Source organism: Bufo bufo, chromosome 3 (assembly GCF_905171765.1).
Source record: "Bufo bufo chromosome 3, aBufBuf1.1, whole genome shotgun sequence".
Lineage (NCBI taxonomy): Eukaryota > Metazoa > Chordata > Amphibia > Anura > Bufonidae > Bufo > Bufo bufo.
In genome coordinates this window covers 219,302,747-219,374,835 of record NC_053391.1, presented here as the reverse complement: position 1 = coordinate 219,374,835, position 72,089 = coordinate 219,302,747, and the positions used below count along the sequence as shown (strand labels likewise).

At 44.6% G+C, this 72,089-nt stretch overlaps 1 protein-coding gene across 1 annotated transcript; it reads left to right on the top strand.

The window, feature by feature from the left end:
- The first annotated feature begins 14,546 nt into the window (after positions 1-14,546).
- On the top strand, positions 14,547-50,844 carry DYRK3 (dual specificity tyrosine phosphorylation regulated kinase 3). Its single transcript, XM_040423950.1, has 3 exons — positions 14,547-14,725; positions 28,023-28,138; positions 46,209-50,844. Exons 1-3 carry the CDS (start codon positions 14,683-14,685, stop codon positions 47,754-47,756), a joined length of 1,707 nt encoding a protein of 568 aa, XP_040279884.1. The 5' UTR covers positions 14,547-14,682; the 3' UTR covers positions 47,757-50,844.
- Positions 50,845-72,089: the final 21,245 nt, after the last annotated feature.

The following is a 72,089-nucleotide window of genomic DNA, read 5'->3' as shown; positions in this document are numbered from 1 at the left end:
GGGTATTTTTATAGAGGAGATTCTTACGGACGCGGCGATACCTAATTAGTCTACTTTTTTTACATTTATTTAGGTTTTAGACTATATTATCCTTTTTGATACAAAAATTTTTTTTTTGTATCTCTAAAGTCTAAATATCATTTTTTTTTTATCCGATTATCTTATGTGTGGGCTCATTTTTTGCGGGACAAGCGGACGGTTTTATTGGCACTATTTTGGGGGCTATATGACTTTTTGATCGCTTGCTATTAAACTTTTTGTTATGTAAGGTGACCAAAAAAAATCTTTTTTTGCACTTTTATTTTATTTTTCCTTGACCGTGTTAATCTGGGGGGTTAGGTCATGGGGTATTTTTATAGAGGAGATTATTACCGACGCGGCAATACCTAATATGTCTACTTTTAATAAATTATTTTAGTTTTTTTGGGTGTCTCAAGTCTGAGAACCTGTTTTTTTATCCGATGTCAGTGCAAAATTGGGATATAAATTTAGTACTCCATGGAAGTGTGATTATCCCTGAAGCAACCAATAATGCAGAGGCCCGGATGATCGGTGCACGTGTCACATTGAGTAGTGGTGTCCTTCCGTATCCCCCTCCTGTGACACACTCTGCACCTTTTTTGGGTTCGTCCCTTCTTTCCAGTATGGGGGACCACACCTGGAAAGTGTAATTGTATATATGTAGGTGGGTGGCTCACACCTAATAGCTACGGTGGGTGCTACTAGCTCAAAATTGGGCGCCCGATCCCAAAGATAATAAAAGCTTGAGATAAAAAAGAGAGAGCGAGCACTCACGACATCTGTGTCATATGGAAATAGTTTTAGTAGAACCAGATAAGGTTATAACAATTATACATTCACTATTAAAATACATTCACAATAAAATGCAATAAACATAAAATAACTATAATATGGTACCAATTTGATTAACACAACTGTAGTCGAGGTAGCAAATTCCGTGGCCGCACTCCGTGACACTTAAGGCAATAGTGTCAGTATCTGTGAGTGGGATGGATGAAAAACGTCCTAAGAGTTCCTCATATGGGGCACTTTTTAACGGCTTGTCTCCAGTATGAGCGAACACCGTATATATTAGCTCCTTTATGGTAAAGGAGAAGGAAAAGCGCCCACCTAATACACCGGATTCCCCCCCCCCTATGGATTGCATGGCCATGCATGAATGAATTTCCAGCAAAGCCAAGTACAGACACAGCCTCAGCGTACATTGCTGTTCAGAATCCTACCTGTTGAATCTCGCGATACTGTGACGTCACCCGCCTGAAACTTGCGGCGGAAGACGCTCAGACGGCCGGCACCGCTCGCCCCGAGGAGACGCCACACAGCGAGACACATCAATAAGGAACCAGGTAGGAACTGAAAAATTATAAGTCTGGGACTTTGCCTCTACTGTCCTGATAGGAGTGGACCCTCCTGCAGGAACTAATATATACGGTGTTCGCTCATACTGGAGACAAGCCGTTAAAAAGTGCCCCATATGAGGAACTCTTAGGACGTTTTTCATCCATCCCACTCACAGATACTGACACTATTGCCTTAAGTGTCACGGAGTGCGGCCACGGAATTTGCTACCTCGACTACAGTTGTGTTAATCAAATTGGTACCATATTATAGTTATTTTATGTTTATTGCATTTTATTGTGAATGTATTTTAATAGTGAATGTATAATTGTTATAACCTTATCTGGTTCTAGTAAAACTATTTCCATATGACACAGATGTCGTGAGTGCTCGCTCTCTCTTTTTTATCTCACACCTGGAAAGTGTTGGCCAGGGACGATCCGGGCGCCTCTAGTTCCCGAGGTACTCTGGCCTGCTCTTTCCCGGTCCGAAAAGATCAGGGCCTTGAGGACTGCCTCATAGAACTTGAGGAATGTCCCTGTGCTGCCAGCGCTTCGGGATAGTACAAAATAGTTGTACATGGCAACCTGTACCAAGTAGACAGCAACTTTTTTGTACCATGCCCGGGTTTTGCGCATGGCGTTATATGGCTTGAAGACTTGATCAGAGAGATCAACTCCTCCCATATATCGATTGTAGGCGACGATACAATCGGGCTTGAGGACCGTTGCCGCGTTACCTCGCACAGGGACAGGGGTGATGCCGTTACCATGAATTGTGGACAGCATAAGGACATCCCTCTTGTCCTTATACCTGACCAGCAACAGGTTTCCAGTGGTAAGGGCACGGGTCTCACCCCTGGGGATAGGTACCTGGAGGGGGAGGGCAGGGAGGCCGCGTTGATTTTTCCGCACGGTCCCACAAGCGAACGTGGATGTGGCGGCAAGGGACTGGAACAAGGGGATACTGGTATAAAAGTTATCCACGTACAGGTGGTAACCCTTATCCAGCAGTGGGTGCATAAGGTCCCACACAAGTTTCCCGGTAACACCCAGAGTGGGGGGACATTCTGGGGGTTGAATCCGGGAATCTCGCCCCTCGTATATACGAAATTTTGGAAGTGTACCCTGAGGTACTCTCACAAATTTTGTATAGCTTCACGCCATACCTCGCCCGCTTGGAGGGCACATACTGGCGGAAAATGAGTCTCCCCTTGAACGCAATGAGAGACTCATCAACCGCGACCTCCCTTCCAGGTACATAGGCCTTTATGAATTTGGCCCCAAAGTGATCGATGACCGGCCGTATCTTATACAGACGGTCATGGGCAGGATCACCTCGGGGAGGACATGCTGCATTATCGGAATAATGCAGACATTTCCGGATGGCCTCAAACCGGGAGCGTGTCATGGCTGTACTGTAAAGTGGGGTCTGGTATAGGACGTCCCCACTCCAGTACAGCCTGACACTGGGTTTCTTGACCAGGCCCATATGCAGCACAAGGCCCCAAAATGTCCTAATTTCGGCTGCACTGACCGTCGTCCAGCCACCGGGCCTGGCCAAAAAGGAGCCCGGGTGTTGAGCGACGAACTGTTGGGCGTACAGATTCGTCTGCTCCACCATCAGATTTACCAGTGGGTCACTGAAAAAATTACAAAAAAAGTCATATTCAGTGAACCCCACTGTGGAAATCTGGATTCCTGATTGGCCTACAAAATCAGGAATCACGGGCTCGTATCGCTCTGGGCTACACCAGACAAGTTCACCGGCAGGGTGCTCCGGTGGATTTAACTGGTGGGCCGGGAAACCAGTACGAGCCCCAGAGCTGCTCGTACTAGGCTGGGCCACAGGGTCCCTAACATGACGGTCCCCTTGCTCCGCCTGGCGGCGTCTCCGCCGCCTTGGGGGCTCATCATCATCGCTAGATGATGAGGAGGACGTGGATGATAACAGGAATGTGGGGTCATCCTCACTGGGACTCTCGGAGTCGGAGGCAAGCTGGGCATATGCCTCCTCGTCCGAGAACGTCTGGCGGGCCATAGGGGAGTGTGTGTCTGCGTGTATGTGTGCGTGTGTGGAAATCTTTATTTTGTGTGCGTGTGTGTGGGGGGCACGGGTGTTCACGAACTCACCCTAAAACTAACAGAAAAAAATAAAAATAAATAACTAAAAATAGGCCATAAAATGTGAAAAAAAAAATTCAAAACCGCTGATCAACCGTCCGAAGTTTATCAGCGGTGGGGTGTGCGACGCTAAGAGTGCCGGCCACAGTCAGCGTACACAAAAAAAATAAAAAATAAAATCCTGCACCCCTAAAAAGTGGGGGGGGGGGAGGGGGGGGCAAGCGGCAGCACACCTGGGAGGTCTAGGGTCACACAGCTGTGCTGTGGACCCCAGACACCCTAACTAGGGTGTTGCAATGAAAAGTTCACAAACTAACTTTCCCTTTTTTTTTCCCTGCCTAACACAAACTTTCCCTATGCTGTCCCTATGTACCTGATGGGGTGCTAGGGGCACAGATCGGGTCCTGGGGGCAGCTGCTGGCAGCGATGGCGGACACACGTGCAGGCAGCTCCTCTCTCCTCGGCTCCGGAACACAAAAGGAGGAGGAGAGGAGCACCTGCCTCCTTTGAATCTGCCGCCGGACCGCCCACAGACCAATCAGAAGCGATCCTGAGTGGTGATGTCACCATCACCACTCAGGATCGCTGGATGGTGATTGGTGGGGTGAAATCACACCACCATCACCATCCTGTTCCGGGTTATCGGGTCTTCAGAGACCCGAATAACCCGGAAACGCAGAAAACCGCAGGTCTGAATTGACCTGCGGTTTTCTGCGATCGACGACATGGGGGGGTCACAGGATCCCCCGGCGCATTTGCGCCAGGTGCCTGCTCAATGATTTGAGCAGGCACCGGGTTTCGATCACCGCGCGGCGGTGATCGGAACCATACATGACGTACCGGTACGTCATGTGTCCTTAAGTACCAGGACATCATGACGTACTGGTACGTCATGTGTCCTTAAGAGGTTAAGTAGTCCCGCTAAAAAGATGGCCTATTCTTATCCAATTTGCGAACAAGCATAGGCAATGTTACAATGGATCCGCAAAAAAACGGATGCAACACGGACGTAGTCCATATTTTTGCAGATCCACATGTTGCAGACTGCAAAATACATATGCTTATGTGAATGCACCCTTTGGCCCCTTTTTCACACGATCGAGTATTCCGCACAGGTGCAATGCGTGATGTGAACGCATTGCGCCCGCACTGAATCCGGACCCATTCTTTTCAATGGGTCTGTGTACATGAGCGTTGTTTTTCACATATAACTTGTGCGTTGCGTGAAAATTGCAGCATGTTCTATATTCTGTGTTTTTCACGCAACGCTGGCCCCGTAGAAGTGAATGGAGCTGCGTGAAAATCGCATCCGCAAGCAATTGCGGATGCGATGCGTTTTTCACAGATGGTTGCTAAGAGATGTTGTTTGTAAACCTTCAGTTTTTTAACACGCGCGTGAAAAATGCAACAATGCGCATTGCACCTGCACGATAAAAACTGAACGCATTCGCAGGCAAAACTGAATGAACTTGCTTGCGAAATCGCGCAGTTTTAACTGAACGCATCCGTACCGCTCGTTTACAAGGGGCCTTAGGCTTTAGTATACTGATTAATGGAGACTCTTCACACGTTAGGAATGTTTTAGCGAACCTTTGACAGTGTCCTCAGGCTCCTTCAGCACTCTCCTATGTTAAAGGGGTTCTGCAGTTTGTTTAAACTGATGATCTATCCTCTGGATAGATCATCAGCATCTGATCGATGGGGGTCCGACCCCCGGGACCCCCGCTGATCAGCTGTTTTAGAAGTCAGACATCATTTGAGTTTGTAACCTCAAACCTAGCTAGCTATAAAGATTCTCTGTTAAAGGGGTTCTGCAGTTTGTTAAAACTGATGATCTATCCTCTGGATAGATCATCAGCATCTGATCAGCGGGGGTACGACCCCAGGGACCCCCGCCGATCAGCTGTTTTAGAAGGCAGGGGCGCTCCAGGAGCGCCGCGACCTTCTCACGGCGCATTTGCCCCAGGTGCCTGCTCAATGATTTGAGCAGGCACCGGGTTTCGATCACCGCGCGGCGGTGATCGGAACCATACATGACGTACCGGTACGTCATGTGTCCTTAAGTACCAGGACATCATGACGTACTGGTACGTCATGTGTCCTTAAGAGGTTAAGTAGTCCCACTAAAAAGATAGAACATGGCCTATTCTTATCCAATTTGCGAACAAGCATAGGCAATGTTACAATGGATCCGCAAAAAAACGGATGCAACACGGACGTAGTCCATATTTTTGCAGATCCACATGTTGCAGACTGCAAAATACATATGCTTATGTGAATGCACCCTTTGGCCCCTTTTAGAAGTCAGACATCATTTGAGTTTGTAACCTCAAACCTAGCTAGCTATAAAGATTCTCTGTTAAAGGGGTTCTGCAGTTTGTTAAAACTGATGATCTATCCTTCTCACTGTTTACCGCAGGCCCAGTGACGTCTCACGAATACTATAATGGCCTGGGCGGGGCTAAGCTCCATTCAAGTGAACAGAGCTTAGCCCCGCCCAGGCCATTGATACAAGTCGTGACGTCACTGGGCCTGCGGTAAACAGCAAGAAGGCCGCGGCGCTCCTGGAGCGCCCCTGCCTTCTAAAACAGCTGATCGGCGGGGGTCCCTGGGGTCGGACCCCCGCCGATCAGATGCTGATGATCTATCCAGAGGATAGATCCTCAGTTTTAACAAACTGCAGAACCCCTTTAACAGAGAATCTTTATAGCTAGCTAGGTTTGAGGTTACAAACTCAAATGATGTCTGACTTTCACATCCTCAGTGGCAGCATTAATCACTGCTCTGTGAGCAACAGTACCCCTCCCTTCTGTGAGAATACCCCACTGCGCAAGATAGAGGGAGCTAGGGATCAGCCTTCTCATGCTGAGGCTGACTAGCAATCTTTGGGTGTCCCTAAAAACTGAATGGTCACCTATCAGAGTCGGCATACGCATGAGAGTCGACGTCACAGAGTCACGGCTAGAATCAGAGTCAGGGCCAGAGTCAAAATAACATTATTTTGATGTTTGGTGCTGACATCTGAGGATGTCCTAATATGAAGACTGTAGCAGTGGATGTGTAGTTGATGTGGCGCGAATCAGTGGGGCTAATCCGTGTCTTTTCTGTGCTGAGACGGCAAGACTATACACACTCATTCGTCTAGCGGGATATTTCTTTCCATGATGTGGACAACAATCTCACAGGATTTTTTCTGGAGCTTGTGAACAAGGTTACAAAAACCACAATTCACAAGTTAGCAGATTTCATGAGGATTTTGGCAAGCACTATGGCCCGTGTGCTGCTGCCAACCCTGCACTAGACTATTGACTGTGATTTTAGGGTGGCGTCACGCAGCATTTTTATGGCAGTTGTTTTCAGCCAAAGCCAGAAGTGGATCCAGCAGGAATGAGAAGTATAATTCCTTTATATTTTTCATTCCCTTCACCCCTACATGTGGATGATGGTGCCTTGGAGGAGGTTTTATGCACAATATCCTTTAAAATAATCATTTATGCAGGAAGCCGTGATTTTGTAATGTATTTCTTTTGATTTTATTGATCCTATCTTCCGTTCTAAGCTGTGGTCACATGACCATGTCCATGCAGCTCTTATTTCCTGTGTTGTGTCCAAGGGCATGTCTGAGCAGTAACAGGGGTGGTGATAGGGGAGGTAACTAGTTGGTGGGAGGAGTTATAAACTAGCCGGGCGTTGTTGGGGCAGTGCTCGACCTTTGGCAGAGAAAGGAGAAGTGCATCATGGATACAGTACAGGAAGTGCTACATAAAAGAAGCCAACCAGAGGGACTTGTGAAAATGGGTTTGAAGAGTCCAAACTAAAAAATAAAATATGGGGAAGATAAGCATATATGTTAAAACCCCCTAGTAATTCCAGAAAACCTCTTTCAAGAGTCTCTTCTGACTGTCACAGTCCCTCCCATGACAGAGGTGAGAAGATCTGAGAGACTGGCGGCACGTGAGGGTATCTGAGTCTTTTTATTTTCATCTTGCAGTGTTGTTGTTTGGTAATGACCACACCTCTTGTCAGGTGCAGCGTGTGGTCATTACTGAGGCTCTATTTAGTTCTGACTCACACTGCTTACCATGCGGTTGATTTTTCCTGCTGGAGTTGGTTGAGCTGGTGTGTTGTTCCATTGGATCTCCTGCTCCTCCATTCTTCTTTAAGCTAAGTGCATTTTGTTGTTCGCTTGTGTGTGTTGTTGTCTAGGCCTCAGGAGACACCGATTCCTTCATCTGGGAAGTAACCAGTAGTCTCATTCCCTGCCACCACTCCCAGGGCCTTCCAGGGTCTCCACCAGGGTTAAGGTTCCGGTGTATGAGTATTTCCACCTTCAGGGTCTACTCATACGGGCAGGAGTCAGAGAGAGGTCTAGGGGTTCCTAGGAGGTCACCATCCCTCTCCCTTAGCTTTGAGGTCTACACTCCGGTCTATTCCTTCTGTGTGTTATCTGGTGTTATTCCCTCCCCATTACCCGTTTGACATGTCTGTTTAGTAACTACTTGCCTTCTTCCTACTAGAAGTTTATTAATGTATTAGCAGCAGTCTGCAACAAAGGTCCAGCTGGGTGTTACCAGTTGGCAGTGTGTCCCTGCACAGTCTGACACTATCCAATCAGCGCTGCCAGTGTCAGACACACCCAAACAACTGGTAGCACCAGTTGTACCTTTATTGCGGACTGCTAGCAATTCATTCATAAATGCCTAGTAGGAATAATAGAGAAACGACATAAAGTCAAAAGAATAGCTGCTCCAGAATTGGTATTGCATGGGTATGCAAGGATTCACTTAAAAAAAGATATGTCAGGAGAAGTGAGAAATCCTCTTTACATATTGATGACTTATCTTCGGATAGGCCCTCAGTTACATTTTTGCTCATGTGCTTGTTGGCTAAAGTTGTCTGTGCACGTTAAAGCAAAATTGGTAAAATCCTGCAAATACAAAAAAAAATGGTTGCAAGTTTACCAGTCAAAGGGGTTTTATTATTCCCTCTTCTCTGGAAAGGGGAGGATCCTAAAATCACAAAGTGGTGGTAACAATATTGAGGGCTTCTGGTTGTCAGAGGTAGTTATAGACACCCAATACATCCTCGGTTCTTAGGCCGTGTTCACATAGGTTGGATTGTTATTCAATTGGGCAATCCTCGACATGCTACTTATTTTAACAGCAAATCTGCCCAGAAAATTTCTATTGCGGATAGTTGTCAGATTTGACATGGATGTTGGCACAGAACCTGCATCAAAATCTACAGTATGTCAAATCCTACACGTGAACATGCCCTTAGTCCGATTATTATTTTGCCATGAAATAACACGTGCGGTAATAACATCAGTTTGTTGAGGTAAATATATTCCTAAGTATGGACACAGGAAACTGTGGCAATGTAACATTAGACTCTGGTCAGGTTACAGATGACACCCATCAATTAGCTGCATGGTTACACCCTCGGATCTCACCTTGAGATGTCTGGAAGAAAGGTGATCACTAGCAGCGGTCAGGGGGCTGAAGGACACTATATGACTTTTGTCTTGCCCTAAGGGGAGAGTCCAATGAAAGGGCTTCCAAATAACTGGCGTTCCCACCAGCCCTATTCTTCTGTCTGGGTGTGGCCCATTCATCAGTTGACCACAGGGAAGAACAGTAAGAATTCCACAGAAAACATTTCTTTCAGATACATCATACTCTGACTAGAAAAACCAAGGGTGTCCCAGCACTAGTTTCACCACAGATCTGGAGAAACCACCCTGGGGCAGACAAACTGCATTCTAAAAGGAGACCCTCAGAGGTAGATGGGATCCCTGTGGCTTTTAAAATTAGTTGTAGGATATTTAAAGGGAACCTGTCATCAACTTTAAGCTGCCCATACTAACAGCAGCATAAAGTAGAGACAGGTGAGATGATTTCAGCGGTCTGTCATTTATAAGTTAAAAGTAAGTGGTTGCTGAGAACCAACATCACAATCTTTGCAGACTGGGCCTGGAAAAGAGTCATGGCCACCTGAGAAGAGTCCTGGTTATTCATGAATTCCTGCTCTCCTCGCCCACCTGCTGATGGCTGACAGTCTTCTACCTAGTCATCTCCCTTTCTCTCTAGTAGAGAACTGCCAATCATCAGCAGGTAGACAGGGAGAGCAGGAGATGATGTATAACCAGGACTCTTCTCAGGTAGATCTGACTCTTTTCGAGGCCTGTGCTGTAATGATTATGATGCTGGTTCTCAGCAACCACTTACTTTTAGCTCATGAGTGACACAGCGCTGACATCAGCATTTCTGTCACTATTTTATGCTGTCCTCAGTGAGATCAGCATAAAGTTGATGACAGGTTCTCTTTAAGCGAAGCTCACACATCAAGGATTTGATGTAGTTCTGCACAGATTCTGTGCCAAATTCTGCACCAAGCCTGTGCTCAGTCTGCCTGTAATGCAAGTGAATGGGGTTCCCTCTGAATGGAAATCCTTGTGTGGGTCTGAGGCAGAAACCCCAGTGTTTGTCCTGGATTTCTGCTGCAGAAGAATCCTCAACGTGTAAACTTGGCCTAAACGTTACATGTCCATCAGATTTCTACGGTGTTTACATGCTTTGCTGCAGCCAATAAATGGCTTCAGCAGTGATGTACCGCTTGTGGCCACATCACCGCTGACGCCAGTTACTGGCTGCAGCAGAAAATAGGACCATGTCAAGCAGCGCCAGATGTAAACTCTCTGGGGACTGGAACATGGACACGGCGTGCAGGACCAGAGTGGCGTGGAACAGGTAAGTGTGATGTCTTACATTTTGATATTTTTCTACCGCCTGAAACAGACATAAAAAATGGTAAATGAGACGGCTTCCCCGCACACTTATTTAGACCTGGCGTGAGAAGGGATAACCACTGCTCTGCAATCTGCGTCTGAAATACGCCTAATTTAGGCATATTTCAGCTTGATAAATGACCGCCTTTGTCTAAAGACAAGCGGGCTGACAATCTGGGCAATTATGGGGAAGGAGCATTCCTAGGAACGAGAGTTTCCTATAATTGCCCTGTAAATGTGCAAAACCTTGTTTATCACTGATGTGGTCACCTAATACATCATTTACAGGCAGCAGATCGTTCTGTGTAACATGAGGACAGGATTGCTGCATGTAAATGCAGCTCTTACCCCCTCTTGATGAGCAGGAAATTATTGGGAACAAATGGTTTGTTCCCAATAATTGCCTGCTCGTGTCGGCCTATGTAAAGTGGCCTTAAAGGGGTTTCTGGGAGTTCAATATTGATGGCATATCCTCCGGATAGGTCATCAATATCTGATCTGTGGGGTCCGACTGTCAGCATCCCCAACGATCAGCTGTTGGAAGAGGCTGCAGCAGGGGCGGACTGGCCATAGACCCTACAGGGAAATCTCCTGGCCGATGCCCAGGGGGCCACTCGAGGCCTCCTCACGGCATATCTCATATCTATATACACTCACCTAAAGAATTATTAGGAACACCATACTAATACGGTGTTGGACCCCCTTTTGCCTTCAGAACTGCCTTAATTCTACGTGGCATTGATTCAACAAGGTGCTGATAGCATTCTTTAGAAATGTTGGCCCATATTGATAGGATAGCATCTTGCAGTTGATGGAGATTTGAGGGATGCACATCCAGGGCACGAAGCTCCCATTCCACCACATCCCAAAGATGCTCTATTTGGTTGAGATCTGGTGACTGTGGGGGCCATTTTAGTACAGTGAACTCATTGTCATGTTCAAGAAACCAATTTGAAATGATTCGAGCTTTGTGACATGGTGCATTATCCTGCTGGAAGTAGCCATCAGAGGATGGATACATGTTCTCATTCTGTTTACGCCAAATTCGGACTCTACCATTTGAATGTCTCAACAGAAATCGAGACTCATCAGACCAGGCAACATTTTTCCAGTCTTCAACAGTCCAATTTTGGTGAGCTCGTGCAAATTGTAGCCTCTTTTTCCTATTTGTAGTGGAGATGCGTGGTACCCGGTGGGGTCTTCTGCTGTTGTAGCCCATCCGCCTCAAGGTTGTGCATGTTGTGGCTTCACAAATGCTTTGCTGCATACCTCGGTTGTAACGAGTGGTTATTTCAGTCAACGTTGCTCTTCTATCAGCTTGAATCAGTCGGCCCATTCTCCTCTGACCTCTAGCATCCACAAGGCATTTTTGCCCACAGGACTGCCGCATACTGGATGTTTTTCCCTTTTCACACCATTCTTTGTAAACCCTAGAAATGGTTGTGCGTGAAAATCCCAGTAACTGAGCAGATTGTGAAATACTCAGACCGGCCCTTCTGGCACCAACAACCATGCCACGCTCAAAATTGCTTAAATCACCTTTCTTTCCCATTCTGACATTCAGTTTGGAGTTCAGGAGATTGTCTTGACCAGGACCACTCCCCTAAATGCATTGAAGCAACTGCCATGTGATTGGTTGACTAGATAATTGCATTAATGAGAAATAGAACAGGTGTTCCTAATAATTCTTTAGGTGAGTGTATATATATATACAAAAAAAGGGCAGCACAGCAAAAAAGAACAAAGTAAAAAAAAGTGTCTTTTGGGTGGGGGCGATCCACCCAACCTACTTACATAAACTGACAAGATTCCACGGCATTCTTGGACGTGCCGTGGAATCTTGTCAGTTTATATCTCTATATATCTATGTGTATCCTTCTGAATTGTCTAATTTAGAATATCTACCAAAAGTAAAGCCTAAGAAGCGATGGCAATGAAGGGCATGAAGCAGTAAATGCTAACAAATCCTGTCTTGAAGAAGCCGACTAGAACAATTTGTACAGAAGGATCTTGGCCATGGAGTCTTTGGCAGTCCTGATGAATCCTGTTCCAGAAGAACGTTATGTGTGACAGAAGTAAATTCCAGCTACAAAGTCAAATTAATCTTCATAGAAAATGTTACCAATTTGGTGAAGTAATAAGAGAATAGTGAGGACAATAAACTGTGGGATGTGCGACACTAGATCTCGGCAGGACATCTTTCTTGGACTTCTAGGAAATGTAGAGGAGATTGTATCGTATACCAGTAGCTCCCAGCAAGGTATAGGTTGTGATCCTAGGACAGGGATGCCCAACCTGCGGCCCTCCAGCTGTTGCAAAACTACAACTCCCATCATGCGCTGCTGTCGGCTGTCCGGGAATGCTGGGGGCTGTAGTTTTGCAACAGCTGGAGGGCCGCAGGTTGAGCATGCCTGTCCTAGGATATGCCATCAAAATGTGATCAGATATCAGGTGGGGCCCCCATGAGCACACTGTAGAGTACCTCACCCCCTTCCGATTTTTTCCAGGCCCACGCACTGTTAACCACGCATAGTGCAAAGTCAAGAGAGACCCAGTATCTGGGGGTCTGACGCCTGGGACCCCCATTGATCCTGGGCATGGAAGTATGCAGCCCCCCTGCATGGTCACTTTCTGTTATAAGGAATGGGAGATATGCTCATTGTCATCATCTACAATTCATTAGACCACATGCACACGGGGGGAGATTTATCAAACTAGTGTGAAGTAGAACTGGCCTAGTTGCCCATAGCAACCAATCAGATTCCACCTTTTATTTTTCACGGCTCCTTTGGAAAATGAAAGGTGGAATCTGGTTGGTTGCTATGGGCAACTAGGCCAGTTCTACTTCACATCAGGTTGATAAATCTCGACCACAGCGCTTATCACGTGCAGATTTATTATGCGGAAATACAATACTAGCTAAGTAGGTGTACACGGCGCGGCAGCGAAATCCACATGAAAATCTGCATAAGCTACACTGCTGTGTGCATGGACTCTAAGGACTCCTGCCCACGACTGTATCCGTTTTGAGGTCCGTGGAATTTTTTGAGGGGTCTACTGTAAAAAAAAAGCCGATTCTTATCTGCAAATTGGACAAGAATATCACAGGTTCTGTAATTTGCGGCACAGCCGCACGGACGCAGACAGCAGAAAGGAAAGGGTTGGTATGCAATCTGCAGAAAATGCGGATCAGACACCGACCAAAAATACGGTCACGTGCATGAGGCTTAACGCTATCTGTATTTTTTCCATGCAGATTCTCGCGTGGAAAAAAACCAAAGCGTAATGGCTCATGCACAGGACCGTATTTTACAGTGCGCAAAAAATACGGATGACGTCTGCTTGCATTCCGTATTTTGGAGAACGGAACAGCTGGCCCCTAAAACAGTCCTATCCTTGTCCGTAATGCGGACAATAATAGGACATGTTCTATTCTTTTACGGAACGGACATGCACATGGAGTAACTTCCGTTTTTTTTATTTCAATGGGTCCGCAAAAAAAACAAACGGAACAGACACGGAAAGAAAATACATTCGGATGCATTGGCCCTTAGGGGTCAAGTCCGTTCCGTTTTTTTGGGGCCAATAAGCGGAACCATTCACTTCAAACATGGCCATTCCGCAAAAAAAATAGGACATGTCCTGTCAGGGGTCGGCCCTTCCGGTGCCAAAGCTGGGACATTTATGGCACATCCTGTGGGTAGGAGTGCCCCTTTATATTTCTTCTGTTTGTCACAATTAAAAAAAAACTATTGCAAAGGAGGAGGTAACAACCGGTTTACTGTAACCCCTCAATTCCCGGAAACTGGCAGTGTGCTCCGTATGCGGTCTAGTTACAGCCGCCTGTCCTATGAAAACTCTGCCCGCAAGTTCCCGGGCAAGCGGCCGCCGATGACCCCTCCCCATTATGTCCTCAGCCCGGCTCCTTCCGAACGCGTCAGTCTGCCTAGCAACTAAGCAGCAGAGCTCGGCAGTCCTCTGAATGGGCGGGGTAATCACGTGACTTTTCCGATCGCTACAGTCTGGTATTTACATAGGGGTTTCAGTCGCCCCCTTGGGCATGTTTTGCAGCAGCACAGCTTCCTCTTCTCGGGAGCCCCCCCCACCACATCCGCCCCAGTCACTCCTTCCTGTAACTTCCCCTCCGCTACTACTGCTCGCAAAACTCCGTACCTCAATAGCCCCGCCCCTTCTCCCCAAGCTCCAATAGGAGACACTTCCCAGCAAGTTTACTCGTAGGGCACGCCCATCGCGACGACTCCGCCCTCCCCGTTAGCTCAGCCCCGCACGGCCTCAGTCTGGGGCTGTGGATCGATCGCTAGTCTGGTTGTGTACGGAGACAGAGCAGTGTCCCGTATAGGAGCCCAAGCCGCGCCCGGGGATGGATTGCGCCGAGCCCTCCAGCTGGCAGCCATGATGATCCTGACAAGGAAGCCCGAGGGCCCCATCACAGCAGGTACAGTTTGTGCCCGATGCTCCATTGTATAGAGTCTTCTGTAATAATCGCTTCCTCGTCTGTCCCAATCAGATCGATAGATCTCCACACGATTGTGTCAAGCTGTAGTGCTGCTGGATCTGCAGATCTGTGATCGACCTGGCCATTGTGCCTTACAATATTGCTACATCCCCTAGATGCACTGAGATCGGCCACTGGTCGTACGGTTTAATAATGAATGATTACACTCATACCAGCATTGTGTGCATCTGACGACCGCCATGTCCTCTGTCGCCGACATCCATGCGATTCGTGTTTTCTGCATGTCGTCCCATAGGCTGTAGCGTTATCTGTTGGTAACAGGGTGGATTTGGGCGTACTGGACGGGGTGATAGCACATGGGCTGGTATACTGCTGCAGCCATCATAGGGGCGAATCCAGTCGCCTGCTGCACAGAATCCAGTAACGCTGGTAATCTTTTGTTTTATGGAGGATTAGGGTAATCCTATTATGCCTATAACAGCCAATATGTAGCATTATCCGTGTTATCGGTCACAGCCTGCATCGTATTCCTGCAGAAGGGAATTATTTGTGATCTATACGCGGGGTAGTAAAGGGCGCTTTGATTTTGGGACGGTCCTTGAGCGTTAGATGGGTCCTTGAGCGTTAGATGGGTTACCTAATACTGTGTTCTGAAATAGTCAAGCAGAAAAGAGGGGGGACAATCATCCCTCTCTAAGCATGGCGCCATCAAAAAGGACTTAGAATTTTGTGATATCCTCAGATTTCACCTTTAAGAGCTTCACAGGTTAATGTATAGGAATTATCTGGTGTTTAGTAATATAAGGAAGCACTCCGCCTTATTCCCGGCAATCCATCTGTGAAGAAGTGGGCCCATGCCAGGTTGTGACATTGGCATCCAGATGTAGCCTGACTTGTGCTCACTTTACCCCTTTTATAATGCCAGGTCAACAAAGACTTCTACTAAGCCACTTCTATTCCGCGACTGCTCCTGCCATAGGAGTACACGTTCCTCAGTGTCAGTCTGTGTTCAAGGTGTTCATTGTTTTCACACACAGAGGACGCGCTGATGGCGGTGACAATGGACCGCCACTCCATTGTATAGTCTATAGGCACTAGAACAAGTGGAGTATTGTGTCCTGTCAGCTCTTGTCACACAACTGTATGAGCATTTCACCACTTCTTCATTCCACGGTGCTGACATCTTTTCCTTGAAGTGACACACTTTTGGTGTCATGATAGTTGAAGAGCGTTTACTCCTGAAGAAGACCGTCAGAAAATGGGAATCCTTCATTTATCCTCAGCCATTGGTTATGTGTTTCTGGGGAATCTCCGACCTCCCAAGCAATATGGCCGCCATAACAGCTACCACAAACTTTGACATGCCTCATGAGAGGTATAGGCCTCTAGTTCTAGTCCCACGCTCAGGACTGTGGAAAAGCTTGGTGACCCGTGCCTGTTTGTTTTCTCTCGTTGCTTATGTTTCGGTTAATATGACTGTGCTGACAGGAATGTTGTATAACCTTCATTAGCGCAATTATAGACGGGAAACCTTGGTCACTTCCATATGTAGATATGTTTCGAGGAGCCATATTTGTTTCCTGTTGCAAACCATAATATTGGGTTGAGTGAGGTTGTCTGAGAAGAATGCGGTCTGTAATCCTGTTCATTTCCTGGATTATTGTGTTCTTGGTCATGGAGGACATCGGTCTACCTCAGCGGCATCATGGGCAAGACCATGTGATGCGGTGCACTGTATGGAGATGACTAGAGGCAGGTAGTCACCGTGCCAGGGAATGTACCCACCACCTGAGCTGGCTGGACTGTTGTCTGTTGGGTCATACAGAGATGGAACTGACTCATGTAGTCTCCAGAATAAGGCTACTTTCACACTAGCGTTTCTATTTTCCGGTATTGAGATCCGTCATAGGGTCCCAATACCGGAGAAAAACGCTTCCGTTTTGTCCCCATTCATTGTTAATAGGGACAAAATGTGACGGAACAGAACGGAATGCTCTCATTGCGTTCTCATAACGGAGAGCAAACTGCAGCATGTTGTGGTTTGCTTTCCGTCATGGGATGCGGAGCAAGACGGATCCGACATGATCCACGATGCAAGTCAATGTGGACGGATCCGTCTTGGCTATGTTAAAGATAATACAACTGGATGCAGATGGTTGTATTATCAGTAACGGAAGCGTTTTTGCTGAGTCCTGCCGGATCCATCATAAACGCTAGTGTGAAAGTAGCCTAAGTCCTCATGCACACAACCATGTTCATATTTCGATCTGCAAAATACGGATACGTCACGTGTGCACCCTGTATTTTTCTCACTCCTATCAAAGCGGACCAGAGTAGGACATGTTGGATGGATGCTGAAGGACCCATAGACATTAATAGGTCCTTGTGCAATCCGAAAAAAATACAAAGAGAAATTTGTCAAAAATGGTCTAGAGGAAAGCTGACTTAGTCGCCCATAGTAACCAATCAGATTCCACTTTTCCTTTTCCAAAGGAGCTCTGAAACATGTAAGGTGGATTCTCATTGGTTGCTAGGGGCAACTAAGGCAGTTTTTCTTTACACCAGCTTTGATTAACCCCACCCGAGCTGGGACACAGAATAAAGTCGTGTGCATGAGCCCTAAAGCTATTTATGTAGTCGGTTCTGATCTGCATGATGTGGTGGGGCAGAGGTGGATGGAGCCAAATGAACATGTTGGGGGGGAAAAAGAGCTATAACAAACTCATATTTTATACACATTTTTTTTTAAAGTTCCATACTGTATTTTTCGCCCTATAAGACGCACCTGCCCATAAGATGCACCTAGGTTTTAAAAGAGGGAAAAATATTTTCCATTAGACCTCAGATCATGCCACCAATCAGCGCTCATTAGTATTTGCCCCATAAGACGCACTGGGGCGAAGAGTGTGCCTTTTAGGGGAAAAACACGGTACATAAAATGGCTCGGTTTTGTGGAATAATGTGGTTCTGATTTGCAGATCATTCCTCTTCCATGACTCCCTAAAGCCATCTGTTTGGTACAACACGGGTGCAGGCTGTCTTGCAGAAATTCCGTTTTTCAGATTTCTGTGTGTATCCACACCAAATACCACATGTGTTACTTGCGGATTTTGGTGCAGGCTGAAAATATTTTTGCTGCGGATCTCGCCCCCCCAAAATCGCACAAAGTGCCACGCTGTAGATTTCACAATCTGAACGGCAGGTGAAGTTTCCGGATGGAACAAAAAAGCAAAGTGTAGGTGACATTTGTCTAATTTCTGCCTGAGCATCCGCATGTAATTCCCATGCGGGTAGCCCACTGGTGCCTGCACGCAGATGCGGGTTTGAAAACAGAAATTCTGCACCCGTTTTCAGATACATTTCTCTGCGTTGCCGAACCAAAATCCGCATGTGTTTTTCCTTGCCGTTTTTGTTGCAGATTTGATGTGTTTTTGCCGCAGATCTCACCCTTGCCGTTACTGTATTAGGCCTTAGTCATACATCATTGAATCATGGACATATGCCATCTGTGGTCTCCACAGACAGTACATGTACCCATGGACTTTAACCACCTCAGCCCCCAGTGCTTAAACACCCTGAAAGACCAGGCCACTTTTTACAATTCTGCACTACACTACTTTCACCGTTTATTGCTCGGTCATGCAACTTACCACCCAAATGAATTTTACCTCCTTTTCTTCTCACTAATAGAGCTTTCATTTGGTGGTATTTCATTGCTGCTGACATTTTTACTTTTTTTGTTATTAATCGAAATTTAACGATTTTTTTGCAAAAAAATGACATTTTTCAGTTGTAAAATTTTGCAAAAAAAACGACATCCATATATAAATTTTGCTCAAAATTTATTGTTCTACATGTCTTTGATAAAAAAAAAAAATTTGGGGTAAAAAAAAAAAATGGTTTGGGTAAAAGTTATAGCGTTTACAAACTATGGTACAAAAATGTGAATTTCCGCTTTTTGAAGCAGCTCTGACTTTCTGAGCACCTGTCATGTTTCCTGAGGTTCTACAATGCCCAGACCGTACAAACACCCCACAAATGACCCCATTTCTGAAAGTAGACACCCTAAGGTATTCGCTGATGGGCATAGTGAGTTCATAGAACTTTTTATTTTTTGTCACAAGTTAGCGGAAAATGATGATTTTTTTTTCTTTTCTTACAAAGTCTCATATTCCACTAACTTGTGACAAAAAATAAAAACTTCCATGAACTCACTATGCCCATCAGCGAATACCTTGGGGTGTCTTCTTTCCAAAATGGGGTCACTTGTGGGGTAGTTATACTGCCCTGGCATTCTAGGGGCCCAAATGTGTGGTAAGGAGTTTGAAATCAAATTCAGTAAAAAATGACCAGTGAAATCCGAAAGGTGCTCTTTGGAATATGGGCCCCTTTGCCCACCTAGGCTGCAAAAAAGTGTCACACATGTGGTATCTCCGTATTCAGGAGAAGTTGGGGAATGTGTTTTGGGGTGTCATTTTACATATACCCATGCTGGGTGAGATAAATATCTTGGTCAAATGCCAACCTTTCCCATTTTTTTATACAAAGTTGGCATTTGACCAAGATATTTATCTCACCCAGCATGGGTATATGTAAAATGACACCCCAAAACACATTCCCCAACTTCTCCTGAATACGGAGATACCACATGTGTGACACTTTTTTGCAGCCTAGGTGGGCAAAGGGGCCCATATTCCAAAGAGCACCTTTCGGATTTCACTGGTCATTTTTTACAGAATTTGATTTCAAACTCCTTACCACACATTTGGGCCCCTAGAATGCCAGGGCAGTATAACTACCCCACAAGTGACCCCATTTTGGAAAGAAGACACCCCAAGGTATTCGCTGATGGGCATAGTGAGTTCATGGAAGTTTTTATTTTTTGTCACAAGTTAGTGGAAAATGATTGATTTTTTTTTTTTTTTTTTTTTTTTCCTTACAATCATTTTCCACTAACTTGTGACAAAAAATAAAAAATTCTAGGAACTTGCCATGCCCCTCACGGAGTACCTTGGGGTGTCTTCTTTCCAAAATGGGGTCACTTGTGGGGTAGTTATACTGCCCTGGCATTTTCCAGGGGCCCTAATGTGTTGTAAGTAGGTAAATGACCTGTGAAATCCGAAAGGTGCTCTTTGGAATGTGGGCCCCTTTGCCCACCTAGGCTGCAAAAAAGTGCCACACATGTGGTATCGCCGTATTCAGGAGAAGTTGGGGAATGTGTTTTGGGGTGTCATTTTACATATACCCATGCTGGGTGAGATAAATATCTTGGTCAAATGCCAACTTTGTATAAAAAAATGGGAAAAGTTGTCTTTTGCCAAGATATTTCTCTCACCCAGCATGGGTATATGTAAAATGACACCCCAAAACACATTCCCCAACTTCTCCTGAGTACGGAGATACCAGATGTGTGACACTTTTTTGCAGCCTAGATGCGCAAAGGGGCCCACATTCCTTTTATGAGGGCATTTTTAGACATTTGGATCCCAGACTTCTTCTCACGCTTTAGGGCCCCTAGAATGCCAGGGCAGTATAAATACCCCACATGTGACCCCGTTTTGGAAAGAAAACACCCCAAGGTATTCAATGAGGGGCATGGCGAGTTCATAGAAATTTTTTTTTTTGGCACAAGTTAGCGGAAATTGATTTTATTTTATTTTTTTCTCACAAAGTCTCCCTTTCCGCTAACTTGGGACAAAAATTTCAATCTTTCATGGACTCAATATGCCCCTCACGGAATACCTGGGGGTGTCTTCTTTCCGAAATGGTGTCACATGTGGGGTATTTATACTGCCCTGGCATTCTAGGGGCCCTAAAGCGTGAGAAGAAGTCTGGAATATAAATGTCTAAAAATTTTTACGCATTTGGATTCCGTGAGGGGTATGGTGAGTTCATGTGAGATTTAATTTTTTGACACAAGTTAGTGGAATATGAGACTTTGTAAGAAAAAAAAAATAATTTCCGCTAACTTGGGCCAAAAAAATGTCTGAATGGAGCCTTACAGAGGGGTGATCAATGACAGGGGGGTGATCAGGGAGTCTATATGGGGTGATCACCCCCCTGTCATTGATCACCCCCCTATAAGGCTCCATTCAGATGTCCGTATGTGTTTTGCGGATCCGATCCATGTATCCGTGGATCCGTAAAAATCATACGGACATCTGAATGCAGCCTGACGGGGGGTGATCAATGACAGGGGGGTGATCAGGGAGTCTATATGGGGTGATCACCACAGTCATTGATCACGCCCCTGTAAGGCTCCATTCAGATGTCCGTATGCGTTTTGCGGATCCGATCCATCTATCAGTGGATCCGTAAAAATCATGCGGACATCTGAATGGAGCTTTACAGGGGGGTGATTAATGACAGGGGGGTGATCAGGGAGTCTATATGGGGTGATCAGGGGTGATCAAGGGTGAATAAGGGGTTAATAAGTGACAGGGGGGGGTGTAGTGTAGTGGTGCTTGGTGCAACATATTACTGAGCTGCCTGTGTCCTCTGGTGGTCGATCCAAACAAAGAGGACCAGGTAGCAGGTATATTAGACGCTGTTATCAAAACAGCGTCTAATATACCTGTTAGGGGTTAAAAAAATCACATCTCCAGCCTGCCAGCGAACGATCGCCGCTGGCAGGCTGGAGATCCACTCTCTTACCTTCCGTTCCTGTGTGCGCGCGTTCACAGGAAATCCCGGCTCACGCGAGATGATGCGTATATGAGTCGCTGAGCGCAGGGCTGCCACCTCCGGAACGCGAATCTGCGTTAGGCGGTCCGGAGGTGGTTAATGTGTGTATTCGCACATCAGATTTCCACAGTCCGTGGTTACACTCCTGAAGCATGCCTTATTTTTGTCCATGTGTATGGATACATCATGCCCATTATAGTCTACGGGTCCGTGAAAAAACATGGACACAACACGGAGGGCATCTGTGTTTTGTCCATGTTTCATGGACCGTAGGTAGGAGATGCTCTTGAAATGAATTTTCAGCTAAGCTTTCATGGATCCTTCAGGGACATCTTCACAGGTGTTGAACCACTGACCATCTTGAGATACTAATGACCTCCGGATAGGTCATCAGTATCTGATCGGTGGGGGTCCGACATCCGGGACCCCTGCCATTCAGCTGTTTGAGAAGGCACCAGCGCAGTACTGTGTATAGAGGCTGTGCTTGGTATTGTGCTCGGCCCCGTTCACTTCTATGGGGCTGAGCTGCGTCTAGGTCATGTGACCAATGAACGTGACGTCACTGGCCTAGGGAAAGCTGAGAGAAGGCTGTGACGCTACTGCGAACACCGGTGCCTTCTCAAATAGCTGATTGGTGGGAGTCCTGGGTGTAATCGCAATCTGCCACCGGCAAATAATGATTCTCGATGGGGATGAGGGATGGCATTAGCGATCCCTCCTTCTCATAGTGTGGAGGCGATTGCTACATGTAATAACAGCGGTCTCCTCCACTGTAACGAGTAGGCAATTGCTGGAATAGAACGATTCCTTCCTGACCATTGCCTAGAAGATCTGCAGGTCTAATATAAGCCTTCGAAAATAGTTTAACTCCTAAGTGACAGACCACTGAGATTAGTCTGTCACTACGCTATGCTGCCCTCAGAGAGGACGGCGAGAGGGGCCTGAGAGATTGCTTTTAAATCCAGCTATACTAAATTGAAACCATCTAGAGACAGCAACAGCTCGGCTGCAGAGTGGTAGGCCACAAAACAAACATAACGTGACTGCCAATTTGCTGAAGCACATAGCACGTAAAACTGATCTATATTGTGTTATATGACTTGCTTCTGCTTTCCAGATTGCCTTTGGAAAGCACCATCAGCAGAAACACAGCTCAACAGAGCTTTATGGTATATACGGTAGGTATCCTTGGGCAGGCAGCAGTAGATAAGCCTAAGACCACCTTGTGGAATGCCAGTGTTAGGTGGTGTTGCCATTGGACTTGGTGAAAACATTTTCTGGACTGGTAAAACCTAATTCGGTAGTCTGAAGGACAAATCTAGGTCTGATGGATAACAGGAGACTCCTTGTTGTTCATATACACAATGTCAGCCATAATAGTTGATGGTGAAGAACCAATAGCCTTGGGATGCCTTTGTGATTTGGACTAGATATTTTAGTTCTAGCTGAAGCATTACAATTCCTCTGCGTGTCAAGGTCTAGAAGAGGATTCTGAAGGAGAACAGGAAGGGCCAACTCCATGTTTGTTAATGCCCATAGTTTTGAAATAACTTGTTAACAAGCATATGTGAGCCCATATATTTTAGAAGGTCGTAGACATGAGATTTATCTCTGGTAATTGGCGGGTTGTCTTTTGACATATTCCCTACCTTTTTAGGGTATGTAGTAGTAACGTGGATGCTTTTCTGTGTAACTTATGGAGTTACCTGTGGAGGTTGAATTTGAGGCGTTGGCCATAAAAATCTAAACCACCCAATTTCTAATTCCTGAACCTTTTGTTCCTGTGGAAATAAAGATAAATGTTTAGAGGGAACATCTCTCGGACAGCTTGAAACTGTGAGGATAGGAGCTCCAGAAACTGTAGATGGGACATCAGATCTTTGCACTGGTAATGAATTATGGCTAGCCATACATATTGGATAACTGCCTGTTTGACCAACCGCTATCGCTTTCGACTATCCCATATACATGTCTGCTTGGCCGAGCATGTTTGTGTTCTCAATAGAGACAGGGGGGGTAAAGGCCCCCATACACATTAGTGCATTGTCGGGAGAGATAGCTGTCAGTCAAATGGTTGTTCAGCCAACACTTTAATGTTTATGGGCAGCTCCCAACTCCTGAGCTGAACGTTTGTGTGTATGGAGGAGTCAGTAGAGATAGCTGTCAAGTGATTGATTGTTCATCCTGTTATTAAACGTGTTTACCCAGATTAGGCTACTTTCACACCTGCGTTCGGGTGTCCGCTCGTGAGCTCCGTTTGAAGGGGCTCACAAGCGGCCCCGAACGCATCCGTACTGCCCTAATGCATTCTGAGTGGACGCGGATCCGCTCAGAATGCATCAGTCTGGCGGCGTTCAGCCTCCGCTCCGCTCAGCAAGCGGACACCTGAACGCTGCTTGCAGCGTTCGGGTGTCCGCCTGGCCGCGCGGAGGCAAACGGATCCGTCCAGACTTACAATGTAAGTCAATGGGGACGGATCCGTTTGAAGATGACACAATATGGCTCAATCTTCAAACGGATCCGTCCCCCATTGACTTTCAATGTAAAGTCTGGACGGATCCGTTCAGGCTACTTTCACACTTAGAATTTTTTTAAAACTATAATGCAGACGGATCCGTTCTGAACAGATACAAACGTCTGCATTATAGGAGCGGATCCGTCTGAGCAGACATCAGACGGACCCGCTCTGAACGCTAGTGTGAAAGTAGCCTTAAAGGGGTTGTCTGGGTTCAGAGCTGAACCCGGACATGCCAATAATTTCACCCCGGCGGCCCCCCTGACTTTAGCATCGGAACAGCTTATGCTCCGATGCTCTCGTTTGCCCTGTGCTAAATCGCGCAGGGCAAAGGCATTTTTTGGTGATCCGGTGACGTATTGGGCTCTCCATGGGGCTGCCAGGAAGCCCGATGACATCACTGGAACTGATGGGCAGGCTTTAGTGCTGCCCTAGCCAGTATAACGGCTAGGGCAGTGCTAAAACCTGCCCATCAGAGCCGGTGACGTCACCGAACACACTTCCGGGCGTAAGCTTCCGCCCGGCAGTGTGTGATTGTAAACAAAAAAAGCCCGTGCCTGGCGAGATTTAGCGCAGGGCAAAGGAGAGCATCGGAACATGAACTGCTCCGATGCTCAAGTCAGGGGGCTCTGGGGTGAAATTATGGGTATGTCCGGGTTCATCTCTGAACCCGGACAACCCCTTTAAGCCATTGCCAGACACTTCTGGTGTTGGCTTATCTCCCTTAGGCTAGTTTCATACTAGCGCGTTGAGAATCTCTCTGCATTCTGGCATTGCCGGAAGCTTAAACGTTAACTATAATGGGGATCGGCGGAGATCTAGATGCAACCCGGCAAATATGCCAACAATCGGCTGGAAGAAAATCAGATGGCAAATTTAAGCTTCTGGCAATTCCGGAATGCAGAGAGATCGGGCAGCCCTGCCGAAACAGCCTGCTGGTTCTGAAGCGCTAGTGTGAAACTAGCCTTAAAACAAAAGGATTTCGGCAAGCCTTTTTTCCCTGAAATTTTTGGTCACAGGAGAATCTTGAGACCCCATACACAATAGATCATGTGTCCTGCCAAAATCAAATGTACATGCCCGGCGTTAAGGTTCTTACATTGGCAGATAGCCTACTGTAAACGAGTACCAGCCAATAATGCCGTATGTTGATTGGCGCTTGTACCATCATCAAACAGTATGGTAAACACTAGTCCTTCATGCAGTTTGCATTTTGTCAGCAGCACATCCCCGGTTTGCTTCAGACAAGCAATTATTTTATGACTGCAATAAAGATGCGATCAATGACAAATGAGCCTTTGCTTGTTTATTGGCGAATGACCGGACATGTTTGCAGTGATCAGGAAAGTTAAGCGATCATGGTGTACTAGGCCTTTAGATTATTTGGTTCCTTGACCAGTTTAACCGGTTCCTCTGCAGAATCACAGTTACAATCAGTCTGTTATTTTGCTGATCCAGACTTTCGGTTGTCTTGACAGTCAGCGAGTGCTGCTCGTATGTCTGGATCTGCTTCATTTGTGACTTCATTCTCTGTAGTCTAAAAACTTCAAAACCTCGAAGATGGAGGACAAATAAACATGTTCTTAGAACAGGATCACATTACGTAGCAGTCCTGGGGTCTGAATGTGGAAATTGTGCTTCCACACATTAGCAGGAACATTCTGCGAGGTAAAACAACATTGATCTTGCCACTTCTTGTTTTTGACTTTGTGGATTTCAGAATGTAAACTTCTAGGCTTTGGAACCATACACATCCTCTAATTACTGGTGTATTTTACTAAACGGCAGCAGTCGACAGTCGTGAATTGCCTTTGTCCTTGTGTTATGTTTAGCCCTGTTTTGGGCATTTCTTCATTTCTTAAGTTTTTTTTTAACTGATAACCTGTCCTTTGGATAGGATTCTCAGTATCTCATTGGTGGGGTCGACACTCGGACACCCTGCCGATCAACTGTTTGAGAAGGCACCGGCGCTACGTATTGCGTTCAGCAACATTCACTTCAGTGTAGCTGACCTGTGCCTAGGCTACATGACCAATGGATATAACATTACTGCAATAAGCTGTGGCGCTATTGCAAGCACCAATGCCTTCTCAAACAGCTGATCGGCAGGGTCCAGGGTGTTGGTCCCCAACCGATCAGATATTGCAATTCTCAGAAAACCAGTTGTTCAGCTTTTTGGACTTTTTTAACTTTCTACGCCAACCTGAAAAAAAGTCATACTCACTTGTTACCCACCACTCTGTTCTGAGTCCCTGGCTTTCTTCTGCGGTCTTCTGGGCCTCCTGCTGTAAACTTTAGGAAGGACGAGGTCATGTGCGCCACTCCAGTCCATGGCTGGCCTCAGCTGTGTCTCAAAGTGGCATATGATCCAGCAACCACTTGGGAACAGGTCACCATGGAGGCCAGTCATTGGCTGGAGGCTTACAGGACAGGTATGGAATACTGCTGAATGGAGCAGCTGGGAGCAGTTGAGCATTTTCATCATGTAGAACAGGGTAGAGTTCAAAGTTTAAAAATAAAAAAGCTGGACAAACCCTTTAAAGGGGTTGCTCATCTTCAAGGGGCCTTCTGCTAGACCTCCTCATGTGTCTAGACCCAGCTTCAAGGGTTCATTCCTAATAACATGGTATCTGGGTATTGCTATTTATTCCATTCCCTAACACAGGGATGGGCAAACTGCGGCTCTCCAGCTGTTGTAAAACTACAAATCCCATCATGCCCTGCTGTAGGCTGATATCTGTAGGCAGACTGGGCATACTGGGAGTTGTAGTTTTACAACAGCTGGAGATCCGCAGTTTGCCCATCCCTGCGGGCCTAACATATTTACATTGACTACTGAGGTGGAGCTCCACTTCAAAGAGAATGTGTCATCTGAAAATTACATTGTTTAAATCACATATATTTATTTTTAATTTTTGGCAAGTTTATTTTACATTTTTCCATGTCACTATCGATATAATAATAAAAAAAGTGACTAGGAATGGTTGCCACCATTGCAGAGCTCCCTAGGGGGTCGGGCCTCTGTACAGACTACACTGCTCTGCAATAGATGGCGGGGTCTCGCTTTACAGGAGATGTAATGATTAAAGGGAGTTCACCTGTAGCATAAATGTACATGAGTCAAATGGTACCTTTTGCTCTTTTGTTCTGACATTGACCAGTAGCAAAAACGCAGTTTTATTCATATGCAAATAAGTGGCGGTGTTCGGGCTGTAAGATAACTCCTCTTGCTTGGCCCGCCCTGTAAGCCCCTTGCATCATCTAGTGTACTGGCCGGCGCATGCGTACTGCATGGAGCGATGCTGCTGCCCACAATGGTCATCACAGTGCGCATGTCTGGGCCCGGCGGTCAACTGCGCACTCACGGGATCTTGGCCAGTACACTGGATGACACGAGGCTTACAGGGCGGGCCAAGCAAAAGGCTGGGAGGGGTTATCTAAGAAGAAGGCAGAGCGGCCTGGGCATTTACAGCCCGAACGCCGCCCCTGGGCACTTGCGAACCCTCATTTGCATATGAATAAAACAGCGTTTTTGCTGCTGGTCGATGTCAGAACAAAAGAGCAAAGGTACCATTTGACTCATGTACATTTATGCTACAGCGCTGCTATGTAAGCAGTGTATAAGGTGAACTTGTGGTGACAGACTCCCTTTAAATCCAGCCTATGATATGCCATCATGGCTGAGCAGCCTGACAGGAAAGCTCACCAATATGTAGTATATGCCAGTGCAGTGTGTAGTGAGGCCACTCGGCATGATTGGCTGCCTCCACTTGCAAACATACTAGGATAGGTGTCATTATAAGTCATTCCTGGAGAACCCCTTTAAGTACAGAAGCTGGTGAAGTATGTATCCGTATGCACCTACCTAGGAGCCTTCTCACACCTCTACAGTGTACAGCCCTGAGCTGTAAGACATCTGTGTGCCTAGGAGCTGTAGACACTAAACGGTATTTTTATATACTTAATATTTCTAACAATCTATTATGAATTTTTTCCCACTGCCATCCATTGACATGAGATGAATGTGCTGGAAGGAAGCAGCCGGCTCCTCTGACCACCTCTATTTGCTTGTTACAGTGAGATACAGAGATGGATTGTATGATTCCTACATGAGGCTTGATCAGGTGGCAGCGCAGGATGCTGCAGGAGACAAAGAGAGCCCCTCCGCCCTCCCGTCAATCGGAAGACTTGCTGTAAGTAACGTGTCACTTTGCTTTAGCCTTACTGTCCTTTCATCGCCGTTGTCGTTCCAGCTTGTTTGGCACAGGGAAGCTTCTACCCTTCCAGGCGGACATCTGACTCCGTAGTGGCCTCCTGGGATGACTGACTAGTTATAAAATGATTTATATGTGAGTTTTTAATATTACACAGACCGGGATAATATCATATGGTTTATAGCAGAAGGTTCTGTTTCGCAGGTGTTCAGGTTTTATCATATTACGCTTGTGTAATCGGGTGAGGTTGGTATCCAGTGTATTGCACCTGTCGCGCGGGCATGTTTTGTCACTTGAGACTTCCCTGTCCCACTTCCAAGTTGTTTTCAAGGTGTCTCTGTACATCATACTGTAAGTGCGTCATACAGTACCAGAACCTTAGGCCTCGCGTGTGTGAATGAGTTCAGCCAGTTAGAGTCCAGCTCTCATTTTTGAAAGGCAAGTTGGAACTTGAAAGATGCGACCGGATTGGTTGCAATGGATACGTCTGCACTAGGTTTTTATCCGAGGCCCAGTATTTCTTTGTGTAGATAATGGTTCCACATAAGGATCCTTTCGGTCTTTTTCATATTTATCTTATGGGTTTCATTCTTCTGGTCAGGTTGAGCTTTTGGAGACACAGGCCTTGTTCTTGGATTGAGGTGCTTCAGGATTATTAGATTATTTCAGTACAGAATTAAAATGGTGAATCATTAAAGGGTTGTATCACTACTACTACTACTTAGGCTACTTTCACACTAGCGTTTTTTGCGGATGGATCTGCAAAAATGCTTCCGTTACCATATTACAACCGCATGCATCCTTCACAAACAGATCCGGTTGTATTATGTCTTATATAGCCATGACGGATCCGTCCTGAACACCATTGAAAGTCAATGGGGGACGGATCCGTTTTCTAGTGTGTCAGATAAAACTGATCCATCCCTATTGACTTACATTGTGTGCCAGGACAGATCCGTGCGCTTGCAGCAGCATTCTGTCCACGATGTGGACGCAACCAAACCGAACGTAATGCATTTTGGAGCATTCCATTCCGTTTCGTTCAGTTCAATTTTGTCCTCATTGACAATGAATGGGGACAAAACTGAAGCGTTTTCTTCCGCTATTGAGATCCTATGACGGATCTCAATAGCGGAATTGAATAGCCTGTACCAGGATGGGGTTATCATGGTTTAATAAAGAAGATTCATTTTTATGGAGACGTGTGCTGGATGAACCTTTTTGTTTGGATGCCCCCATTAGGACATATGGACATCCTATGAACACCCCTCTGTGAGCCAAAACGGATGGAAGCTCTGGTGGACTCAAGGCGGTCATGTATTTTGTGGACAGCCATTCATCTGAATGGCCTCCATGTAATACTACATTTCTGAAATCCAAGAAATCTGAGAGTGACCCTCGAATTTCTGCTGTGGTTTTGCGTTTTCCATGACTCTGATCCGCCCACGTATTTAGCCTCATTCCATGTAGCTAATCCAAATACAGAAACTGCACCAGGAAAGAACATTTCTCCTTTCGACGTGGTTTTGAAATCCACACAGAAATAAAATCTGTGGATTCCCATGGGAAACAATGGGATGGGTTTTTATGATCCATGTGAAAAAAATCATAATGTGAACAAACCCAAACTTTGAATTTTACCACAATCAGAACAGAACCTGAAGATCCAATCTTCCTTTTCTGCACATATATAATGCCCAGATGGCAAAGAGATCAACCTTCTTGCCTCTGGGTGCACTGATGAACCCAGTAATGTCCAGTTGGTGGATCCTTTTGTTCTGTATGGGGTTAAATGACTGAGCTCTGGGACACTACTTAAAACAAAAAAAGCCTATTTTCTTTTTGAAACCCCCTCTGTTCCATTTCCTTTTAACCCCTTAGTGACCACCCATACGTGTTTTTACTGACGTAAACAAAGGGGGTTTTAGCTAAACGGCTGGCTTTGATCAATCATTACATGTACTTAAAATGGTGCATTAAAAACTATAACTTGTCCTGCAAAAAATAAGACCTCATACAAGTACATTTAAAAAAAAAAAAAAAAAAGTTCTAGCTCTTGGAATGCAATTTTAAAAAAAGGTGCTTGGTCACTAGGGGTTCTCTGGGGTTTACATAATCAGGATAGATCATCCTCAGGAGTGATCATCAATAGGAGTTTCTCAAGTAGGCTGTGGCTTTCCCAGGACTTGTGACGTCACATGGCCAGGTGATTGGGGCTAAGCTGCAATACCAAGCACGGCTATTATCCAATGTATGGTGCTGTGCTTCGTAAGCTGAAAGGAGGCTGCAGTGCTCTTGGAGCTCCATGGCCTGCTCAAATAGTTGATCGGCGGAGGGCCAGGAGTTGGACCGGCCCCGATCTCATATTGATGACATGTCCTAAGGATAGGCCATCAATATGTAAATCCCAGAAATCCCCTACCTTTAGTTTTTCTTGGGGATTCAGACAACCCCTTTAATAAGGGCAACATGACCTAAGGGAGGGCAAAATAGAACAACCAAAGTTCTCTGAGGTACCGAAACGGAATCTGTTGGGTATACGATGTATATGATCCTGCAGCAGAGGTTTTTCCCCTTTGCTATAGGTTTGCTCTTGTTTTCACTGTTTGCCTTTGTTTTAGTTACATAACTGAGAGCATCTGGTTTTAGTTATTTTCTGAAAAATGTAAGAACCCTGGTCACCATCCCATAGGCTCCGCTTGTATCCAATATAAACAGGCTCTTCTGGGAGAGGGCTAGGAGTGTTCTGGTGCGTTCCTGTGTGTGGAAACAGCGCACGGTAATTGTAGAAGTAAAGAAGAAATCCATATTCTGAACCCAGAGTGACTTTTTGTTGGGACCAGCCGGAAGTTATTAACATCAAAGGGGGTTTCCCAACATTTAGCAGCTGTCCAGTAGAAAGGTCACTTTATATCACATGGCCCCCACAACTGGGACCACCACTAATCACTAGTACGAGGGTTCCTCTATACAACTCCTCCTGTCAGGGAATCTACTGGTAAAGGGATGGGTCCCTGGCCCCCGCCTATTTAGGGATTTGTGGGCCCTTAGCAATCATAGCTAACATTTAGGGTGCGGCCACACGTTCAGTTTTCTTCATAACTACATCAAGAAACCTGAACATGTGGCTGCACCCTTATCATGCATCCTGTAAAACAGGGACCAGCAACCTCCGGCACTCCAACTGTTTGAAAACTACAAATCCCAGCACGCTCCATATTGTTTCTATAGGAGTACCAAGTATAGCTGAGCAAGTATGCATGCTGGGAGTTGTAGTTTCACCCCATCTGGAGTGCCAGAAGTTTCTGATCCCTGATCTTGTTGATCAGGAGAAGGAAGTGCTAAAAACCCTAAGTACAGGGTGGAGTAAAAGTCTGGACGCACCCTTTTAACTGGTGTAATTTGTAAAGAATTGACTTCAGTGTGTGAAAGTATTAATTGGGAGGGAAGCTTCATTATTTGGAGAAGGAAGTGTTTTCTGCTGCCATTTTGAAATCCGCCATATTGAATTCAGCTCAGATTTTTCAAATGAGGAGGGGGTCATATGATATATCACTTAGAAACACACTGGAAGTGTCCGTTTTGACTTATCTTTACCTGTTTAGGAGTGCTTTAGAAAACTTTGACCTCACTTAACTCTTAAACGGCTAAAAATAGGTCAAAACTGACACTTGCAAATGTTGTTAGGGTTTCTGGCAACTTGAAGTTACAACATCAACCACGTCCACTTTCATTATGTTTCGATGTAGTTTAGCAGTTCTGTAATCTGTGGTTGCCTGGCCAAAGTCACTGTAAAATTCTAGCCAACGGGAAATAATTCAGGCCATCTAGTCTGACCCCAACATTTCCGCCACTTTTTGGACCTGTCACAGAATTTGTAGAAGACTGTGTATTAGGACCCTACTAAAAAGAGTGGATCCATATAGTGTGGTCAGCATTAGGAGGCAGCAAGTAAAATTCCAGGCACATGGTTCCCTGAGAGCTGTCCTGCCTTGTATTAGGGTTATAGTTTCTAGAAGCATTGTAGTGTGCTGGATTTAGATCGCATCCTTCCATTGAATTAGTTTTATTGATTATGTCATAGACTTTTCTATTTTCAAGTTGCACGTGATCTTCGCATGCTTCAATGTTAGCCATTTCACAGTTCATTAGTAGTAGAACAGCGATGGAGCAGTAATGGACACCACAATGTGTATGTGTTTCCATGGAGCCATTGTGTCCTAGCTGTTTAGTTTGTGCCAGAAGCTACAGTGCCGAGAAAACCTTTGCTCAGCCTCTGTGCCAAGGCAACATCTTGTGTATTTGGCCCTACAGGCCCTTCACTACAATGCAGTTTGAGAGCCGTGATGTCCTATTGTGCGATCTGAGTAATTCTGCTATGTATGAAGGCAGGAGGAACCTTCCGTGCAGAGCTCTTACTGACTTGATCTAAAGCCATACACTTCAGATAACGGTTGGCTATCCTCTTCCCCATGCACATGTGCACTTGACCAAGTATTCTGAATCGGGAGTGAGAGTAAGGTGTCTGGAGGTGGCCTATTCCTTAGTGAACTCTAAAAGCCTGTTCCTTCTCTCCCCTGGAGACGGGAGGCTGCCCATACAGATTAGATGGTTAGCTGGTCCTGCCAATGTTGGTGGGTTCAACTGACATTGACCAACTTTAGAACATAGGGGTGAGAAATACCTGTGAGTAGGGGGGTTAAGAAGGCCTATCAAGCTGAACTTGAGTTTCACTTTTTTGAGCTTAACGTTTACTTAAAAAGAGCCTTTGGAACAACTCCTCGCCAATCAGTCCTAAATGTGGAGATCGTATAGATCGCTGTAAGGCTAATTTCAGACAAGCGTGTCTACTTTAGGAAACATGCTCTGTGTGGGAACATGAATTCCCATTATGGACATTGCTCCTTTGACAGGACTCAGAGCATGTTTTCTGAAGTGGACATGCTCGTCTGAAATTAGCCTAGTAGAGATATATCTGAAGACTTTGATTGGTGGAGTTCTCGAGTTTGGGAGCTCTACAGTTGAAATTATGTACTTCCCTGCCAATCAGTCACCCCCGCCCCCCCCCCCCCCCCAAATGCATTATAGGCCCAAAAGATACCGTATTCCATGGGTGGTGGCCATCTTGCTCCTGTAGTGGAAGTGCTGTGTATGAACATGGATGGTTCCTTTAGATCACACAGTGGAGATCTACAGGACCAAAGCATCATTGAAGTTTACTGAGGTATGCCTGTACCTCTCATATTATCACATACCTCCCCACATTGCAGGTCTTTATATAATTAGCCATTCTATGTACATATTTTAGGATTACATGATATAACAAGCATTTTCACTTCTGTACAACCCCTTCCATATGTTTTTTTTCTGATTTTGATTGTTGATTTGATATTCTCCTTTAGGGCGGGTTCTGTATTTTTCAGCTGTTTCACTCAATTACATTCACAGCTCGTTTATTCAGACTGGCATCTCCTGGCTCTGTCATCAGCATGGGTGCAAATCCATCCGTAAGAAGAGGTTTTTTTTATTCCTCTGCTGCCAGAGGCGTTCGAGGCTCGCTGCCGATCACATTCCAGATTTACAGCCAGGCAGAATGTAATGCTGCTTCTCTGTGTGTTGGGCCATATTGGTCGCTTATGTTGCGATCTATACTTTTATTTTTCGTTCCTTTTGCTTATACGGCACGCTCCAGTCATTTGATCACATTATATTTATAGAGCCCATAGGTGACCTGCATGGAAGCTGTAGAGTATTTTTATGTAAAAAGGTAACGTATGGTTGACACCGGCTGCTACAATGTAGAAACTGTACTGTAACTAACAAAGCAAACGCGGGGCACCATGACTTGACAATGTACAGATATTCTTTAAAACAGATTTAAAAAAAATATATTTTCTTCACTTTATTTTTGTATAGCTGTCCTTTCAAGTGTTTTTATAGTCACAGGAGCAAAGTATAAACCTTGTCACCCTTGGGTGTTCCTCTGCCTTTGCAATGATTCAGAGCTGCGGGGTTAAAGGCTATCATTAGGAGTGGGTGTTTTCGCATGCTGTGTAAGTCCCGTACTTTTAGAATATGTGTTTTTGTATATTTTGTTTCTGAGCGTGTGCTTTTAGCGAAGTTATGTCCAGTTTAAATATTACCGCCGATCACGTGGCTTATTATTCCTTGCGCGAGTGGAACAGTATGAAATAAATCCCCAGACGGCACATTGCTTCCTCTTCGGCCTTTTTATATACATTAAATATCCTAAAACTGTCCCCCTGTATAGATTCGCACATCTTCACGTCTGAGATGAATGTCCTCAAGTAACCTCGAGACAAGCAGGTGCATGGAGACATGGAGACGGGATTGTTTCAGTTTTTATTAATATCCGCTTTGTCCTTATGTACAATCTGATCATGAAAGAACTGCTGCGCGGTGCAGCTCTACTAATAATCTCTCCGTGAAAAATTGTAACGGGCACTTACCATGCCCGTGTGTCAATCAGCAGAATTTTATATCCGTCATTTTACAGGCGTTGTATTGGGTTTTGTGTGGTTTTACTACATGCCCAAAAGTGTGATCCATGGGATCTGACTACCACCTTAGGCCTCATTCACATGCCAGTATTTTTTGCGGATCGCACGTGGGCCCATTCATTTCTATGGGACCGCAAAAATGCATCCGTGCCGCAAATTTTACGTCTCCTATTCTTGTCTGTTTTGTGGACAAGAATACGGTATGCATTTTGACAATGGGAACTGCGAAAAATGCAGGATGCAGACAGCCAATATCTGCATTTTGCGGACCACAAAACAGAAATGGTTATGTAAATGTAGCCTTAGGCCCCTTTCACACGTGCGAGATTTCTGCGCTGGTGCAATGCATTAGGTGAACGCATTGCACCCGCACTGAATCCGGACCCATTAATTTCTATGGGGCTGTGCACGAGCGGTGATTTTCACGCAGCATGCTCCTCTGCATTTTCCACGCAACGCAGACCCTGTAGAAGTGAATGGGGCTGCATGAAAATCGCAAGCATCCGCAAGCAAGTGCGGATGCTGTGCGATTTTCACGCACGGTTGCTAGGAGACGATCGGGATGGGGACCCGATCTTTATTATTTTCCCTTATAACATGGTTATAAGGGAAAATAATAGCATTCTTAATACAGAATGCATAGTAAAATAGGGCTGGAGGGGTTAAAAAAATAAAAATAAATTTAACTCGCCTTAATCCACTTGCTCGTGCAGCCGGCATCTCTTCTGTCTTCATCTTTGCTGTGCACAGGAAAAGGACCTGTGGTGACGTCACTGCGGTCATCACATGATCCATCACCATGGTGATGGATCATGTGATGAGCGCAGTGACGTCATCAAAGGTCCTACTCCTCAAAGAAGAAGACAGAAGAGAAGCTGGGCTGTGCGAACAAGTGGATTAAGGTGAGTTAAATTATTATTATTTATTTTTTTATTTAACCCCTCCAGCCCTATTGTACTATGCATTCTGTATTAAGAATGCTATTATTTTCCCTTATAACCATGTTATAAGGAAAAATAATAAAATCTACACAACGCCTAACCCAAACATACCAAACATGATGATTTTTCTCACGCGCGTGCAAAACGCATTACAATGTTTTGCACTCGTGCGGAAAAATCGCGCATTTTATCAGGCCCAAAAACATGACGCCCGTGTGAAAGAGGCCTTATCCTGAGACGAGGTACAGTTCCAAGAAAAAGATATCCTGAGATACAGAGCAAGGCATCCCAATATACTGTCGGGGAGGAACGGTCCAAAATTCCTCCTCAACGTTGTGCAGATCTTATTTCCAGCTAGTAAAGGGCATTTATCATGTAGAGAAAGTTAACACAAGGCACTTACTTATGTATTGTGATTGTCCATGTTGCTTCCTTTGCTGGCTGGATTCATTTTTTCATCACATTCTGCACTTCTCTTATCCAGGGGGTAGGCAACGCAGATACGAGGTGGCCGGGACAGGAGCTGCTGCACATGCGGGCCTATGCACGCTGCCATGCTCCCGACCACCAGCAATGCCGGCGCATTTTCCTATAGTGTGTAAGCACGGCCACCACTGCTGGATACAAGCCGTGTATAATGCAATGGAAAAATGAATCAAGCCAGCAAAGGAGGAAATATGGACAATCACAATGCATTATTAGGTGGTTTATATCAACTTTCTCTACATGATAAATGCTATTTACTGAAGTGAGACGCCCCCTTTTTAGGGGGTTGAAATCTGTGGCTCTGTGCAGTTTTAGTATTCTGGTATAGCAATGTCCACTAACCTGTAATAAGTAAAGCAAATGGTTTATGGATCAGTTCACCTAACCCTCCATAGGGCTCATGCACACACACTTATTTTTTTCCGTATCTGACCTACACAAAATGTGGTTCGGATGCGGACCCATTCACTACAATCCGCATCCATATGTCCTTTCTGTGGTGCCCGCAGAATAATAGAACATTTCCTATTATTGTCCATTCTTCGGACAAGGATAGGGCTGTATCTATAGAGGCCAGGATGTTCCATTCTGCAATGTGGAACACACATGGCCAGTATCCGTGTTTTGCGGACCGCCGTCGCCACTCAGCGGTCTGCGTAATGGTGGAATCCGCCCCAGCCCTGTTTTAATGAGGACGTTTGTATGAATAAAAGTGGTGGGATACAGCAGTGGAGAGTGCCGCCCTCTTTTCTTTACTCCTGCTGTGCAGCACGTATTCTGCGGGAGGACGGGGATACGTGAGAATCCACTAATCTCGGTACGAACTTTAGCAGTGCCACCCCCTTCACTTTGATTCTATTGGGACATGTGTCGCTATTTGGATTCCCTCCACCACAGATGTGAGCCTAGTCATATTGTTTTTGTCTATTTGTGACTTCAAACCACATTTTATTAGTAAGCAATGCAGAAATCCAAGGGTTAACTTCCTTTTTTTTTTTTTTTTTTTTTTTTTTCAGCTGTGGGTTCAATTATGTATTTTCATAGGAGAGTTGGCTATGAGGTTCTTCTGATTGAAAGGAATGGAGAGTAACAATGTATCTGTGAGAAGCCATTTGGGACTTCTTTATAAGCGGCAGGACCTGCTTGTCTTGTATATGACAAAGACAAGAGTACAAAATCCTTTCTTGCTCTACCCTTCCCGGGCCCCGAGTCTTCAGAACGAGAGTTGAACGGCACTCCTCTAGAATGTAGGTGGCGCTCAGCGGTACATTAGAGAACAAACCATGGCACTCAAAGTTCTTTTGTATGAACTTGTTATTTTATTTAGTTATATTTTATCCATCCAGAAAATGTAGTATTTAGTCATTGGCCTACTTTTTGTGGATGGATAAAAAAATATAACCAAATAAAATAAGAAGTTCATACAAAAGAACTTGGAGTGCCGTGGTTTGTTCCAAATTAATCTTTATTATGACGTAAGGCCTCATGCACACAAACGTATTTTCTTTCCGTGTCCGTTCTGTGTTTTTTTTGCAGACCGTTTATGGAACCATTCATTTCTATGGGTCCGCAAAAAAATGGAAGTTACTCCGTGTGCATTCCTATTATTGTCCGCATTACGGACAAGGATAGGACTGTTCTATTAGGGGCCAGCTGTTCCGTTCCGCAAAATACGGAATGCACACGGATGTCATACGTATTTTTTTGCAGACCGCAGAATACATATGGTCGTATGCATGAGGCCTTAACACCTTAGGAAAGGATCCGTCAATAGCAAAGTGACTTGCCTACACAGCCAGAAAACCTTTTACACAACAGTATTTTATTCAGTATTTGTAAGTTACTTTCACAGACTTGCGGCAGAGGATTCCGGCATGCAGTTCTTCGCCGGAACTGCCTGCTGGATCCATCAAAACTTATGCAAACTGATGGCATTTGTCAGACTGATCAGGATACTGATCCGTCTGACAAATGCATTGAAATGCCGGATCCGTCTCTCCGGTGACATCTGGAAAAACGGATCCGACATATTTTTTTTATTCACATTTTTTGCAGTCTTCGCATGCGCAGACCGCAATGTTGGATCCGTTTTGCCGGAACACTCGGGGCCGGATCCGGCATTAATGCATGTCAATGGGGGGAAAAAAATGCCGGATCCGGCATTCCGGCAATTGTTCCGGAATTTTGGACGGAGATAAAACTGCAGCATGCTGCGGTATTATCTCCGTCCTGAAAAGTCAAAAAGACTGAATCCTGATGCATCCTGAACGGATTACTCTCCATTCAGAATGCATGGGGATATACTTGATCAGTTCTTTTCCAGTATTGAGCCCCTAGGACGGAATTCAGTGCTGGAAAAGAATAACACTAGTGTAAAAGTGCCCTAAATTGAAAGGGGTTCTCCAGGACTAGAAAAAGATGGCTGCTTTCCTCCAAAACCAGCACCATTACTGTCCACAGATTGCATGGTATTACCCTCTCACTTCAATGGAGCGGAGGTACAATACCAGACACAACCGGAAGACAGGGATGGTGCTATTCACTCCTCCCAGAAAACGGTAAATGTTAATCAATAAGTCCATTGTAGCCCAAAAAATGGTACCAGTGAACAACAGTGCAAAAATTTATGATTTCTGACTCGTAGAATGCAGCATTATAACGAGATGTCCTATTATTGTGCAAAAGTAGTAAAAAAAAAAAAAAAAAACACATAAAAGTACAAATCTGGTATTGCCATAATTGTACTGATCCATAGAATAACAGTAACACACTAGTTATGCCGCATGGTGAACATTGTAAATTTAAAGTGCAAAAATCAGTGGTGTAACGGCTAGCTCCCCCCCCCATTATCACCCCAAAAAAGATAAAAGTTCAAAATGTCTATGTGTCCCATAGTGGTGGCACTAAAAATACAATTTGTCCCACAAAAAGCAAGCCATCGTACAGCTACATCGACAGAAACATAAAGTCAAGGCCAAAAAAAACTGCCACCCGGTGCTTTATTGCTACGATTTGTAATTTTACTCTTCTGGAAAATGCAGTGTGATTTCTGCCCCTACCCACTGAACTGTTAACTAAAACAAAAAATCCACATTTATACGCTCCATACAGAAAACACATAAAAATTCATGTGTGTGACTAAAAGTCCAGGATGGGCAGAGTTCACAATTATGGCCATGTGAATATGTCTTCACCAGAAGAGACCAAAAATCTATGCTATCCAGATGGCGGTAAACAAGTGAGTCACACGGTCTGATTATGCAGAGGGGGGGGTTTAGATCTGTACTTCATAGTCTTCCAGATCTGATCAGAGGACACATAATACTCCCTGACTGCTGAGAGGGGGTGATGACCTGAAGCAAAGTCTCTGTATCTACCCTTCATCCCAGGTTTACGTAGAGCGAGATGGCAGTAACAGGCTGCGGTCTTTTTTTTTTGTTTGTTTTTTCTTCATCACTTCCGGCCTCCCACTTTTTAGTCACAGAGAACCAAGACGTAAAAATTTTCATTCTGTTTCCTGACTTCAAACAAACAAGTATTTAGCTTGGCACTATTTAAATCCCCAAATCTTATCTTTCAAACTTAAACCTAAGCTCTAGTCTGTTCTCTGCGAAGGATGCGTTACGCACCATGACTTTAAAGGGAACTTTTAACCTAATTCCCATATATACAGGCCACCTGGGCAAGCAATTATTGTGTGCGAACTGTTCATTCCTAATAATTGGCTGCTCGTCAGAAAAGCTGCATTTACTGCTGTTACTCGTCTCCACAGAGAATCAGCGTTTCTGGGCAGTAAACTGGGTGCATTACATATGCTGTCCGCATTTTGCGGACATTTTCGATCATTTTGCAGAACGGACACTGATGATCTGTGTGCTTTCGGCATCCGTATGTTTGTTCTGCAGAAAGTTAGAACAGGTCCTTTACTTGGCTGCAAAATACGGAACACCCATTGAAGACCGTGGGTCCACAGAAAAATGTGGCTACAACACGGACAGTGTCCGTGTTTAGCAATCTGCAATTTTCGGATCTCAAAATACCTTTGGTTGTGTATATGAGGCCTAAACGGAACAATCTGCTGCTTAGATGATTTAGGTCACCACATCGGCAATGCTTTCACCTCAATTATCGGGTGATCGGTGGTACCTTTACATGGGCCCGTTATCGACCAGAGACGTACTCCTGTAAAACTGATGGGAAGAAAGGGATGCAGATGAGCTCTTAGCAAGCACTGCCTCTAATGCCACCATTATGTTGGTGGCATTACAGGCAGTGCTTAAGAGCTCATTTGCATCCCTTTCTTCCCAGAATTCCAGAGGAGCAAGTATAGTCTGTAAGTCTCCTCAAGTCGATGAAGGTGCTCTATCCCCAAGGAGAGATAGTACCCCCCAAAAAAATGTAAAATTCATAAAGCACATTATTTGATGACACACACCAGGAGTTGTGCTGCTTTAATTTTTTGGGGATGTGCTTGAATCTACAACAGACATTTACAGCACATGTATGGCATGCACATTTCTGAATATTCCAGTTGGCTTGCAGTCATGCTTGGCGTGCTGCCAAGTACTGTGGTACAGTTTTTCAAGTAGGCTATTGAATAAGAATAGGAGCTGAATAGTGTGGAGCTGACCTGCTCTTATTGCTGTACTCGTAGCAGCATTGTTATTGTAGCACAGTATATTCCTCTTACTCATTCAATACCCTATTATGGGGTTTGTTGTAATGCTTTGCCAGATTTTATTGTCAATCTTGAAAGGTTAAACTTTAGATGTATTCCTTTTATGCAACAGTATAAAGTTCACATTGCTAGTGAGACAGAATCTACGTAAGTTAGGTCCAACAATAACATTCATAAATATTGTCTAAGAGCTCATTGTGTCAAGAAGAAAGGGAACCGCAGATTCTCACATTCAGTTTCAAAAAGAACGGTGATGTCAAGGCAAGCACAGGGAATAAAAGGAGAGATTGGGGAAAACCTGCTTTCCTCTCCGATACTCCTTTTCTTGATCAGCAACCCCATGCCATTTTAAAGTCCCTCCTGGTTCATGGCCATCTCATCACCTGCACAGAAGGGTATCTCTGGACATCAAGTTGGCCATCAATGTGAAGAAGATGGTGTAGATCAGGCATGGCCAACCTGCGGCTCTCCAGCTGTTGTAAAACTACAACTCCCACCATGCCTTGCTGTAGGCTGCTAGCTGTAGGCTGCTAGCTGTAGGCATGCTGGCAGTTGTAGTTTTGCAACAGCTGGAGAGCCTCAGGTTGGCCATGCCTGGTGTAGATCATGGTACCATGATGCTCCTAGGTAGGACAGGTCTAACAATTCCACAACTATTTCAGTAATTATTCTTCGAGAAATGAGTTGTTGAGGATGTTTTCTCAGTCCATGACCTGGTTGCCTTGCCTGTGTGTGGGCATTGATTACAGTTCAGCCATACGATACCCCTTGTTTTGTTGGGCTACTTTCACACTAGCATTTTTTGTGGATCTGTCATGGATCTGCAAAAAACGCTTCTGTTACAATAATACAACCGCATGCATCCGTCATGAACGGTTCCGGTTGTCTTCTATAGCCATGACAGATCCGTCTTGAACACCATTGAAAGTCAATGGGGGACGGATCAGTTTTCTATTGTGCAAGATTCTGACAGAGAAAACTGATCCGTCCCCATTGGCTTACATTGTGTGTCAGGACGGATCCGTTTTGGCTTTGCTTCGTCAGGCGGACAGCAAAACGCGAATGGAGACGAAACGGAGGCAAACTGATGCATTCAGAGCGGATCCTTTTCCATTTAGAATGCATTAGGGCAAAACTGATCCGTTTTGGACCGCTTGTGAGAGCCCTGAACGGAAAGCCAAAACGCTAGTGTGAACGTAGCCTTAGTTGCCTCTAAAACAACATCCTTTTACTTTTCTGTGTAGCAGATTGAACTTGCATCAAGACAATCCTAGATCCCTGGACAGCTTTCCGTAGCCATTACTTGTATTTATTGTCGTTTCCTTCACTGTGTCTAGACCAGGTGTATTGTTTTAAAGGGCTTGTTTAGGTTCACGGTTGAACCTGGATATAAGCTTTTCCGCCGGTGACATACCGGGCTTCTCCTTACTATGTTAGGTGGATACTTTCGCCTAGCAGTAAGCCCGGTAACATCATCGGCACAAATGTGTAGCACTGCCCTGGGCCTTTTTAGAGTCAGGTACCTCTAAAACAGTACCACTAGTACCAGTCTCTAAAAGAGCCTAGGGCATCGCTACAGACTGCCCACTTGTGCAAGTCTATGCCTTCATAGTGAGAACCCCGATGCATCACCAGCAGTAAACAAACAGACCTTGCTTGTGCTATGCAGAGCAAGGCAAGGGGGAGCATCGGAGCAAGGAAATGCTCCACTCACATATAGTAAATGAGTAAAGAAGAGGTTATATCCGGGTTCAGCTCTGAACCCGGACAACCCCTTTAAGATGAGTTTGTATTTCTTGCATTATTAAAGGGGCTGCCCAACAGATTTTAATTTTTTTTTCCTAAAAGGCTCAGGGCCATGTAAAATAAGGCATACTCTCCTTGCCAGTCCACTTCAGTCTCTTTTTGCCAGACCCATCAGAAAATATTACTGCTCCGCCAGCTAATGGCTTGTTCACATATGCATTGGAGGCTCAGTTCGGAGCCTCCATCAAAGATTCTGTCAAAAAGACCGGACAAAAAAAGTCCTGCATGCAGGACCATTTTGTCTGGTAAAAAAACTGAATTCCAAATGCAAACTGAACAAACTCCGTTCGTTGTGGTCAATGGAGTCTGTTCAGCTCGGGAAACATTGCAATGGGAGCCGCAGGAGACTTGTAGGACTGATTTTATTATTTTACATGGTTTGTAGCTTTTATTAAAATAAAATGTAGTCTTCAGATAAACCCTGTAAGCTGCTTTCTTTATTTCTATTCTAAACCTATAAGGTCTTGATCTTTATACCTTTTTTTCATGGCAAGTGGTCATCACATTTCTGCCTCTTAGAATGCAATGTTGTGAAGATCTACTTTCTCACGATATGATGGTTCCCAGTGTTGACCGTAGGCTACAACTGTATTTACCTTCCATGAAGCAGTTTTCAGCGCCTATTTTGGACTGTCAATCCGAATTCTTGGCTGGGAACTGCTTCTTCCAGGCAAAGATACTGTTCAGTCTTTTTTATGAGTACATCTTTCAGGAAGGAAGACTTTTGCTTAACCTCTCGCCTTGGAACCTGGTTGCCACAACTGGCAGAGTCCCTGCTTCCCAGAACAGTGATGCAATGAGTTGTTCCTTAGGGGCCTATAAATCGCACATTAAAAACACACGCTCCTTTTAATGTTGTAAAAGAAGGAAGCTGCTGAGCCGGGAGGATGGATGTTGGCCCATAGATCATTTCCTACAAAGCTTGGAGTACGAATATCCTTTTAGTTTGGTGGTATTATGTTGGTTAACTATTTACTCCTTTTATTCTATATGTGTGCATCTATAGTTATGTACCAATTTTTCTCAGAAGTGTCTTGGATATGTCAGGTTCTGCTATATGTGGTTCCCAGAAGCTTGTAGTTGAGGTCCATTATTTGATACATGATAGATGGGTTTGAACAAACCGTAGGTAGAGATTTGCTTGTATGGTTAGACATTTTGGGGGTCATAGCAATCGGTCTGATTTCCAGATATAATCTTTGCTTAGGATACAAATATCCAAGACAAAGATTGGAAATTTGAGAACTTGACGTGAGCAGATGACTAGTTTTTGTTTTTTCATTCCTTTTCAATGGACAGAAATAGACTTCAGTAGAATACAACGTGCCCTAAGGAACCGTGGGCATATGTTCCATAGTAACCATTAACCGCTAATCTCATATCTTACACTTGCTGATTTAACCATGGTATTATGTCATATTTCAAGCTGGATGGATCAGAACATGTTCCAGATTACCAAGCATTTTACATTGACACTTTCCAGTTTGTGTCACCGCATCCTTTCTCCTGTGTCCTTTGCTCTTGGACTATACCTATAGATGATGTTTGGATTGCATTGGATACTTTTATTATTTTTTTTGTTATTTAAACGGACACTTCAATCAAATTTTTCATCAAATAGTAACAGTCTATATGTCAGTAATCTATATCATTTGTCTTACAAAAATGGGTGGATGGTTTTCTAGATTTTTATTTTTATTTTTTTTGTCACTCCATATCTTCTACTTTTTGTCCCCGCTCTTGGTTTGGACTTTTAGCACAGCAGATAGACTTGCTTAACTTTCTTGCTCAAACCATTACGGAGACCAGAGGCAGCCCCCTGTAGTGACTCCATTAGAGCATTACACATTACGCTAATCAATCCACTGCTCTTTTGTGGGCATTTGTATCTGTAGAGAACGATAGCGCTGTCATACTGTTTTCCCAATTATATACGGTACCTACTATAGAATAAGGATTACCCTTCAGATAACCTGTTCTCCTCACATCAGCAGTAAACTGACAATAGAGTACTAGAAAAAAATAGTTTAATATTGAGTTTTATAAAAAAAATAAAAAATCACCTTTCGGACAGAGTGTACCCTTTACGGTAATTGGTCACTAAGCTGCTTTCATCATTGTGTATCTGGAACATATTCATCTGTGGTCACTCTTATTCTTCTTCTAAATAATTGATCTGAACTTGACTATGTTCATATATTGACAAGTCCTTTTTGTAACTGCAGAAGTGCAGAATTTTTGTAAAACTGCCACGGTAAGAAGATTCTGCAACAAAAGCAACTCTGTGTTCAATTTTTGTTTTACAAATGGTGTTTTTACTTAACTTTTAACTTGTTAATGTTATGTTTTTTTAATCTATGTACATGTGCACCTACCAATTGCCTCATTGTATGGTTACAAATAAACTCCAGGCAGCTTTCATAGGCACGTTGCTTGACATACATATCTTGCGTTCAAGATGCCTGCTAATATAAGTCTCACATGGACTTAAAAGGGATGATGCAGCTAGCTTACGCAAAGCAAAATCTGGCAGGAGCATCCATTCATGAATCATAAGCCTTCTGCACGGCAGAGAACTGTATCCAGGCAGGAAAGCAATATAAATTATCGGTGTCCCGCCCAAGACGGGTTTATTTATAATTTGGCTCCTCTCGCTTGCTTCTATTTCTAGTTCCTGTTGATACTTCTTACATAGTCAGCATTTCAGTGTGCCACCAGTGACTATAATGGGAAGCAGATGTCATTACTTGAGGAGTCTCAGTGACCATCTAACAAGTGTTTACATCCAACATTTGACTGAAGGGATTCTCGCTTCAAAGAATAGTCTCTTGAGCTTAAAACGTGCAGATTTAGCCTTGCCGGTATAAATAGAAGCGTTTCATGAGCTGCCGTAATTCACTTCACCCAGATGAGTACAGTCGATATTCACCCGAAAAATCAACTTAAGACTTCTGAAGAACATCATAAAGTCTGGTTTGTTTGCAGTCAGGCTGTTAATGTCAGTCTCATCCCTATTGTGCTAAAATTGTTGGATTAGGTGCCACCCTTTTTACAGCTCAACGTGCCCATTTTCCCCTGCGTGGAGGCCCAAAACTTTAGCATTTTATATTATACCATAACTTATGCTTGAGATAACACTGGCCATTTATTCATGTGCATAAAAAATTTGGTTTAGGGTCCTTTTACACAGGCTGAGGATCGGGGCAATTAGCAAGACTAAGGTTTCTATGTACGCTTGTTTCTGATAATTGCCTGTGTAACACTTGTGCTTCCTCGTATTGGTCAGGTGGGTGAATCTTTCACGCATGCTGCCGTCAAACTATGAAGCTGTATTCAGACGAATGATCGCAATAATGATTGTTCATCCCCACACATCCATGATCACGGTCTGCTTTCTCAGCTGTGTAAAAGGACCCTTACCATGCGGGACATTACAGGTGCAATCTAGGCTTCTACCCATTCCTAGGTATTTTCTGATTAATGCATAGGTCATGTCAAAATATATATACTTTCCTGACTTGATTTTCAATGTCCGTGTCTGTTTTTTGTTTCCTTTTTTAATGTTGGCTTGAAGTTTACATAATCATATTAATTTTACGTTTTTGTTGTTTCTTTAGATAAGTGGAAATAAATCCACCATGAAGGATCATCAGCAAGTCAAGGTTCAGCAATTATTTGAGGACTCTGGCAACCGTAGAGTCAGTGCTGGACTACCGGGGACGGATAGTGCTTTACCAGTTTTGACTAAAGAAAAGAGTTCCGACAGTTCAGGCACATCAAAATCAAGTGACAGCTCCACCAAGTCTTCTAAAGCCACATATTTGAGTCCAGAACATGCACTGAAGCAATACAAACATCAGCTAACTACTTATGAACTTCAGGAAATCGGCAACTTTACAGAAGTATATTTTATAGGCCCAAGTGCAAAAAAGAGGCAAGGTGTTGTAGGAGGTCCTAATAATGGAGGGTATGATGATGACCAAGGAGGGTATACATTGGTGCCACATGACCAAATATCTTATCGCTATGAGGTGTTGAAGGTTATTGGAAAAGGTAGCTTTGGGCAGGTGGCAAAAGTTTATGACCACAAACTCCACCAGCATTTGGCTCTTAAGATTGTCCGCAATGAGAAGAGATTCCATCGCCAGGCAGCCGAAGAGATACGTATCCTCGAACATCTTAAGAAACAGGATAAGACCGGGAATATGAATGTAATACATATGTTGGAAAGTTTTACCTTCCGCAATCACATTTGCATGACTTTTGAGTTGCTGAGCATGAACTTGTATGAACTGATTAAGAGAAACAAATTCCAAGGTTTCAGTCTACAGTTAGTTCGTAAATTTGCTCATTCAATCCTTCAATGCTTGGAGGCCCTGCACAGGAACAAAGTCATCCATTGCGACCTTAAACCAGAAAACATTTTACTTAAACAACAAGGCCGCAGTGGAATCAAAGTTATTGACTTTGGTTCTAGTTGCTTTGAGCATCAAAGAGTGTACACGTATATACAGTCTCGGTTCTATCGGGCTCCAGAGGTCATACTGGGAAGCCGTTATGGCATGCCCATTGATATGTGGAGCTTTGGGTGCATTTTAGTGGAGCTTTTGACTGGCTACCCATTGTTTCCAGGGGAAGATGAAGGAGATCAGTTGGCATGCATGATGGAGCTCCTTGGAGCACCACCTCCAAAGCTGGTAGAACAAGCCAAGAGAGCAAAGAATTTTGTCAACTCTAAGGGATATCCTCGTTACTGCACAGTGACCACGCTTCCCAATGGATCTGTGGTCTTGAATGGAAGTAGGTCACGTAGGGGAAAGATGCGTGGTGCTCCTGGGAGCAAGGACTGGGTGGCAGCATTAAAGGGTTGTGAAGATGCTCTTTTTATAGACTTTTTAAAAGGTTGCTTGAACTGGGATCCAACAGCACGAATGACCCCAAGTCAAGCACTACGACACCAGTGGATTTGCAAGAGGATGCCTAAACCCCCTGTCATGGACAAGTCCTCAGGAAAAAGGATTACCAGCCATACCAGCTCTTTCCCAGGGATTAGCTCCAAGTTACCTCCTGTAGTGGGTGTGGCCAATAAATTAAGAGCTAATTTAATGAATGACTCTAATGGGAGCATACCACTTCGAACTGTTTTACCCAAGCTAGTCAGCTAATCCTCACCAATATTAAGCACAGCAATGAGAACATTTTTAACCAACATAACTGAGGGATTTTAAGCATTTAAATTTTTTTTAAAAATGTATGAAACAAGATGAAAATATTTGGCTATGTAAAGTCAGGATTTCTTCATTTAATTCTGTTTTAAAGGGCTAAGCATTTCAATCACCATCTGATACACACTTGAGTCTTTTTGTTATCGGTCAGTATGTTCTTCCTAGGAACATGTAAAGCAATAATAGAAAAATGAAGGTGTGCGTATAGACAATTTCTGTTTACTTGTCAGAGATGTTAATTCAGCCATTACGTAGTAGGAGGTACCAAAAATTCCAGTTTTTGCCCACATTTGCCTGCTTCAGGTTGGCTAAATGTGCAGTTTGCCAAAGTTGACAAACATAAGGAATAGAAAGACTTTTGACCATGAGCTAGAGTAGCTAAGCGCTGTTTAATGTGCCACTTTAGTTTACGAAGGACTGGTGAGGGCCACATTTTCACTTTTAATACCCCCTCCCCAATTCATTTTAATATTTCTACATTTACTTTTGCTTTGATAACAGTAATTCCCATCATCGAGTGCAGTTACTGAGACTTTGCCAGATATGTAATAACCTGAGTCCTGTCCTTAGGAGGTTGAACATTGTAGACCTTCTACTTTGTTTTTTATGCTGGCCATACTGTTTAGATAGCTGCTGGCCAAAGAAGTGAACAAGCTTACAAGCTATATCTCCTGGACCCCCATCTCCCCCTCCCCATACAGATGTACGCACAGGTCGGATAAGCATGCATATATTCTGAATGGGGAGAGGGGCAGGTGTCTGGCAGCAGCCTTACCTCTCCTGAGACCAAAAGGATCAGGCTGTCAGAAGAAAGTTGGACCACCACAATACATGGTGGTAATCCAACTGGAATAGTCAGGTTATCTGATGTTTATGGCCAGCTTTTCTCGTATTTTCCGTCTGTTCAGACAGTCAGACTTTTTAGAAAAAATATAGAAAAAAAATCTATTTCTAAATATCCCTGTTCTTTAAGGGCTCAGTCAGATATGCGATATGAACATCCGGGTGTTGTCCATGTGTAAAACATACAGCACCTGGACTGAATAATGGCTCAATTCACATGGGTGGTTTTCCACATGGACCATCGTTCCGTGTAGAGATCGCATCATGCACAGTTTAGGTCAGATTCTTTGCATAAATTTCGCCCATTCATTCTAGTGACTGGGTGCACAAGAAAAATAGGCCACGTACGGACACCATCCATGTGCGGTCCATTTAAATTATTATTATTTTTTTCAGCCAGTTCACTAATAGGTTTTAGCTCAATCGTCTTAATGAGACCTTAAACGGTCTCCAAACCAAGACACTGTCAGATGCCTGTAGCCCACAACTAAAACAATGATGTGCAGCTGGCATTTCTCTATTACCCCTGTCATTGCCAAGACCTTGTTTATCCAAATGATCTCCTTTTAGTTTTAAGCCATGTACCCTCTCAAACTTCACTTCAGATCCAGTGCCACTACTTCTCATAGTGTGTTGAAGGTCAGGAGCTGAATGCTGAATTCCCATATGCAGTTTTTGAGCCAGACATGGAAATTGATCCTAAATGGAATGATTTAAGGGCCCTTTTACATGCGCCGACAAGTGAACAGATTATCGCCAACTAGTGTTACTAGTAATGCTCATTAGCGATGATCGGGCTGTATAAATGCACCGCTGATTACCCAATGAACGAGCAGCACAGAAGATCATGGTTTACCAGTGGCAGATTGTGCTATGTACACATGATCTGCTTCCGGGAAACAATAAGTCGTTATGGGGAAGAGCGACGGCATTAGCCATGGCCCCTACCCATGTTCTGGAGGAGATGGCTGCATGTAAATGCACTGATCTCCTCTATTGATCAGCTGATTGTCGTCCCGTTTAAAGGAACCTTTAGGCCACTTTCAAACAGTCAATGTTTGATCACTGATTTCCATCAGTGATTGTGAGCCAAAACCAGGAGTGGAAGCTACACAGAAATAAAGTGTAACAGAAAGATTTGCACATTTTCATTGTTTTTGACCCGCACCTGGTTTTGGCTCACAATCACTTATGGAAATCACTGACCAAACACTGTGTGAAATCGACCTTATATTTTTCCTCCTTTTGGAGCCAATTGGGTGTTTGACTTAAAAAAAATTACATCTTAAACTTCAGGTAGAAATCTAGTCTCAGGCCTTGTTGCTTTGTGCATGAGAAAGGGACTGTTAAATGTCAATGTGTCATGATGACGTCCCTATGTGAAGCAGATGAAGTGACCTGTGGCTAGTGATGTCCATTCCAGCTTCAATGTGTCACATATTTATGGCTGTTAGCAGTCTACTGAGGAGCAAAACAATGCTTATGGCAATCCTAGAGTACTTGGTGCTATGTCAAGAGTTGAATGGTCATTGAGGTGCAGTGCTCCATTTGTGGATCAAATGAGCAATCTGATATATTCCTACAGTGTGAGAGACTTGAATGGAAAGCTAAAATATAAATGCATCCCCTGAAGAACTAAGACATTTTTTTTAATGGTAAATAACCTACATGTGTAAAGTCATTCCTGTTAAGGATACGGGCAGAATTACCTGATGTCAATGTATGTTAGATTTGATGGTTCATCCTCAGAAGAGTTTGCTGTGCATTTGTATATTCGAGAAGAAGTCTGCCCTAGACTCTTTTATACTTTTTTTTTTTTTATGGCATGCTTGGATGCGGTGTGGAATTTTAGTTTGGGGTTAGAAAAAATTTGGCTGATAAAACATTGCAGTTGGTATCGGAATATCTTACACAGTTTGTCTGATATACTCTGCTTTGGCTTCAGTTTTTAACCTATTTGTATTTTAACCAGAATTCTTTTTTATTTATTTTTTTCAATCGTCATTGACCCTTCTTCTGTCTACATAAAGACACTAGATTTTAAATGCTTGGTCATAACCACCATACTAGGACAATCCATTTTTAAAGGAATCTATATGGGGGGATAATATGAAATGAAGTCCACTCCCCATCCCTTGGATCCTGGTGCAAACAGCACCAAACATAACCCCTTCTAACATGTCATGGTTTTAAGACCACTACAATTTCAGTGATTTGGTCATTGTTTGGTTGGTGTTTTCCATCACTGATTGTGAGCCAATACCAGGAGTGAAGCCTACAGAGAGATGAGGTATATCGGAAAGATCTGCTCTTGTTTTGTGTTTTTGACCCGCACCTGGTTTGGGTTCAGTCACCGATGAAAATCACTGACCAAACACCGCAGTGTGAACAAGGGCTAAATGTCACATCACGTACACATGCCGTAGAAGTGTAATTGTTAGATTCAGACCTCTGGGACTACCGTTATGCCTGATATTCCTGTTTTGAGCGGGGAGATGGCCCCATCTAGCTCTATTCATTGAAATGAAGAGATCTAGAAAAGAACCCTTTCTTTATTCTCTGCTTCCTGCGTACCTCAATCATCCCCGGGACATTCTGGACAGTTTTTTTTTTTAAATGATATCAAAGAGCGGTTTAGAAGATGGTAAAGCATTGTGGAGTTTGAAGGCTACAAAGAAAGTGATTTGAATGTAATGTAAGGTTTATAGATTGAAAAAAGTCTCCTATGTCGGTGGATCCGATTTAGAGCTTTTTCTCCAGGAACAGCCTCTATTGTGCGACAGATGTAAAATACGCTATGACAAAATATGTACGTTTTATGACCGGATCTGAGACTTGGTTTTATCCCTTTTGTAATGGGTTTTTCATGTCCATGAAAGTGCAGGATGAGAAGTCACGTGTGCACATCACAGGTGTCTCTAGGGACAATAATAGCAGAGAGATCACAAGGATAATGAGGGCGGATGACATTGTAGATCAGAGGCAGCAATGACAAAGCGTGGGATAAATGACCATAAAAGACATGCCACACCCTGACTATACTTCCCTAGTCTTTTCAGCAGATAGCGGGGCTTTTTGGGGGAAGGTGAGGGGATGTGTTGTGGAAAAAAAACCATACACGTAAACTGTAAGTGAAAAGCTTAACAATAGCGTGGAGCTAGACTAACCACAGTAACCTCCATGTGCCCCTCTAGCTAGAAGCTCTTTTAATCCCCGAGAGGAAAAGAGATGTAATTCCCCTGTTAATAGACCTGAACTTCGTTGCTTTGTATGTGACGGGATGTTTTTCTGCTACGTTCTACATACATTTTCTGAGGTCATTCAGCACTGGTTTCCTGTAAATAGAATGCGTACAGGAAATCCTGCATGCATTCATACCACGTTGGTTAGCTGCTGTTGTCACGTCCATAAGTAAAGATTAAGGCTCTCCGAAGAAAAAAAGAAAGTCTGTGTGATGGAAAACTATAATTTATCCAACCCCCCCATATCAGTATTGTGAAATTCTCTCCATTGTTAGAGAGACCATTTCTGCCCAGGTAGCCAAGGCTATCCTAAGCTATTCTGAAGCTGTTCCGAATTACCACATATTGCCCTGTGCAGATATGACTTCCTGTATAGGACATCCCAGGAAGAACCAGAGTTGACCAGTTGTGGGTGGTGGCAAATGACAGAACGAAAGAACCTTTTTATCTGAAACATTTGGCTAAACTAGTTCTATCACCTCCTTCTGTTCCAAAGGGGGGGGTCAAGAAATATTCTTCACAGTAGGAGGATGAGACTAGATATCAACCATACTAAATGATGTCCGCATCCTTGTACCTATCCTTTACCAGTCTTCTCATTAGAGCTCCACAAAGTACAGCACCATGGGTCCTGAGGCAAAAATGATTTGCATACTGTGGGGTAATCCACCACCTTCTGTTTGGGACAGAGGTGAACAACCTTCAAATTTCATTTACTACAGGTTGGGCAGAATGCTACTCGAGGTTGTGCCACTTTTGCCTCAATTTCCAGCAGAATTTCTGCTGATTGGGTACTGCACAACCCCAAAGGACAGATGGACCTTGTGTTTTGCATGGAGTATTATGTGTGATGCGACCAGAAAAGTGAAAAGGAATTTTAGAGATGGAAAACTAGGACTGTTATTTATTAAAGTTTTATTGCTTTCAGACTGGTAGACGGTGCGTTTTTGCAGGAGCTGGTGTTTCTCCATATGAAAGACATGGGATGCTCTATTTTATTCCTGATTTTCTTGCAGTGGTGTTACATAGGGCGTTGTAAATACTACAGACTGACGGCCGAGCTTCTAAGAAGCACCTTTTGAATATTAACATATTTCAATTGCTAATTTTTTAGACCTTTTCTGATAAGAACTGCAATGTTTGGGGTTAATGTTAAAGGGCTTTCTCAGTACATTGTCATCACCTATCCCATATAACGGCATATCTTCTTTTTACAGAGTCCACATGTTTTCCCAGGTTTTGGCTTTGAAATGTTTTTTTGTTCGTTATTTCCTTGCTAGAAACACCATAAGTGGTGTTTGTCCCAAAATGATTTGAAGAGGTCCTATCACTCCTGATATGTCTGTTTTAGTAAATGATTGGCTTGTCCATGTAATATTGAGCTCTTATTCCACCTAGAGATTTATAAATTGACAGCTGATTGGCAAGTGTAACACCCAGTTGTCATTTTATAAAAAAAATTCGGAGCAATTGTACAATGCGGATTTCTAAGAAACAATGCTCCAGCTTTTTTATTTTTTAATAGGGAATACAAGTATTTAGTAAAACGGACATGTCAAGGGAGACAACAGGTCCTCCCTAAAACAATTTTAGTGATCTTATTTCAGAACCCAAAATTGGGAGCTTGCTTATATAGCGAGCAGTCAAGACCCAGATGTAACACTGGTTAGAAGATGAGATTTAGCTTCTATGGGCAAGATGTCAACCTGTAGATCGGCTGTTCATACTTGAAGCCCTTAAATTTTTTCCCCTCGTGGTTGTACCTAAAGACATTTGCATGTACGGTATGTACTGTACCTATCATCCCAACATGTAGGACTGTTCTTCTAGATTTTGGTTTAGTGTTGGGTATGCCTCATGTTTCATTTATCTGGGAAAAGTGAATAAATTCTATGCAATGTTTTTTTTCTGCTAGTACAATAAGCTAATAGTTACATCTTGGGGAGTATATACAGTATTTTTAATGTATTGCTCAATATGTTGATGTCAATGTTAACATTTAGAAATGTTTTGCAGCCTGCTCCTTTACTGTCATTTTTCACTCTAATGTTGCCATTTGCTAGCCGATCCTTACGTCAAAGACTTTACAGGCTCCGCAAATGCTAAATGTTTACGTCTGAGAGGAGCAATCCCATCGTACGTTCTGCACTGGCCATGCGCCCGTTCAGTTTCCATTGATCTATTAATTTCTTGTACCTACTGTGAGATGTTTTGTATATATGTGGCACTTTGAAATATGTGTGGTTTGTAGACATTGAATGTTTTTTTTTTTTGTTTGTTTTTTAATGTGACGTGTGGGATATGCAATCCTTTGGATCCAGCATCATATTTCTACCAAAAAAGTGTAAAATGAAATATGCAAATATTTGCTACAACATTTGTAAAGTAGGGTCCAGTTGTATTATCTGTCCATATTGAAATAAAGAATTTTTTTTTTTTGCAAATGGTATGTGTTTATTCTTGCGAGTTCAGTTTTATGGCTGTTCTCCATATCAGTTGTAATTCTAAAGGTGCAGTATCCAGAGCATTGGATTTTAGTTATCAAAATATCCGTTTAAGAACCTGAAAGGGTTAAGATGGGCTTAGTATTAGGCCTCCTGCACACGACCGTTGTGTGCACCCGTGGCCGTTGTGCCGTTTTCCATTTTTTTTTCGCGGACCCATTGACTTTCAATGGGTCCGTGGAAAAATCGGAAAATGCACCGTTTTGCAGCAGAGACCGTGATCCGTGTATCCTGTCCTTCAAAAAAATATGACCTGTCCTATTTTTTTGACGGACAACGGTTCACGGACCCATTCAAGTCAATGGGTCCGTGAAAGAACACGGATGCACACAAGATTGACATCCGTGGCCGTAGGTTAGTTTTTATACAAATAACAAAACAATAACGAACACAGGTGCACTCTGCAGTAATACTAAATCCTCAAACTGATTTTAAAATTGAGAGATTAGTCAACATGTCCCACGGTGTAGAACATGTCTTAAGCCCGGACACCGCGACAAGGTTTCTCAAGTAGCCCGGGACCCTACACTCTCCAACCTGAGCCATATGGGCAATACCAGGAGCCAGTGGGCAAATTACAGGAGCATTGGGCCGACTCACAAACAACTCACCAGTTACCTCCAGCATGTGGCCATGCCTGCAATGGGAGGAGGGAGGAGTCTGTGAGTCCCACTCAAGACTTGCTGGTATGTCCCAGGCCTCACAGGTGCACCTTAATGTGACCTGTAGATGGAAAACAGGCACATTTAAATAGGAGTTTATACACCTCCAGAAATCTATATATACAAACTAAGAAGACAGGTTGGCATTAGCAGGAGGTGCTTCAAACCCACATGCAGTTGTGCATATATATAGGGGAGCAGATCCTGCATTTGTGGCCCGTTGCTAATGGCAATCCCCAGCAAAATGCATACAATGGAGGATGCCCGCAGCGAACCACAAGTACCACAATAGACATCCTACACAAGGCTACTTGAGAAACCTTGTCGCGGTGTCCGGGCTTAAGACATGTTCTACACCGTGGGACATGTTGACTAATCTCTCAATTTTAAAATCAGTTTGAGGATTTAGTATTACTGCAGAGTGCACCTGTGTTCGTTATTGTTTTGTTATATTGTTATATTAATTATTACATCCGCACTTGTTACCTTGTGTAGGATGTCTATTGTGGTACTTGTGGTTCGCTGCGGGCATCCTCCATTGTATGCATTTTGCTGGGGATTGCCATTAGCAACGGGCCACAAATGCAGGATCTGCTCCCCTATATATATGCACAACTGCATGTGGGTTTGAAGCACCTCCTGCTAATGCCAACCTGTCTTCTTAGTTTGTATATATAGATTTCTGGAGGTGTATAAACTCCTATTTAAATGTGCCTGTTTTCCATCTACAGGTCACATTAAGGTGCACCTGTGAGGCCTGGGACATACCAGCAAGTCTTGAGTGGGACTCACAGACTCCTCCCTCCTCCCATTGCAGGCATGGCCACATGCTGGAGGTAACTGGTGAGTTGTTTGTGAGTCGGCCCAATGCTCCTGTAATTTGCCCACTGGCTCCTGGTATTGCCCATATGGCTCAGGTTGGAGAGTGTAGGGTCCCGGGCTACTTGAGAAACCTTGTCGCGGTGTCCGGGCTTAAGACATGTTCTACACCGTGGGACATGTTGACTAATCTCTCAATTTTAAAATCAGTTTGAGGATTTAGTATTACTGCAGAGTGCACCTGTGTTCGTTATTGTTTTGTTATATTGTTATATTAATTATTACATCCGCACTTGTTACCTTGTGTAGGATGTCTATTGTGGTACTTGTGGTTCGCTGCGGGCATCCTCCATTGTATGCATTTTGCTGGGGATTGCCATTAGCAACGGGCCACAAATGCAGGATCTGCTCCCCTATATATATGCACAACTGCATGTGGGTTTGAAGCACCTCCTGCTAATGCCAACCTGTCTTCTTAGTTTGTATATATAGTTTTTATACAGATGGATCCGAAGATCCGTCTGCATAAAAGCTTTTTCATAGCTGAGTTTTCACTTCGTGAAAACTCAGAACCGACAGTATATTCTAACACAAAGGCGTTCCCAGTGGGCCCCCCTCCCTCCCCTGTAGTTAACTCATTGGTGGCCAGTGCGGCCCCCCCCCCCCCCCTCCCCTGTAGTTAACTCATTGGTGGCCAGTGGGCCCCCCTCCCTCCCCTGTAGTTAACTCGTTGGTGGCCAGTGGGCCTTCTCCCCTCCCTCCCCCTCCTAATTAAAATCTCCCCCCTATCATTGATGGCAGCGGAGTGTACCGATCGGAGTCCCAGTTTAATCGCTGGGGCTCCGATCGGTAACCATGGCAACCAGGACGCTACTGCAGTCCCGGTTGCCATGGTTACTTAGCATTTTGTAGAACCATTATACTTACCTGCGATGTCTGCATCCGGCCGGGAGCTCCTCCTACTGGTAAGTGACATGACCTGTCACTTACCAGTAGGAGGAGCTCCCGGCCGGACGCAGACATCGCAGCTCGCAGGTAAGTATAATGGTTCTACAAATTGCTAAGTAACCATGGCAACCGGGACTGCAGTAGCGTCCTGGTTGCCATGGTTACCGATCGGAGCCCCAGCGATTAAACTGGGACTCCGATCGGTACACTCCGCTGCCACCAATGATAGGGGGGAGATTTTAATTAGGAGGGGGAGGGAGGGGAGAAGGCCCACTGGCCACCAACGAGTTAACTACAGGGGAGGGAGGGGGGGGCCCACTGGCTCCAACGAGTTAACTACAGGGGAGGGAGGGGGGGGGCCCACTGGCCACCAACGAGTTAACTACAGGGGAGGGGGGGGGGGCCCACTGGCCACCAACGAGTTAACTACAGGGGAGGGGGGGGGCTGGCTGCACTGGCCACCAATGAGTTAACTACAGGGGAGGGAGGGGGGGGGCCGGCCACACTGGCCACCAATGTGTTAACTACAGGGGGGGGGCTGCTGCCTGGCAGCACCTGCCAGGCAGCAGGGGGCAGTCATGTACACAGTTCTTTTAGTATATTCTAACCTGAAGCGTCCCCATCACCATGGGAACGCCTCTGTGTTAGAATATACTGTCGGATTTGAGTTTCACAATGTAACTCAAATCCGACGGTATATTCTAACGTAGAGGCGTTCCCATGGTGATGGGGACGCTTCAAGTTAAAATATACCATCGGATTGGAGAAAACTCCGATCCGATGGTATATTAACTCCTGACTTTACATTGAAAGTCAATGGGGGACGGATCCATTTGAAATTGCACCATATTGTGTCAACGTCAAACGGATCCGTCCCCATTGACTTGCATTGTAATTCAGGACGGATCCGTTTGGCTCCGCACGGCCAGGCGGACACCAAAACGACTTTTTTTTCATGTCCGTGGATCCTCCAAAAATCAAGGAAGACCCACGGACGAAAAAACGGTCACGGGTCACGTAAAAACGGAACCCCGTTTAGCGGACCGCAAAAAAATACGGTCGTGTGCATGAGGCCTAAATGTCCCATTACTTATATAGTATCGACATATGCTGTGCTGCTGGACAAAGAAAATGTATGTCAAGGACACCTACATTTGGGCAGAAGGTAACCTTTTTTTTTAAGATCAAAAGTCACTTTCAGATGTGAGCGATTAATATGGAAGTTCCAAAAGAAAAGGAGCGAGCACACTTGTCTATTTTCATAATTCCCATAGAAATGAATAGGGCGTGCACTGCGCAAGTGCAGCTACTCTCCACTCCCTTTGGGGGTCCCGTTCTAGACATAGTTGTGAGTCCCAGAAGGTATGACCCATACCTCTCTGACATTGGTGGCATATCCTAGCTATATGCCACCAATGTCTCAGATGAGACAACCCCTTTAAGGCTGGGTTCACATTTGACGATTAGCTGCGTATTTTCTACAGCATAAAATCTGCCACATTTCTGCTCATAATCTGCAGCAGAAGAAAAACTAACAGCCGGTTCAGACCTGAGCGTTTTACAGCGCGTTCCTACGCGCTGTAAAACGCTCGACAAGGAGAAACCAATGCTTCCCTATCTGCATGGTTCTCACCTGGGCGTTTTACAGCGCGTACGATCGCGCTGTGAAACGCCCGACGCCCCAAGAAGTTCAGGAGCTTCTTTGGGGCGTAGTGTCGCGCGTTCCCGTACATAGACTTCCGGGAACCCGCGACAATGGGCGTTCGCTTGTCTCTGCAGCGTGATTGTAAACGCCCGTACAATCGCGCATACAGAGCGTACTTTCAGTACGCTCTGGTGTGAACCCAGCGTAAAGTGGGCGTTTTTGTTGCTGATATGCTGAAGATTATATGCAGATTTCATTCTTTACATTGTAAAGGGTGAAATCTGCAATGGGAATTTTGGGGATCTACACTGGTTCTACACCTGCGGCTCTCCAGCTGTTGCAAAACTACAACTTCCAGCATGCCCAAACAGCCTACAACTATCAACCTACAGCAGGGCATGGTGGGAATTGTAGTTTTACAACAGCTGGAGAGCCACAGGTTGGCCAGCCCTGGCATAGGCAGTATGTTAGGTTAATACAACTGCAGCTAATCGCTGTATACACTTACCTACTATATATCTTCACTCCTGGCCTTTTAGATAGGGGAGACATTATATCTTCAACAGAATGCAGGGATCTAAAAAGGAACATTGATGGGGAGGGACCCGAGAGCTGCCAGGAGAGATTTGATTGGTGACAATGTCATCCTGTAGTTCGCAGGAAGTCAGCCACAGACTGGAGAGACCGAGTTCCTGTTAACACAGAGAAGGGATGCTCAACCTGCGGCTCTCCAGCTGTTGAAAAACTACAACTCCCAGCATGCCCTTATAGTTGTAGGCTATCCAGGCATGCTGGGAATTGTAGTTTTGCAACATCTTGAGGGCTGCAGGTTGAGCATCCCTGCATTAGAGCAAGCTCTGGGCTGCTGGTCAGCCTTGAGGTCGCATGACCCGATTCCCATAATGAAAAGGTTCAAAATCTATGGATGCAACTGAGTTAGGGTGTAAGAAATTACACTGCTAGAATACTAGTGTTGAGTTAGAAATATATGTAAAATAGAAAGAACAAACATAAATTGCCTATCCTAAGGCTACATCATTCATGGTTTACTCCTGGCAAAACTATTTTGCTGGTTTTGACCATAGTACCAAATTCTAGTTATGCTATGACATCTCCGTACACCATGTTATCTGCAGCTGTGTCAGTAGGGAGTGGTGACCCCTGAACTACCCTGTGCAATGAGCCGGACCGCAGGGGAAACACTTGAGGCTACGGTGGGCCGATGGGGGTAGTAGTTCATGTACTCCCGGTTAGCAGAGCCTCCCTGGGCTGTCAGTGCAGTGGATGGAAAGACAGCACTAAATTCTCCGGGGCACTCTATTGCTGGGAACAACAGCCAGATGAATGTTGAGGTGCCCTTGATGGTATAGGTGTTAAAGGTGCTTTGTGGCTGGGCCCCTGTGTTCGTGACGCCACCACCGTAAGGTGCAAATGTTGAGTGTAGTAATAGGAATGATGAGTCGGTTGTAATCAAACAGTTGAACATTTACTGAATCAGTTGTCTTCAGGTAGTGAGTACAGATACAGTTCATTTGTATGGCATGAGTGATGACTCAGAAATAGGTTCAGTAGTATTCCTTTTATCAGGTTTAGGCAATTGTCAGTTGAGGAGTTCTCTTTAAGGCTGACACTTTACAGGCAAGACTTCTGTAATTATTCTAAGTCCAAACTATAGCACTCTGGTACTAAATATGCTGTTTTCTACTTATCTTGAGCTATCCAATAAGGGCGTTCTCCCTTGTTGCAGGCAAACTCCCTGCGACATTATTTGCAGGATGCTCTCCTGAAGGATTCAGGTTTTTAGGTTTTCACTATATCCCGGAAGGCTTCTAGTGAATAAGGACAATTCTGTGCCTCAATTATCCATTCATGTCCCGGCCCTCCTAAAGTTGCTCTCAGGCACTTCTGCTGGTGAGGTCCATAGGCTGGATTCAGCTGTAACCCTCACTAGGCTTGCTTCATATTTAGACATAGACTTACTGTCTTGTGCTTGTCCTGTAACTACTCCTAGTTTGTCCTCCAGGATTGATCAGGTCCCGGTGGAAAGAAATTGCAGCTACATGGTGGATAAAGGCCTGTTTCTCTCCTCCATACACTTGCTTTCCTCTCTCCTTCACTACACTCTGAACTGACTGGATTCACTTCCTGTTAACTCACTTTATTGGCAAACCCCTGGCCATACATATAATATGGTGCCAGCACCATCTAGGGGCAAATGGGTGTAATGACATTGCCAGCCTGTCAAATAGGAAATACCATACATTGCAAATACATTAGATAGGTAGATGTTTAAAGTGTCCCTTTTACATACATATGTGGGATGCTTCACCTGTTCCACTGTCCCTACCTACTTGCACGATCCGCAGCGGCCCACAACTAGTTAACAATCCCTTTCTAAAATAAGTGCATTGTCCTATATGAGAAGGGTAAATGAGGACAAAATACTAAGCTAGTGACCGAGTACAATCAGTACCAAGCCAGGAGTCAATACCAGTAAATCATGTCAAAGGGCCAACATCACAGGCATCCTGTGGCTAGCAGATTACCTGTTTATCACATGACATCTGCCATCACTTAACTGGTGACATCGGCACACCGAACTTGCCATCACAGCCTATGTTTGGCCAGCACTCCTGCATAGCAAGTGCCTGGCTTGTTATCTTGGCAACTGGATGCCGGTGGAGCTGAATGCAGAGAAGGCGCCTGCCAGCCCTGGACCAGACTTGACAGGATGCCAACATATTTGGTGCCTGGGAGCTACTGGTTGAGGGAACTCTTCTATAAGGACAAATTCATAGGAAGCCAGAATATCTTATTTGACCTATTCCTTCTCTCCATATTGTTCCCGCTATTTGTCTCCTAATATCTATGTGCAGGGAGACATGAAAGCCTAACAGATCCATACAATCCCTTATAGAAGGTGTATTGAGCTGCTCACTAGACTGGCGCTTAGAGAATTTTGTCAAGCTCAGCACATGTACTTTAATCCTGCCTTACAAGGAAACAGCTGATGCTGCATCGGAGACGCCCGCCGGAGCACACAAAACCCTGTATGCCATAGAACACGGCTAAGGTCATGACATGATGCCCCAGCACAACTTTTTACAAGCTGTTATGTCTGAATTCCTAGAAGATGATGCAAGAAAATATTTAATGGCGCTTGTCTGGGACCATGCCATAGATATCCAGGATATCTATAGAAGATTCCAAATGTATGAAGGATAAATATGGTGCTGCTATTTTATTTCTATTCCCTCATCTGGAAAATAGGATTTGCAAATGTAATACTGCCATGTGTTTGGAACATTAGGGTGACACAGTAAAACCACATAAAAAATATTTTGTGTATTTTTTTTTTAACCTGTTTTTCATACCCAGGTTGCAGTAGATCAGACAATGACGTTCAGTGAAGGGGGAGGGGGAAGGGGGCAGGGATTAAGCATGTCTGAAGCCTGGGTTACTCTAGCACACAAATGACTCCATAGCTGCTGACATGGTCTTCCTGCTCCCAGCTACAAGAGACCAGTAAGGTAGGTCGCTGAAGTAGGGAGATATCCACAAACTCTTCCTGTGCCAAACAGACCTATTAGCGGAGTCCTGCTTCTGTGCACCCTAGTAACCAAGTTTTAATATGCTGGGGAGTTTTCAATACTTTTGCAGCTCCACTGCAGAGCAAATTATGCATTACATGTTCCCATTAAAGTCAATGTGCTGCCTGGGTAATGCCAGTAGGTCCTTCGGGGCAAGAGAAACTTTCTGTATCTACTGTCCACTCTGAGATGAAGCTCCTGTATTAGGGACCTCACTAACTGGTTCAATATGAAGCCTGGACGACTCCCTAGTACCAATCCATAGGGTCTCTATGAACTGCCTTACAGATTACCATGGGTGCCCAATGTACAGAAATATTCTATCCAAGAAGCAATGGAATAAGGGAAGAAACCTCCTGTACAGCATGAAGCCTAAGGAAAGATGAGTTATGTCTGCATCCTATCTGAGTGTGGAACGGACAGCACATTATAGTCAATGGGACAATTCACATGTCTGATTTTTCGCAACGCAGAGCTGCACATGACGTTGAAGAGCAGCGATCGGCAGCTTATAAACAATCGGTGACGTCATTGCTTTCATTTTATAAATGAATCTATTGGCTGTTATGGGTAATTCCTCAATTTTTATTTGGGAGAGTTTCCCTACATTCCTGTCTCAAGAGCTTACACACACTTGGGTTGCCCCAAGATCTATGTGCCAGTAGCCAGTAGCCAGAGCCCCCCCCTATCATGTGCCAGTAGCCATAGGCCCCCCTATCATGTGCCAGTAGCCAGAGCCCCCCTATACTGTGCCAGTAGCCAGAGCCCCCCTATAATGTGCCAGTAGCCAGAGCCCACCCTATAATGTGCCAGTAGCCATAGGCCCCCCATCATGTGCCAGTAGCCAGAGCCCCCCTATAATGTGCCAGTAGCCAGAGCCCCCCTATAATGTGCCAGTAGCCATAGTCCCCCCATAGTCCCCCCATCATGTGCCAGTAGCCAGAGCCCCCCCATAAAGCCCACCATAATGCCCCCCCCCCACCCGTAGAAATAATTCTCCTTATAATGTGACAGTGCAAAAAATACCTCCTTGTAATGCCCCCAGTTGAGCTAATGTTCCAAATAGTGCCCCCATAATGTGCCAGTATAAAATAACCCTATATAGTGCCCCCAGTAAATGCCCCCATAGTGCTCTTCTCCCCACTCCCTCCTAGTGCCCCCCATAATGTACCAGTATAAAATGCCCCATATATAGTGCCCCAGTAGATACCCTCAGTGTCCCCCATAATTTGCAAATATAAAATACCCCTTCTTAGTGCCCCCGTAGATGACCCCATAGTACTCCTCTCCCCCTTCCCCATAGTACCCACCATAATGTGTCACAGTATAAAATGCTACTGTACAGAGCCCCCTCATATAAAATACCCCTTCTTTGTGGCCTCAGTAGATGCCCCTATAGTGCCCACCAATAATGTACCAGTAAGAAGTGCCTCCATAGATGTCCCCCAATAATGTACCAGTAAAATGTGCCCCCATAGATGCCCCTAATCATGTGCCAGTAATAAGAGCCCCCCACCATCTTGTGCTAGTAACAAGAGCCCCCCATATCATGTGCCAGTAGCCAGAGCCCCCCATCATGTGCCAGTAGCCAGAGCCCCCCTATCATGTGCCAGTAGCCAGAGCCCCCCTATCATGTGCCAGTAGCCAGAACCCCCCCTATCATGTGCCAGTAGCCAGAGCCCCCCCTATCATGTGCCAGTAGCCATAGGCCCCCCTATCATGTGCCAGTAGCCAGAGCCCCCCTATACTGTGCCAGTAGCCAGAGCCCCCATATAATGTGCCAGTAGCCAGAGCCCACCCTATAATGTGCCAGTAGCCATAGGCCCCCCATCATGTGCCAGTAGCCAGAGCCCCCCTATAATGTGCCAGTAGCCATAGTCCCCCCATCATGTGCCAGTAGCCAGAGCCCCCCCTGTAATGTGCCAGTAGCCAGAGCCCCCCTATAATGTGCCAGTAGTCATAGGCCCCCCTATCATGTGCCAGTAGCCAGAGCCCCCCCTATAATGTGCCAGTAGCCAGAGCCCCCCTATAAAGTGCCAGTAGCCAGAGGCCCCCCCCATCATGTGCCAGTAGCCAGAGCCCCACCTCATATCAGTAGTCACCAGTATTGTGCTAAAAAAAAACACACAAAAAAAACCCACTTATACTTACCTCCATGTCAGCGATGTGATGCAGGCCTCTTTGCGGTCTGTGTCCCGCGCTGTACGGCTCAGGCGGCGTGATGACGTCATCACGCCGCCTACACCGGCCTCTGATAGGCTGCAGCCTATCAGAGGAACAGGGGAGGGACACACATCTCCCTCCCCTGCTGCACAGCCATCTGTATCACTGTCCTGAGGACAGCGATACAGATGACTATGGAGATGAACGCTTCCACAATGGAAGCGCTCATCTCCCTGTGCCCTGCCGCCGCCGCCCCCACTTGCTGCCATGGGGGATGGGGCCCACGAAAATATATTTAGTTGTGGGCCGGCAGGGGCCCCTAGGACTTGGGGGCCCGGGGGCAATTGCCCCCCTTGCCTTAATGGAAGCACCGGCCCTGGTTGTCATTTCCGTTATAAACATTACAGTGCAGATAGGAAAAAGGGCCTAGTTTCACAATAGCGTGAACACCATCCATCAGGCTGTTCCAGCAAAGGAACTCATTGTATCTGGCATAGCAGGATACTAAGCGAATAGGTAATGGTGGTCGCGCTGCCCAGTACATAGAGGTCCGTCAGGTCAAGGTATGTCGGATTTCCAAGCTTTTCACAATGCAGCCACACAATAAAATTCAGGGGTCGATGCACCGGAGGAAATCTAAACCGCTGTAATGAAAATTGGGCGCAAAATAGTGAAGTTCCACAAGGATATATTTCCCACACGAGGAACCACCATTTGGTTTTATGCTTTTATAATTCACTTTCTTGTCAGTATATTAAAAATCCTTGGGAAATATATCCTTGTGGAACTTCACTATTTTGCGCCCAATTTTCATTACAGCGGTTTGGATGTCCTCCGGTGCATCGACCCCTGAATCTTATTGTGTGACTGCATTGTGAAGAGCTTGGAAATCCAACATACCTTGACCTGACGGACCTCTATGTACTGGGCAGTGCGATCACCATTACCTGTTCGCTTGAACTCTATGTGAACTTGACCCACATCACGTGGTGGATCTGCAGCTCCGATAAGCACCTTACAACGTTTTGAGAGACTATTTTTGTTTTTTTATTCTGTTTATAGCAGGATACTACTTTTTCCCGCTGGAGCCCATTGATTATAAAGGGACTTGTCGGCGATCCGGTCTGTGTTCGGCATTAGTGCAAGCACCGTCCAGATGCATCACTACACTCGTGCCTGAAACAGGCCAAATCCCATTGTAGTCAATAGGGTCTGGCAGTGCTCCGGCCGTTTCGGGCTATGCTGGATACGAGGAACTCCGGCAGACTGTTGATCTGCCTGAACAGCATGCCGGATGGTTTTAACTTGCGTGAAATTGGCCTAAATAAATGTATAGGATTTGATTTATACTAGTCATATGACATATTACTGGAGATATGTCTTGCATTCCAGTATTGCACACAATGCCATTGTGATTATCTCCCATGTACATTCATAAATATTCTGTCCACATTAAATATCTTATTACACATGATTCTTGTTCTGTGTTCTTCATGAATAGAACTAAAACACTGGGGCAGATTCACTAATCCTGTCTACTACTTCCAGTGTAAACTTAGACCAGACAGTCTATAGATACACTAGATTTATCACCCCGGCTCAGGCTGGATGATAAATTCGGTGCATGGCTAGACACATTTATCTACCTATTGGTGGCTCATTTTGTGCAATGACTCTGTGGTAAATGCTGATGTAAGCTAATCCATCTGAAGTCTCACCGTTCCCATATAAGCCACCTCCCTTGTCAGACAAAAACACATTTGTGGTGAAAGGCATGGGTGCCAGGTTTTTAGCATGGAAAGTCTCCCACTCTAGAATTCATTTCTTAGGCCACCAGAAGGTCAGGCTTGATGCTTCTTACCCCATTCTGTCTATACAAGATGCTGGCTTCAACATTTTCCATTCTATAAGAGGCAACGCTGGTGACAGGTGTTGTGGTTGTGACAGATAAATGAGGTCGACATCCAAGGTGACTTTAATCAATAGTCATTCTGTTCCTTGCAGTGTGATGATTGATTTTGCCATTTACTTCTGTTTTCCATTTTTCCTTTCTGAACTTTTTCCCCCAGCTAATTCCCCCAAATTGTCTGCTCATTTCTAGGGGTTACGGCCACGGCAGACACATGGAAAGAGCTTTGGCCGGCTGCTTTGGTGGCCGGGATTTGCAGGAGCGAGCGCACACATATTCAGGCGCATGCGCAGTGACTCCCAGCCCCAGCCACCTTGACTGTGCTCTGTCACATTCTCCCGCAGCTTGGAGAATCTATAACATGGGAGTGCGCACTCAGTGGCAGGGGGTGGGATTGCATTACCCCTGCCCTGCTCGCCTGTGCCGTCAATCAAATGTATTAGCACCGCCCCCCAGCAGGCACTGAGAGGCGTCTGGAAGCCAGGAAAGACCGAGGTGAGACAACCCCTTTAATATGGGAACTGGGAAGCAGGACCCCATGCTACATTCTCAATGGGGAAATGAATGAACTGTTTGACACTGTGCTCACTATATACAATTAGTTTCCTCTCCTTTATTAAAGGGGTTGGCCACTTTCTGGCTACTCGTGACCAATGTGTATATAAGATGACTATATGACACTTACTAGTATAGTCTTTGTTGAAATTCTGTACCATTTTCTATATTTCATAAGGTATGCCCCCTTTTTTGCCAAGTCTTTTGTGCTGTCCCACAGAGGTCCTGTCCACAAGATGGCCGCTGATGGAGGGTCATGTGACCAGGCAAATCACCTCCATGTGATATCGCCTCCATTCAAATACACTGCACCTGCACTAAATTCCCAACAGTACAAGTGCAAATGACAGGTGTGGCGCATTTGAACGGAGGAGACATCTCATGGAGGGGATCTGCTTAGTACATGACCCTCCATCAGCAGCCATCTTATGGACAGGACCTCTGTGTGGGCAGTACAAAAGACTAGGCATAACAAGGGGGCATACCTTATGAAATATATAAAATGGTGCAGAATTTCAACAAAGACTATACTAGTTAGTGCCATATAGTCATCTTACAAACACATAGGTCAGCAGTAACCAGAAAGTGCCCAACCCTTAATCAATGATCTTAAGAACTGGAACATATATTCTATATAATCTATTGTGGTCAAGAGGGCCAAGACAATAAAGCACCATCCTTGTAAACGATTACAATCCCATAGTTAGAAAATGTAAAATTCCTTTACCTTGCCCTACAGACCCATCAGCAGATTAAAGGCTCCTTACAGCAGGGCAGTCATGAGGGATATAACATTTCCAGCAAGCAGGGTTTAGCTGTAGTAGGTGTAGAAGCAGAAGCCAAACCAGGACCCTGAGGCAGCCCATAAGGCCCTCTGCCATACACGAAGATATCGATATTATACATGGCACATAATAATGGGGGAAGGGGGGGGGGGGGGGGGTGGGTTGCCACAGATTTTGCCTTGGCTCTAGGAGATTTATACAGGTTTTCACAGTTATTTTGAAAAGAAGCTATGAGCAAGAAACCTTATAAATTAATAAGCTATACTCAGCTTTTAAAAGTACCCCAGATCTAGTCCCAGCTGCTCGGAATAGCTGATGTCAAGTTTGACTTCACATGACCGACTCGCTTCGGCGGTCATGTGTTATTGATGCACACATGACTACTGAGGCCATTGATTGGATACAGTGGTCACATGAAAATGAATGGAACGTCATCAATTCTGGAAAGACAGCGTTGCATTGATGTGACTTTTGTGCTTATTGTTAGGTCAGCTGTCTATAACTTTCACTGCCCTGCTCTTCCCTGCTGTTGCCCCCCCATGCTTCTGCCTTGTGCTCCAGCCTCTGTCTCATTAGGATGGGCATGCTTACTTCTAGCCTCCTAAATCCTTTCCAGTGAATAACTGGGGGTCCCTGGGAATTTAAGGCACCTTCTCCAGTCAGACGGTGCCTGAGCTTTAGGTTCTCTTGTGACCAGCCAAGGTGTTTATTTATCTGTGTTTAACTTGCATTATCTCCAGCCTGTGTTCCTAGTGTGTTCATTGCCTGTTCCGACCATGCCTGTGTGCTCCCGCACTTTCAAGTCACATTTGAGTTCTGTTCATGTTTAAGTTACCCTGTCCGTCTGCCTAGTCTCTATACCTGAAAAACACCCAACCTGACCTGCCTGTGCCTGCACTACTACTCTGTCTGCATTCATCTATGCTTCCAATGTGCTTCCTGGACGTCAGAGCCAGCATTCAAGCCTAAGTGACTGTTCAGACTATATATGTGGTTTTGTTGTATTTTCTGTGCCTAGAGCTTCTGGTGCTCGCACCAGTGTCCCTGACCTCAGTGGGTCAATTCCATCTAGACTGGGACTATCCCAGGAGGTAATTGTCTGGTAGCTCGCCTGCAGTGAAGTCCTGATCCCTGTACAGGGTTTAAAGGGTGAATACTAGTGGAGCGCTAGAATAATGTCCTTAGGGTTTAGCCCAAAGCCAAACCAGTTAGTTGGCACAGTGGGTCCACACTCACTGATCGCATAACACTTATGAAATATTTCATTATTTTATAAGGCTCCTTGCTCAGATCCACTTTTTAAAGGGATCATAAGTCTGGTAAATGCAATCCATGCAATCCCCCAATATAATCTAATATGGTCCAGAAGGTGCTATCTGTGTCAGTATGGCTATATCCCCTATGCAATGTATATGTGAAAATCAAATATAGTAGTGATTATTATAAACATACATTATTTGGCAGTGCCTTACTCTACTTTTGCACTGAATTACCGCAATATTCCCTAACACTATTATACTATTATTATGTTTACAGAATTATTATTCTTGTTGAAAGAAATTTAACTTTTTAAACGAACACTTGATGCATGGGCACCTTGAAAGAACCCCTTTTAGGCTGGAGCTACCTTAGTAATAACCAGTTTTTTCTAGGGAAACTCAAACCTAGCTAGCATTACATGGCGGCCACTCCTCTTGGGCTCATGATGAACCCTGGCTCTATGACACCTATATGACTTAACGGGGCATACGGATAGAGGTAGCCATCATGACATGACCCCTTTGGAGACTGAGCTGATTTGTGAGTCTTCCAAGTAATTGCACTCATTCCTGATTATGTAGTAATATAATCATATTAGACGGGGCATAGATGAATACTTGATTTGTATCTGATATATGTGTCCTTCACAGTGAGACATCACATATGGCAGAATTCCAGTTGTCAGCTGTTAGGCAATGGGCACAGATATAGTGTTTGGACTAGAGCCAAAGAACTTCAAGCTACGCCTTAATACTGAAGAGCTAGTGTTTGAACTATAACATGACTTCATTAAGGATACGACCACACGTGGTGTAAACCATGCAATTTTTCCTTAGCAGAATTGTGTGAGAAAAATCCACAGCATTGAGAGTAGCAGCAAAGTGAATGAGATTTCTTTTTTTTTAAATCACTTTATCTTAATTAAATCTAAACATATCGACTCGTGATCCGTTTTTTCAATTCCCAGCATGTCAATTTATGCTGGAGATTGCGCCTCGGATTTCACCTTTTGCAATACAAAGTAGGAAATCTGTAGCAAATTTGCAGCACGACAGTTACGGACACAAGTGCGACGTCCGCCATGGGTTTTCCACAGTGGAGGTGGGCAAAAGCTACCACTGTAAAACCCACTCAAAATGGGCTGGTTTTTGCGCTGCTGGGAATTTGCAGCATTTATGCCATGTGTGGCCATACCCAGGGGTGTATCTATCACAAGGCAAACAAGGCATTTGCCTAGGGCGGCACTTGCCAATGGTGCTGCAAAATGGCTTGTTTGCTTAGTGATAGTTACACAATATGCAAATAAAATTTTTTGCTCCTTGTCCGATCCGATCCTTCACTATGCGAGCGGCATCGCTGGTGCCGCATAGTAAAGGAGTTGAAAGACTTACTTCCTCCTCCTCCTGACTTCCTCCCGACCTCCCCTGCCTTTTGCGTCCGCGCGTTGCCATCGTGACGTCACATGGAGGTGGAGTCACGGGCCGGCAACGCTAGGGTGAGCCTTATCTCCTCCATTCACAGAAAGGATCTTGCACACGGTCATCATGAACACTGCGGCCAGGCCCTGGCCACCAATGCACTGAGCCCTGAGCCTGCTGTCTTCAAAAACTGTAAGTACTTAAATTACAGTAATTCACTAAAAATTAATTACTTAGTTGTTTTATGGGGTAAGGGGGTTGGGTGGTTAGAGGGGGGAGAATTAGGGAGGGGTTAATACTGTACTAGCTGCACATTCTTTTTTTTTAAATAAAAAGTAATCTGTAAAATACATTTGTGTTAGAAGTTGTGTTTTTTTTATTTTTAGAATAATCATACAGCCATTTTATTTAATGTATTTGTGCTCATTTCTGTGCTATTTTTTTTATACATATACAGATTGTGTAATACTGCCCCTCACCCCCCTCCTACCAGCACAGAAATTAGCACAAATGTATTAAATAAAATGGCTGCCTGTATCATTATTCTAAAAATTAAAAAAGCGCAACTTCTGACACACATACTTTGTATTTTACAGATTTTTATATATTTTTTTTTTACATCTGCAAAATACTAAATATTTGTGTCAAACTAGGAATGTGCATAGTTTATATTTTTTTAAATAACTTTTAGATGATAGACATTTTATTTTATTTCATATTCTCTTAAAATAATAGATGCAACATTTGGTACAGAAAACACAAAATATTGGCCTTCGTTATTCACTTTTAAATACAGAAAGGAAGATGTGAAGCTCTAACAGGAAAGGGTGGAGCCTAAAGAGAAAGGGGTGGGGTTTACAGAGGAAGGGGTTTGGCCTTGACAGGAAGGGGTGGGACAAATTTATATTAGGGGGGTGCCCGAGTTTAGTCTCGCCTAGGCCAGCACAAAACCAAGATACACCACTGGCCATACCCTTATGCATCTGTACAGTTTTGTTGCTGCAGATTTCGGCCAGATATGCGGTGGAAAATCTGCAGCATTTATGCCACATGTGGCTGTACCCTAAAGAATACAACTGCAAGACCCTGTGCACACTGCCACTCCACTCATCCCTATAGGAGTATTGGAAAGAGCCGAGCGCTGTACTGCGATACATCCAGTCCTTCCATAGAGATGAATAGAGTGGCAGTGCGCATGCTCAATCTGCTGATCAGTTTATTTCATGGATTCCCGTTCTCATGATCAGTGGAGGTCCAAGTGGTAGGACTCCAACCAATATGTGGATAAGAGAATACCTTGCTACATATGCAATACCCCTTTACTAGGGGGCTTCTGTTCCTGAGTAACTAGACAAAACCACTGCCTATGAGTAGTTGCACAGTGCCAGTGTGCGGCATTGTGGAGGTTAAATTTGCCTCTTTCACATGTCCATATCCATGATGGCATCCGTCACAAGATGATCAGTGGTTAATCCATGAAGATGTCCTTGAAGAATCTGTGTTTGGTCCGTGTGTCCATTTTTGCCCTCTGTGTGTCAACCATATTCCATGGACGCCATTAGGCTAAAAATGTATTTCCTGAGCATCTAATACCAATAGTCTGTGAAAACCAAGGACCAAACTGTGTTGTGTCCATGGTTTTCACAGACACGTAGAGTATAATGTGTGTGAGGGATCTGTAATCACGGACAAAAATAGGGCATGTGGTGCCACCATGCACCCATGGTTTATGTGAATACACACATTGAAGTAAATGAATACGTGCGCGATCTTTGGAGACCACAGACAGCATCAGTCCATGATTCAGTGACATGTAAAACAGGCCTAAGGGGGCATTCACATGGGGCAGATTGAAAATCAGTTCCATACATCAGAATTGAGTTCTTTTGGTGACAAGCACATAGATTTCTGCAACTCCCATTGAACAGAA

Excerpts from the sequence above, each read along its gene's own strand:
- DYRK3 (XM_040423950.1), top strand. The coding sequence starts at position 14,683 with ATGATGATCCTGACAAGGAAGCCCGAGGGCCCCATCACAGCAG. Across the intron at positions 14,726-28,022 it reads CGAGGGCCCCATCACAGCAG|TGAGATACAGAGATGGATTG; the intron begins GTACAGTTTGTG and ends TGCTTGTTACAG. Across the intron at positions 28,139-46,208 it reads CGTCAATCGGAAGACTTGCT|ATAAGTGGAAATAAATCCAC; the intron begins GTAAGTAACGTG and ends TTGTTTCTTTAG.